The following is a 72,089-nucleotide window of genomic DNA, read 5'->3' on the forward strand; positions in this document are numbered from 1 at the left end:
TAACTTGTAGAAGTATCAGAGTCAGAGGCAGAAGTGTATTTGTTTTTATCAGAGTCTCATTTTACATGTTCAGAGCCATATTTTACTCAGGGCAATTTTTAATGTTCAGATGTTCTAAGATAAAAAGAAATCTATCTTCAGCTAGAGGCTTAGTAAAGATATCTGCCCATTGATGTTCTGTATCAATGAACTTCAAAGTTACTATCCCTTTCTGAACATAGTCTCTGATAAAATGATGTTTTATTTCAATGTGTTTGGCTCTGGAATGTAGAATGGGATTCTTACTTAAACAAATAGCAACAGTATTATCACAAAAGATAGGAATGTTACTCTCAAATATCTGAAGATCTTCTAGCTGATGCTTCATCCAGAGCATCTGAGTTGTGCACAGTGATGCTGAGATGTATTCTGCTTCTGCAGTTGATAGAGCAATAGTTGACTGTCTTTTGCTAGCCCAGGAGATTAGATTGTTTCCCAGAAGCTGGCAATTTCCAGATGTGCTTTTTCGTTCTATTCTATCTCCTGCGTAGTCTGCATCACAGTAACCAGAAAGTCTATACTCTGATGTTTTCTCATACATCAGGCCCAGGTTAGGAGTTCCTTTCAGATACTTTAGAATTCTCTTAACTGCTGTTAAATGAGATTCTCTAGGATCTGATTGGAATCTGGCACAAAGACAGACGCTAAAAAGAATATCAGGACGAGTAGCAGTCAGATAGAGAAGAGAACCTATCATACCTCGATAGAGCTTCTGACAAACCTTGTTGCTTACCTCTTCCTTTTCCAGAATGCAAGTTGGGTGCATAGGAGTTTTTGCAGAGTTGCATTCAGTCATATCAAACTTCTTCAGAACGTCTTTAATGTACTTGCTTTGATGAACGTACGTGACTTCTGGAGTTTGATTAATTTGAATTCCCAGAAAGAACTTTAGTTCTTGCATTAAACTCATTTCAAACTCAGCCTGCATTAACTTAGAAAATTCTTGGCAAACAGAGATATTAGCAGAACCAAAAATAATATCATCAACATAAATCTGGCATATCATGAGATCATTATTAAGGTTTTTACAGAAGAGTGTAGAGTCAACTTTCCCTCTGATAAAATTTTGTTCCAGAAGAAAATTACTTAAGCGTTCATACCAAGCTCTGGGAGCTTGTTTAAGTCCATATAAAGATTTTTTAAGTTTGAAAACATGTTCTGGAAAGTTTGAATTTTCAAAGCCTGGAGGTTGATTGACATACACTTCTTCTGAAATATAACCATTAAGAAATGCACTCTTGACATCCATTTGGTATAATTTGATAGAGTGATTAATAGCAAAAGATACAAGAAGACGAATAGATTCTAACCTCGCGACTGGAGCAAAGGTTTCATTATAATCAATACCTTCTTGTTGACTATAACCTTGAGCTACCAGTCGTGCTTTGTTTCTGACAACTTCTCCTTTCTCGTTCAGCTTGTTTCTGAAAACCCATCTGGTTCCAATGACGTGAGTGCCTCTGGGTTTAGGAACGAGATCCCAGACATCATTCTTGGAGAATTGATCTAATTCTTCTTGCATAGCTGCCACCCAATCGTTATCTTGAAGAGCTTCATCACAAGACGTAGGCTCAATCAGAGACACTAGTCCCAGAGGAATATCTTCAGAAGTTCTGAATGTAGATCTGGTTCTAACAGGTTCATCTTTGTTTCCCAGAATCAAATCTTCAGAAACGTTGATACGACTTTTAACTTTCCTTGGAATTTCTGGAGATTTAATTTCTTCAGAGTCTTGAGTGACAGTTGCTTCTGGAGTTTTATCAGATTCTACCAGAGTGATCTCTAAATCTGCAAACTTTTCAACTAGCTTTGACTTTTCAGGGTCAAGCTTATCATCAAATCTGACATGAATTGATTCTTCCACAATTTTGGTTTCTGTGTTGTATACTCTGTAGCCTTTAGAGCGTTCTGAGTATCCTAACATAATACCTTTCTGTGCTTTGGAATCAAACTTGTTCAGATGTTCTTTAGTGTTTAATATAAAACAAGAGCATCCAAAAGGATGAAAATATGAGATGTTGGGTTTTCTTCCTTTACACAGTTCATATGGAGTCTTTTCCAGAATAGGTCTTATAGAGATTCTATTCTGAATGTAACACGCTGTATTTACAGCTTCTGCCCAAAAGTGCTTTGCTACATTAGTTTCATTGATCATGGTTCTGGCCATCTCTTGGAGTGTCCTATTCTTCCTCTCTACAACTCCATTTTGTTGTGGAGTTCTAGGGCAGGAGAAATCATGGGATATTCCATTAGAATCAAATAATTCTTCAAAATCTTTGTTTTCAAATTCTCCACCATGATCACTTCTGACTCTAACAATTTTAGAGTCAAATTCTTTTTGCACTTTGGAACAGAAACTGGTGAATACAGAGTGAGACTCACTCTTGTGCTTTAGGAATTTTACCCATGTCCAGCGACTGTAATCATCAACAATGACTAATCCATACTTCTTTCCATTAACTGATGCTGTTTTCACAGGACCAAATAAGTCAATGTGAAGAAGTTCCAGAGGCTTAGAGGTAGAAACAACATTTTTCTTTTTAAAAGATGTTTTTGAAAATTTTCCTTTCTGACAAGCTTCACACAGAGCATCTGAAGAAAACTTCAGTTTAGGTAGGCCTCTGACTAACTCAAGTTTAGTTAGCTGAGAAAGTTTCCTCATGCTAATGTGGCCTAAGCGTCTATGCCATACCCATTGCTCTTCATGAACTGACATTAGACATTTAACATTTTGATCTTTTAAGTCAGAAAGATTTATTTTGTAAATGTTGTTTTTCCTCTTGCCTGTGAAAAGGACAGAGCCATCGTTCTGATTAATGGCTTTACATGTTTTTTGATTAAAGATTACATCATAACCGTTATCACTTAATTGACTTATGGATAACAAGTTATGCATTAATCCTTCTACATAAAGAACATCAGATATAGAGGGAAGAGTACCATTACCAATTGTTCCGGAGCCTCTGATCCTTCCTTTCTGATCTCCTCCAAAACCTACGAAACCAGCATCTTTAAGTTCCAGACTTTGGAACATAGACTTTCTTCCCGTCATGTGTCGCGAGCATCCAGAGTCCAGGTACCATGACTGGTGTCTGAACTTTGCTGCATAGGATATCTGCAACATAGATAATCTTATCTTTCGGTACCCAGAATCTCTTGGGTCCTTTTAGATTAGTTTTCCCAGAGTTTCTTATAACTTTGGGTCTTCTAGCATTTTTAAATTTATGTTCTTGTGTGTGTGTGTGTAGTGATATGAAAAAGGAGATTTAATTTGGTCACTGGTAGAAGTTTTATCTTCCTTAGGATCATAACCAATTCCCCTTTTATTATTCTGACTTACTCCATAAATCATGGATGCCATAATACTCCTATCTATCCCATTCTTCAGAAATTCTTGAAAGGCTTCTTCATATTTATAAATAATTTTATTTGAAGTTTGTGGTGCTTGAGATAACGCTTCTTCTAGTTCTGAGCTTTTTGTTTGTGCTTCATCTCTTTCTAACATTAAAGATTTGATTGTATCTTCTTGTGATAGAATTGTTATCTCAAGTTCACTACACTCTTCAAATTTAGCTTTAAGACAGCCTTTAATGTTTTTAAACTTTTGTTTTAATCTCTGATAAGAAGTAAGAGTTTCTGACAAACATGATTCTAAGTCAGATCTAGAAAGTTCAGAAAATACCTCTTCAGATTCTTCGTCTGAGCAGCTTGATGTGGTAGCCATAAGTGCTACGTTGGCCTGTTCATCAGAGTCAGATTCTGATGATCCGGATTCACTGTCATCCCAGGTAGCCATCAGTCCTTTCTTTGTTCTGAAGGTGTTTTTCTTGAAGCTTTCTTTTCTAGGATTGTCTTTCTTCAGCTTGGGGCATTCATTTCTGTAATGACATGTTTCTTTACATTCATAACAGGTAATATCTTTGTTAGCTTTACCTTTTGAAGTTGACTCTGATCGATCCCCTCTGGGTCTTGGTCTTCTGAAGTTGTTGTTCCTCTTTTTCCAGAGTTGCTTGACTCTTCTGGTTAGTAGGGACAACTCTTCTTCATCATCAGAGTCTTCTGGTTCAGAATCGTCAGTATCTTCAGCTTCTGCCTGGAGAGCTTTGGTTCTGTCAGGCTTCCGTCTTTCAGATCTGGACTTTAGAGCTACGGACTTGTTCTTTTTCTGAGGCTCATCCTCCTCTAGTTCAATCTCATGGCTTCTGAGAGAACTAACAAGTTCTTCAAGGCTGATATTGTTCAGATCCTTTGACAGCTTCAGAGCAGTAACCATAGGTCTCCATTTCTTTGGCAGACTTCTGACTATCTTCTTAACATGATCTGCAGTTGTGTATCCTTTGTCTAGCACTTTGAGACCTGCAATAAGAGTTTGGAATCTAGAGAACATAGCCTCTATAGCTTCATCATCTTCCATTTTGAAAGCTTCATATTTCTGGATAAGTGCTAGAGCCTTTGTCTCTTTGACTTGAGAGTTTCCTTCATGAGTCATCCTCAGAGAGTCAAGTATATCTTTGGATGTTTCTCTGTTGGTGATCTTTTCATACTCGTTATAAGATATAGCATTTAGGAGTATGGTTCTGGCCTTGTGATGATTCTTGAAAACACGTTTCTGATCTTCTGACATCTTACTTCTGGGAACTTCAGCTCCATTTAAGACTGGAGGTTTGTATCCATCTGTGACAATGTCCCAGAGGTCAGCATCATAACCCAGAAAGAAACTTTCGATTCTATCTTTCCAGTAATCAAATTTTTCTCCATCAAAAACAGGAGGCTTGGCATTGTAAGAATCTTTTTCATTTGAGTGGGCCATTGTTTTTCTCGTACTGGATCTCTCTACACGGTTAAGTGTTTGATTAGAAAATCAATAACAGAGCCGGAGCTCTGATACCAATTGAAGGTGAGAAAAACAAGAAAGGGGGGGTTTGAATTGTTTTGAAAAATAAGCGCTTTTCTAAAAGAAAATCACACAAGGATTTTATACTGGTTCGCTTATAACACAAAGCTACTCCAGTCCACCCGGCCGAGGTGATTTCGCCTTCAACAAGGACTTAATCCACTAATCTTGAAAGATTACAAACAACGTCTAAGATACAAAATCTCTTAGCCCTCTCAAGTATACAGACTACACAGAGTCACTTGAGGAATTTAACAAACAAAAGATGAAAGGTTTATGTAATCTAGAGTGCTTCTAAGAAAGCAAATATTACAATGTAAAGAACAAAAGTTTTTCACGTAATAAGCAAAAGCTTCGTGAAGAACTTAGAGAGAAGAGTGTTTTTCTTGACTTGGTGTTTCAGTATAATTTTGGCTTGTTGGCTTACTGATTGTTCACTAGTGTGTAACTGAAAGTTGATTTGCAATCCTTTATATAGATCAGTTGAAGTAGTAGTTGAAACTGGTGGATATTGAGATGAAGTTACGCCATCACATAATTAGCTAAAGCAGGATGACTTTTTCTTCTGAAATGACTACTTACCACAAGTAGTATTTTCTTTATTGAGATTGGAGATTAACGTCTCTTTCTCAATTAGGAAATCCATTTGAAAATCTTTACTTGTCTTCAACGTTACTCTTTCATGATTAGCAATTCCATAATCAGAGTATTTGTGTTTCTGGAGAACCTTGGAATCTTGCTTCTGATGTTGATCCAAATAGTTTCTTCAGAGGGCGTTGTTCAGAGTCAGAGGTTCTAGGACTTACTTCTTGTTCAGATGCTTCTGATACTTATTGTTTAGTTCAGAGTTTAGACTTTCTTGAACTTGTTTCTACTTCAGAGCTTCTGATCATTTGATAATATGCTTCTGATCTGGTATTGTATCTGATGATGTCATCAGAGTCCTGCACACTTAGAAACTTTTCGTTAGGGTGCCATTTTTGGTTTCATCCTTTGTTATCATCAAAATCAAGGAATCTGTTGTATCACAATTTTTGTTCTTACAAAAATTTGGCTAGGGAACATGACAATACCATTGTTCCGTACTTGAACCAGAATTGTGTTTGATTGATGATGATGAACTCCAAACACGGTGGTGGTGATATTTGATTTGGTGGCACGATGGTGGACCTGCAAGGTTAGCACATCAACACACAAGTTCGTTATAGAGTCCAAGATGGGTGAAGTGAAATTATGAGATTAGAAAAATGTACCTTAAGTCTTATGCTTGTTTATTATATATGTTGGATAATTTTGGTTGGGCTTTACATGGTTGTGTTAAATGTTTAAATTTTGCTCGTATTGGACCTTTGGCCGACTCAAAACAGTTTTGACCGTGAAATTGCAGATGAACGATGAACCCAACCCATTGAATTATGAACGAGTTGGGTAATAAGTTAGGCTAAACTCGGTCCAACCCAACCCGTATAAACCCCTACCAATTTATAGTGCCATTGTTCCATTATGAAACCATAATGTTTAATAAACGATGAAATAAGATATTGGTACGATATAACATATTTCTAATGCAATGGAGATGAGGATGATCTGTAAGGTTAACACTCCAATGTCTAAGTTAGTGAGAGAATCCAAAATAACGTGAGAGTGATAATATATTTGAATACCTGAAATGACACACTTTTCACTTTATATAGTGACATTAGTTAAAACCATTGGCATGTGATGAAGCGCATTGTGCGAGTAGCCGTCAGATCTGACCAGATATTGATAGACATGTTTGAAGGATAAAATTGTCTATTTTTGAATGAATGAGAAGGGATCCCCAACTCTATGTGTTTTATCACTTGACTGTGCTTTTCAACCTTTTGTTTTGGACCTTACCATAAACAAATAGGGATTTTCTTAATGCACCATATATATTACTAGGGAGACACGTGAAAATATAAATTTGCCTCTAGATTCTAGAGATGCATCTCCGGATGCACCCTAAGTCAATATAAGTCTGACTTAATATGAAAAAATTAAGGAGATGCATTTTTGTAAACATTACAAAGATGCATCTCCGGACGCTACTTATACATAACGGGCCCAAACCCTTCTTCTTCCTCACTTAAAAAAATAAATTTTTCTCTAAAACTCTCTCAAAATTACATTGTCTCCAAACCAATCAAGCAACGTCAAAGCTTCTTCAATCATTATTGGACGACATCAAAGAGCTTATTTAACTACATCAACTTCAAATATTTCTCACTTCTTGTAAGTTTTTTTATTATTGTAAATGTTTTTAAGTTTTTGTATAAATTTGTAGAAATTGATGATTATGTATTGAATTGCATTGGTTATGCATGTTTGATAGTTAATACATTATGAGAAATGTGTTTCATAGTTAAAAGTAACGATCACTGCATTATTTTTTGGGGTTTGGATTCCCAAGAACCAGAGATGCATCTCCGTATTTTATTTGTCTACTTTATTTTTTGTTTTTCTTGCTTGTAGTAATTGTGTGACACTTGTCCGGTTTACTTACAAACATTATGGCTAATAGAGATGATATGATTTCATAACATGCATCTGTCAGGAGGGACAAAAGTTAGGTTCAGAGTCTCATGTTTCCTCTAGCCCGATTGATGCAGAGGCGTCAACCTTTGGGGCTTATACATCTCCATATTCTTCTTCCCGTAAGAGACGGGTGTCACCTAGTGACGCATCACTGCCTACATATTCCCGTAGGCAACATGTTTCACTTATTCAGGCACCCGAAGCGCCAGAGGTACCTGAATCACCAAAGGTACTTGAGACACCAGTGACACATAAGGCACCAGAAGGACCTCAGGATGATGAGGTTATTGAGCCAATGCCACCTCAGACTGATGAGGTTGATAAGCTAGTGTTACCTCATCTATTTGGAGGAGGTATGTTCGAGTTATCACAACTGCCTTTTTACCCATACCATATTGTCAAACATATATGGGACAAAGAGGTAAAATTAGTTGGATTCATTATATTTAAATTACATTTATTATTATATTACAAGTTTCAGACGATGATTTATTTTTCTGCAGGACCGTGATCCGCTAAAATTCATTAACCATGGGCGAAAGATTACTGGCTTGCATTAGCCTAATGATGAGTGGTTTCAGGTTGCTTTGTCCCTATATGGGATGAAGGACTTATGCAAGACCGCTTATGTTGCGGTGAACCACGTGATGCTTAATGCATTTGTGGAGAGATGGCATACTGAGACCTCATCATTTCATTTACTACTTAGTGAGATGTCAATCACTCAGTGATGTGTCGTGTCTACTACATCTTCTGATTAAAGGGAAGCTTTTATAACACATGAGGATTAACAAATACGAGGCACTTGAGTTGATGGTAGACTATTTTTGAGTTGACCTAGAAGCTTCCTTAAGGGAGTTTGAAAAAACTAGAGGGGCTCATGCTAGGTTTGAATTCCTTAAAAAGGTAGATACATATGAGTTGCTTAGAGTAGAGCAGGCTAGAGGTGATGCGAAGTAAGTGGGACAACATCGAACGTATGCTATGAGAGCATGCTTGTTATATTTGATAGGCACTGTCATTTTTGTGGACAAGAGTACCACTTATGTGGGTGTCATCTACCTATGGTACTTCGAGGACTTTGAGCGGATCCATGAGTATAACTAGGGTGCCGCTTGTTTGGTCTACTTGTACTCTAAGTTATCTGAAGGTTGTAGGTGGAAGACGAAGCAGGTAACATGCAACATCAAACTTTTGATGGTAATATTTATTGGTCTTTTATTGTTTGTGTCATTTTTATTACATTTTTGCAACGCCTTTACTAATGATTCGTATGTTCCAACACTTTTCAGGTTTGGATCCTCTAGCACTTTCCACATATCTTCGGTTGGCCATGTGTACCGACCTATATCGAGGATATACTGCATGCTTTTGCATTTGCCCCGCTCAGAGGGAACCAGGCGACATAGTTGTTTCAAGTGTATCTTGACCGCTTGGTACCCGAGGATATGCACTTTAACAACTATGTCGATCATCGTGAGACACGACCATTTGATTACATAATGTCATACTCGGGATGGTTGGCTTGCGGTTCACGTCTGATATTTCCTCATTTCCCTGAGTGCATCATGCGGCAGTCCGGCTACACCCAGATTATTCCTAGACACCCTATTGTCTTTGCTCCTTCCGCTATGACACATAAAGATATGAATGTGATGTTTGATGATTATCTTAGTCATCTGGTACCAGAGGAGGCACAAAGTACCATAGTTGAGAGCAACTGGAGCTATGTAGACGGGTACATCAAGTGGTTCTTCAGGGTGCCACGTCCATATATGGTGCAAGTTGCTCTGGGAGATCCACCAAGGTCAGCTCATTAGAAGATGCTAGAGGATGCACATACTAGGTTAGATAATGCTCATGATGTGTTGCTTATATGTCGTTGTATTATAGAGATTGCGCAGACAGACATTGACATATGTATATTCAATGATGGTTTTGGGGTGAGGGAGGTCCTAGATGCCATTATAACGGAGGCATAAGAGGCATTGATGTATTAGAGACATTGTCGGAGGACGGGATGCAAAGGAGGCCGACGAGCTCTAGTCCGACATGCACAATAGTTGATAATATTTGTAGTTTAGATTTATGTTCAATTGTTTTTTATTTTTACTTGTTTCAACTTCTTTGTATATTTCGACTTTATTTTGTATGTCATGATGAATTATTTTGACTTCAGATTCATATGTTATTTTTTGTATATCGGTTGTACGATTTAATGCTCAACACATAATAGAGGCCTTAACATTTATAAATTGTCATTTTCATATGAGTAACCATAAAACTAACGTGACTTGCACAGTTTTGACTGGTTACGGGCAAAGATGCATCTATGGATCAATAAATGTCTATAATAGACCTTTTAGATGTTGTAAATTCACCAATCTCCCTTTAAGAAATTCACCAAAACCTATGGAGAATTCCGAACCAAATCTTGATGAACAAGAATTAATCTTTATGATTGACTACTCCTTTTGTTATTCACTGTTCACTCAAGTGAATCAACCACACTAGGTTGTAAGATTATATTGATGCACAATTGTTAGTGGAATAAGAAATAAAAAATGAAAATTTGGAAGAAAGAGAAATAAGGTTTTATCAAAATGGGGGAAGAAAAATAAGCATTTATGCAGATTAACTCTCTGCTCTCAAACTGAGATTTTATTCAACTGTGCAACTGTACTTCAGTTGTCTCACAATCAATAAGGATTCCCTATTTATAGATTTTGGGCTTGTTACTCCTCAAGTAAAGCCCAAATACCTAATTATGCTAACATTGTAAAATTGAGCCTAAGTAAAAATCCATGTCGAGGCTAACTCCTCAACACTTTGACAACTAGGTGTTTCGACAACAACATTCTTAGACACCATGGATTATATTTTCAACATTAGAGAGGGATGCATATGGTGTGTTTTGAAATATTTTGGAGATGCATCTCTGGGCGAGTTGTAACAGTTTGACTTAAGACAAGGTAAGGTGCGCCTGGAGATATATCTTCGAAATCTGAGAACATTTTGGTTTTTCCACGTGTTTTTCCATCTTATAAGGTGAGATGAGAAATACAGGTGTACCGATAAATGTTTTTTGGCTTAATGCATCATTTAGTCCCTTAACTTTATAAGAAGTTTCACTTTGGTCCCCTAAGTAAAAAATGTTACATAGTGGTCCATTAACTTCAACTTCGTTAAACTATTTGGTATTTTCCGTTAGTTTCTATTGGAAAAACATTAAAAAATGCCAGGATGGACTATTTACTCTTGACATGGAATTTTAATATTGCTGGAAAAATGCTAAAAAATGTTATGCTGTAAATCTTTGAAGTTAAATAAGAAAGGAATGAAGTTTCAAGGCATGAAGTTGAAATGTTATGACAAACAAAGACATTTCTCAGAATAGGGAAAACTCCATTGAAGACGATAGCACCATCATGTTTCACAGACCAACTCCGTTAAAGACGGTAACAACAATAGTTCCATATATCAATGCCATTGAAGACGATAGTAAAGTTTCTATGATTACAACTAAAGTATGGTTTCTCACCTGTAACCTACTAAAAACATGAACTTTTTTCTTTAGCCATCTTTATTAGTACTACTTATATCTTATGTAGGTTGAATAGGTAATGGAGAAGATGTTTAAGTGGGTTATTCATCATTTTGGTGAGTTTTCTTGGGAGTTTACTAACTTCACAAAGTCAGGGTATCAAGGGTTAAAGACCATTTAGAATGTTGATCCGAATTATTGGAGTTACCTTGAAATTTTAGGCATGTTAAAAGGTTTAAGTTGTCCAACTATAGATAAACTTTGGTATTACAATGAAATGAATGTTTGTGATATTGTGTTGTTGGAGGATGACAATGGAACTAAGAGTATGAAAACAATTGCAGGTATGACTATAGAATGTCATTTATATGTTACTCATCTTGATTCACAACTTGACATTATTGATGAACCAATTCTTTCATTAGGATTAGATGAGGAATTTGTTGTGGGTGTGGGAGCTGAGTTTGGAGCTAATGAAACTGATGTAGGGACCAATGTGGTGCAAGATAACACAAATGTGGGAGTTGAGTTAGGAGTTAATGAAACTGATGTGGTGACCACTATGGTGCAAGATAGTATAAATGTGGGGACCAATATGGATAATGAGGGGACAAACTGTGACATTGAGGAAAATATGGGTGATGAAGGGACAAACTGTGACACTGAGGATAATGTGGGTGATGAAGGGACAAACTGTGACATTGAGGAGAATATGGGTGATGACGGGATAAACTGTGACACTGAGGAACTCAATTGTAACTAGTCAAAAGTTGAGGGAGTTAATGGTAACCAGGCAGAAGTGGAAGGAGATGTAGATGGTAGTGGAGATAATGCTTTGAATGTGAATTTTGAAGACTCGGAAAATGATATGGGAATTGATGGAGAGATAGTAGTTGGTTATGAGGACAAGGCAAATGGCAAGACAAAGAGAAATGCAAAGGGTAAGGCAATAGGTAAGGCAAAGGGTAAGGAAAAGGGCAAAGCAAAAGGCAAGGTAAACATGGAAGGATCAAGTGAAGGGAGTGGTTTACTTGATGCTTCTTAGAGGCAAACTTAAGAGGATTAAGTGACATTGAAGAATATGATAATGATGAACTACCTCATGAGTATGATAGTGATAATGGTGATATTATAAAAGATACCTTTATAACCTTCAAGCTTCCAAAAAAATGGAAGACTACAAATGGGAAACATGGACTTATTTTTCTACAAATGATGACTTTAAGGAGGCTATAAGAACCTATGTTATACATTCATGAAGAAACTTGAAATTTAAGAAAAATGACAAAATGGGGATGTGAGTGAAGTGCAAGTAAGAAAAATGACAAAAGGGGGATGTGAGTGAAGTGCAAGGATGGTTGTCTATGAGAGGCATGCTATGCAAATATAAAAGATTAAGAAACTTGGCAATTGAGGATAATAGTGGACAAAAATACATGTAACATGGATTATAAGATTAGGTTCATAAATTCCAAGTGGCTAGGCAAAAAGATTCAAAGCAATGTTAGAGAGAACCCGAATTTAAAGTTGAGTGATATTATGGAGAAGACGCGTGAAAAGTGGAATGTAGACATCAACAAGACACTTGTATATAGAGCAAAAACACTTGATGTTGACATTGTGGATGGCTCATTTAGGGAGAAATATAGAAGAATCCATGATTATGGCCATGAATTGTTAAGGGCAAACCCAATATCAACTATTAAAATTACAAGTAATCCATTTCAAGGAGAATAGGAAAATAGTGAACACCCCGAGAGGCAAATGAATCCTCACTTCCAAAGGATGTATATATGCCTCAAAGCTTACAATAAAAGTTTTTTCAAATGCATACCTATTATAGGATTTGATGGGTGTTTCTTAAAGGGATACTATGATGGATAAATACTAACTGTCATTGGAAAGGACCCAAATGACCAAATACTTCCAATTACATATGCTGTTATTAAATGTGAAACTAAAGATTCATGGAGATGGTTTTTAGAATTATTGACAACTGATTTAGAGGGAGTCAGATTGTGCAAAACCTATACTTTCATAAGTGGTAAACAAAAGGTTAATTCTAACCTTGAATTTTACTTATTTCACAATTGCTTCACAAATATCACCAAATGTTTTATCACTTTGAAACCTTCTGATTGCAGGGTCCGTTACCAGCTATTGAGGAGTTACTTGGTAATGTTGACAAGATGTTTTGTGTTAGGCATTTATATAGCAACTTTAGGAAGAAGTTCCTTGGCGTAAAACTAAAGGAATTAATGTGGAGGGCTGCAACTGCAAGTCATGTGAATGCTTGAGATAAAATAATGCTTGAAATTAAGGGAGTCAATGAATAGGATTTCAAACATCTCATCAAAATTCCACCAAGACTCATGTGAATATGACTACGAGGTTAGACATATATAACTAAATGGAGAAAATATATTGTCAATCTTTCCAAGAAATAATGCTCATGTAGAATGTGGATGCTGACAAGGCTGCCATGATGTTATGCAATGTCATGCATGAGGGATTAATATTTACAAATTGATGATTTCGTACTTGACTGTTATAAGAAGGAACTATATGAAGCTTGATATTCACCAGTTATTTATCTAGTTAACGGGGAAACTTAGTGGACTAAATTTGACGTTGTTGATCTCCAACAACCACCAAGAAAAATAGGAATATAGAAGTTGGAGAAATGGCTAAGGATGCGACACACTTGAAACCGGCAAACCATGGAATCAAGTGCAATCGTTGCCATAAGGAAGGTCACAACAAGGCCACCTGTAAACTACCACAACCAGAAGCACCTCCAAGTCAGGTATTAGAAGGAACCTCAACTCAGGAACCATAAGCAATAATTTCAAGTCAGCCACCATAACCAACAATTTCAAGTCAGCCACCACAACCAACAATTTCAAGTCAGCCACCACAACCAACGATTTCAAGTCAACCACCAAAATCAATAGTTCAAGTCAACCACCACCCAAAAAGAAAAAAAATACTTCAAAAGGGTGGGAAGCCTGTTTCAAGTCAACCATGATGTTTGTTGTGATGTTTGTTATGCCTTATAATGACTTTTTGTAATGTTATTTTAGTGCCTTGTAATGGTTTATTGGCAATGATTTATAATGCATTTTTGTAATGTTATTTTAGTGCCTTATAATGGTTTATTGACAATGGTTTGTAATGGCTTTTTGTAACGTTATTTTAGTGCCTTATAATAGCTTATTGACAATGATTTGTAATGTCTTTTTTGTAATGTTATTGAATTCTTTATAATGACTTAATGACAATGACTTATAATGTCTTTTTGTATCACTTTTTGGAATATTATAGATACACATTATAATCCCTTTAGCTGCATGTTTCACATGTTATATTTGGTTCCAACTATTATACTAGTTATGTATCAGTGTTAAAACAGAGAATAATGATCAAACGGAACATGTATTAAAACAGACACTAACATTCTTCATTAAATAAACAGAAGATTACATTCATAATGTGAAAACAGAATATTGAATTACCCTAATCCTAATTGAAATACATTTTTACAAACACAAGGTTCAACCTAAGCTCAACATCCCAACCACAATGAATATTTTCGACCATCATTTAGTGTGGACGACCCCATTCTTCAATTTGTTAATTTTCTTCGTTTGTCTTTCAAGCTTCAAATCCCTTTTATAAATAAATTAATCCCCCAACCACTTAAAGAAGTTACAACCCTTGTCCCTGTGATTTATGTAATTTCTACAACCCCACAATTTTCTCCCATAGTTGACACTGTTCACACGATTAATAGTACGAAAAACACTATCATCTTAGCAAAAACACTTAATTTTCTTATTTCTACGAAACACATACCCAAATATACAAAAGCTTGTGATTGAAGCATAACTTGCATTCTTTGACATTGAATCATTGATGAAAGATGAAAGAATACGAAGACACGGTGGAAGATGGAAGAAGAAATAGTGAAAATAAGAGGGAATATCACAAATCCAAATGTATGTATAGTGAAAAAATGAGGAAGATGAATAATGGGAAAACATGAACCCTAAACCGTTTATAACACAACAATTGAGTGTTAACTGTAATGTTCTATACTTGACATTGCCACCTCAATCATACTTAATATTTTTTTTACCCAAACTAATAGAAGATACCAAATAATTTATCGGAAGAGAAGTTAAACTACCATTATATAAGATTTTTTAATTAAGGAACCAAGATAAAACTTCACTTAAAATCAAGGAATCTAATAACTCATTATACATTTTTATTTATTTATAAGATGGATAATTATAAAATGCCAGATAACATTAAACCCACTTATTCACAAAATTTCATTTCTGCCACTATACTGTCTTGCTACAAAACACCCCGACAACTTAAAAAACATCTTCCTGTTCAGCTCCACATTCTTACCACTGAGCGGGAAAAAGCTGATGTGAAGCAGCCATAAAGCAAAAACGCCGCCGTTCTATTTACAGCCTCTAGGGTTTTCTCCTTTGGTTCCGTTTTCGTCCACATCATGGCCAATGTTGTAGATCAAGATCAGCAATGGCTTCTCAGTTGCTTGTCTGCCACTCTCGACCCTAACCAGGAGGTTCGCTCTTTTGCTGAAGCGTCCCTTGATCAAGCCTCTCGCCAATCAGGTTGAATGATCTTCTTCTAAAACCCTAAATATTTGGGAATTTTTCTCCGTGAAACCCTTATTTGGCCACTTCTTTTGTGTTGCTCAATTTACTCTATGTTGAATGGTGGTGGTGGCATTGGGTAGTAGTGTATGTGATAGGAATTGTGATGGATTTTGAAATTAAGTTAGCTATACAAGGTCCATCTGAAGTCAACATGATTTTACTTTTTATTTTCAAGGCAATGTGAATTGCTGCTTTTTTTCTTCTGTTAATGCTTTACATGTTGCTTGAAAAATATAATAATGTTATATTTATCATGTTAAATTTCCCTGAAGGTTTTGGTAGTGCATTATCAAAAGTCCTTGCAAACAAGGAGCTTGCCGTGGGGTTGCGCCAGATATCCTTTTCCTAATGATTATACATTTACGATTTATGATTTTTGATTCTGAGCCCAAATGTTTACTTTGCGACTCATTCTTGGAATGGATGTTCATAACAATCTGTCAATATGTTTGTTTTCTTTGTTGGTGGAATAATGCTAGAGCCCAAATATTTACTTTTGAATCACTTTACCAGGACATTTATACTCTGCCTCTTCCATCCACTGTCTTATCTGTTTTCTACTCATACAATTGAAAGCAGGAAACAATGAAAACAAAATAAAAACCGAAAACTTATTTCAAAACCAAACAAATTCTTATTCTTTTGATAGAAAAGTATAAAGTTCCAAGTTACAACTTAAATGTCTGCCATTAAATTATTAATTTTCCTCCTTCCACGAGCTTATGATCTTGGATAATTTAACCGTCCTCTACTTAGCTGCAGTCCTTCTTAAGCAGTTAGTTAAAAAGCATTGGCAGGAGGGTGAAGACTCATTTGAACCTCCTGTGGTTTCCGATGATGAAAAGGTAAATACGCTTTCATTTCTATTTTGAATATTATTAAATCCTTGATATGTACAATGCATCATTAGAAACTATTATTTGAGCTTGTATTGATTAATTATAAGGAAACTTGAATTTGATAAGGATTTGATTTGGTTTGGATACCTTACCATTGGATGAAATCACATTACATAATTTGCTGAATTTGGACAAAGTAGATTTTCCTTCAGTTTCTGCCAGCATGTCATCAAAGTCATATATTTTTGTTTGTAAAAGAATGTTTCTAGCCTTTGACAATGACAATTAATGTAGTATTTGCAGAAGTTCAACATATTTGTTAAGAGTCCCATATCGGATAATATATGGTCTGAACATGTGTTTATAAGTGGGGACAATCTTCACTCTACCAACCGGTTTTGTAGGGTCGAATTAGGCCCAACCACATTTCTTAACATGATATCTAGAGCCTACCGAGAGACAACCCTTCACCGTGCTTTATCCGGTTGATCCATTGTCTTCCGGTGAGAAATTTGTGGCAAACCGTGCCATAATCCTGGTTTGCCTTCCATACATTGTCGTGACTCATTCCGACATCAGTTTTCAAAATTCTCCAGTCTGCTTCGGTAGCACACATTGGTAACTCATCTGTCTCTCTCAATCATCTTCTCTTGAACCTTGGGTCCTTGATTCTGGTACTTCTAATCATGTTATCGGTAATAAAAATCTTTTCTCTTCCCTCTCTACATTTAGTTTCTTACCTACTATAACTTCTGCCAATGGTTCTCAAACCCAATATGAAGGGATTAGTACTGTTCAAATTCCACCTTCTCTCTCTCTGTTACTTCTGTCCTTAACAATAAAATCCCTCATTCAATCCTTTTTCCCGATCCCGACAATATTTCCACCGGTCCGCTCTCCATAGTGCAAATGTCTCTTAGTCTCTTGTATTTCAAGATGGTATCAGAGCCTTTGGTTTAAAGATCCGGTTGGGCCTATCAACTCTACAAAATCGGTTGGTAGAGTGAAGATTGTCCCCGCTTATAAACACATGTTTAAGCCATATATTATCCGATGTGGGACTTTTAACACACTCTCTCACGCCCAGGACTGGACATCAGGAGCGTGGAAATAAATGGTGGGTGACCCGATAGCGGAAACCTCATTGTAGGTGGCCCACCAGATCTTTAAACCAAAAACTCTGATACCATGCTGAAATACAAGAGACTAAGAGACAATTTTTTTCCACCGGCCCGCTCTCCATAGTGCATCTGTTTCAGATCTTTTTTCACACGGTTTATTCAAATGTCTCTTAGTCTCTTGTATTTCAAAATGGTATCAGAGCCTTTGGTTTAAAGATCCGGCGGGCCACCTACAATGAGGTTTTCGCTATCGGGCCACCCACCATTTATTTCCACGCTTCAGATGTCTAGTCCTGAACGTGAGGGTGTGTGTTAAGAGTCGCACATCGGATAATATATGGTCTGAACATGTGTTTACAAGTGGGGACAATCCTCACTCTATCAATCGGTTTTGTAGGGTTGAGTTAGATCCAACCATATTTCTTAACAATATTGATTGGAGAATACATATTGTATACTTTTTGGACTTTTTAACTTGCCCATGAGATAATGGTTACATTACTGATGAGACTAAATCTTCTCCCTTTGTCAACTTTAATTGTTCTATTGTTTTCTTCTGCTTTTCGAAAAATTGTTTTAGCCTGCTATTGGTTATTTAATAAATGGTATAAAAGCATGTTTCTTGTGCTAACTACTTTGTATTACATTATCAGGATATCATCCGCAGAATGCTTTTATTGGCATTAGATGACCCTCATCGGAAAATTTGCACGGCTATTGGTATGGCTGTGGCGTCCATCGCAATGTATGACTGGCCAGAGATATGGTCAGACTTGTTGCCATTTCTCCTGAATTTGATAAACAATCAAACCAACTTGAATGGAGGTAAACAATTCATTATGAGTTGGTGATTTGTGGGATTTTTATGAGACGTTTAAAACTATGGTTGATTGTGGAAAAACCTTAGGTGAAAGTTGGGCTCCATTAGCTTGTGGAGTTTGTATACTAAGCATTATATGATAGGAGCACTTTTACTTCAATGAGATGAGAAAAAACTGAATATTATTGAATTACCAATTACAGACTACTGTACATCAACTCTAGTAATTGCTATTCTAGAAAAAGGGAAATTGAATTAGCCCTCATAACTGAAACAATATCATAGCAGTTATGTATAGAAGAAGAAAAGTAAATTATGCACTGGATCTTGCAACAACTGTCCACTTGCGAGACCACCACGCTGAGACAGACCTACGATCATCTAGATCAGCATCCCGGTCTGCATCACATAATCCATGAAGAGGCGAGGTTGTCTAGTTTTAGCAGGAGACAGTTGGAGGCCTAGTTGTATGGTTCCTTGCAAGTAATGAAGGATGCGTTTGACTGCATGCCAGTGAGAGTCCAAAGGATGTGCCATAAACTGACATCCTCTATTGACTGAGTAGCTTAAATCTGGGCGAGTAATAGTCGCATATTGTAAGGCCCCCACCACTGATATGAAAAAGGAAGGGTCACTGAAGTGAGGAGAACCAGTCTTGGAAAATTTGGAGCTAGATGACATAGGAGTTGCAATTGGTTTGGCTTCATGCATGGCTGTTTTAAGTAGTAAGTCCCTGATGTATTTTCTTTGGGTGAGAAGAAGAGCACCTGATGGTTGAGATTTAACTTCAATGCCCAAAAAATAATCCAAATCTCCTAGTTCTTTGAGAGAGAAGGAATTGTTGAGTTGCTGAAAAAAAGAGTGCAGAAACTGAGGGCAATTTCCTGTTAAAACCATGTCATCCACGTAGACCAAAAAATAAGCAATAGAACTGAACTGAAAAAGGGAAAGAAAATTCCATTGATTGAATGATTGAACATTCACATTACATTCTGCTATGCAGTAGCATCTATATAGGCACATCTAACCATACCTAACTCTGTTATGGCAGTTATAACAGCTGGCTACAGCTGGCAAGCTTAATTCTAGCACATGTCTAAAAGCTAACTAATGCTATAACCAACTGACTTATCTAACAAATAATGATATATGTGGTTGACATTCTTTACCTTGCAAGTCGGTTTTCTGGGGTTGATTTAGGTCCAACCCAAATTCTAATACAACACTTCTCCTCTTGAATTGGCAAATTGTTTGCTCTATGTTTTTCTTAGCATACTTATGTAACACTTGGATCAATTGCCACAAGTTTCATATTCCACATGATAAACCGTTGCAATAATTAAGTTTGACTTCGATGCTGGTAACTAGTTGAATCATTCACTTTTGTTATCAATTTTATAGTAATATTTTTTATGATCAATAATTGTGCTGTTTTAGCATTGCACTGTCTAGTTGATTTCTATATGGTAAGCCACTTTTTTATTATTTTGTAATAATTTTATTCTAGTGCATGGAGCTATGAAATGCTTGGTTCTTCTCTCTGCCGATTTGGATGATAAAGTGGTCCCAACATTAATACCTGCTTTGTTCCCAAGTTTGCTGACCATTGTATCCTCTCCGCAGGTTATACTTTTGCATATTTTTCTGTTAACCTTCTATCTACCCAGTTTTATGATTCTCACATGCTTTATTTATGTTAGCATAATATTTTGGCTTGGAATGGAGGATTTAAGTTGCTGTTGGGAAGACTAAATGAATGAAAGTGCATATGTCAAGACGAAAAACAATCCCCGACCCTTCCATAGTGATTATGCTGGGATATAGAATAAAGGAAAATTAGAGTTGTTTCGAGTTGTAAAACCACTTAGTTGGTTAGTTTGGAAGTCTTTATATAGCTTTCAATTGGTGGTCTATTTAAAGATTTGCTAACCGGCTGAACAGTCACATAACAAACTGACCAACTGATTAACAGGTTGCCCTTTGTCCTATATCCTAACACGCCCTCTCTTCCCATTGACATCTTTCCCATAGGAGCATATTGAATGGTTTGACAAGTCTTGTTTATAGTAGTAGTCTCCTTTTTGTCTTCCCTCATTTTGCATATCCGTAGAAGCAAAATTTAACAATGTATAGTAATTTAATTTTTTCGATAAATCAATTCTTGATCTATGCGTTATTTTTAGAATAGAAGAACAAGAAAATAAAGGATAAAAGCCAATCTTTTGTTTATATTGTAATTTGTGCCTCTTTTGTCACATGACAATTTTTTCTTTATTTTTTTCTCCATGCAGATATATGATACATACATACGAACCAAGGCCCTTTCAATAGTCTATTCTTGCACATCTATGCTGGGGGCGATGAGTGGTGTTTATAATGTATTTTCTTGCCACTAAGTTACTGTGCACAGTTCTCGTTGATTGTTGGTTTAGTGTATTTTACTTTTTAATAACATAACATGTCATGATGTATTGTTTAGGCAGAAACAGGTTCTCTAGTAGTTCCTTTGCTTAAACCATGGATGGAGCAATTTTCTTCTATTCTGGAAATTCCAGTTCAGTCTGAAAATCCAGATGATTGGAGCATCAGAATGGAGGTTGGTTTGGTTTATTAAAAGTTGATTTCCACATTTTTTTTCCTAGTTTCCTACATTATAACATGTTGCATCTTTCTTCTTTAAGGTTCTGAAGTGTTTGAATCAGTTTATTCAGAATTTCTCAAGTCTAATTAAAAGTGAATTTGAGGGTATGTTTAGTCCCATAGTTTTGTTCCTTAGCCTTTGTCTTTAGTTCTATTTTGTTGTTTGTTTGACAAGGTGCTGTTTGTTGTAGCTGTATTGGGACCGTTGTGGAATACATTTGTCTCCTCTTTGAGAGTTTATGAACTGGCATCTATTGAAGGAACAGAAGATTCATATGAGGGAAGATATGATTCAGATGGCTCAGAAATAAGCCTTGAATCATTTGTTATCCAGGTGACAATATCAGCAGTTTTTGATGTTTATTACTTTCATGGTTTGTGTAATGTAAGTGATATTTATCTATTTGGCATGTTTTCATGTTGGAGCTAACTGACTTATTTTATCTGCAACGGTTGATACTTCAATCAGTAAGGGTTCAAAGGCTTTTTGTTTCCATTTTACTTTATCAAGTTCATGGACTTGTGAGTGGCCTGCCGATTTTAGTGTTTGTCATCAGCTGGTTAATGTACCCGAATATTGTTTGTTATCTTGATCCCTATATGTCAAACCCCTATCCTTATGATTCATAATTTAACTAAGCCTCTATGTTGGATCTATATCTTTTATTAGTGTTTCATAATTGTTTCATCTAAACTTGTATTGATCAGGGATAGTTTTATGCTTACGCGCCCTTGATTTCTTTATATAACTTTGAACTATTTTTAATACAGCTGTTTGAACTTCTGTTGACCATTGTGGGTAATTCAAGATTAGGAAAGGTTTGTTTTAGAACATTCTTGAAGTATTTTCTTTTTTGATAGTTGTGTTCTATTGCACAATTTTTTTTGATATGTGGTTTGTGCTTTTATAGGTGGTTGCAGCTAATGTCAAAGAATTGGTGTACTATACAATTGCTTTTCTTCAAATGACAGAACAGCAGGTAAAACATTTTTAAGTCTTCCTACCCACTTTTCTAACTTTTTACTTGTCATTATTTTGTTCAGCAGTATCCTAATGTATTAATGATGCTGAATATTTAATACGGATCTAATCCAGACACAGGTTCTCTCGTATCATATGCCTTCTTGTTTTCCTCTTTATCTCAACAAAGAATAATCATTACCATTCAACCATCCCTAAACAATATTTCTCATTTCACTCTGCATTATGGATGCTACTTAGCGACTAACTCTCAATAGGCTCTACCACCTCAATTACTTTCTTGGGCCTCATGTTATGTTTGCCTTCCAACCTTGGCCCGTGAGATAGTTGGTTTAACATCTCTCCTCTAGGATCATCTCGCACAATCTGGTTATAAACCAGCTCAATCATATTTTCCCGTGGATTGATGTAAATCATAATATTGTACAACAAAATTTACGGTGATATACAATAATGCGGTTATGATGTTCTACTTGTTTATTTATGTTATGAGTTCCACATTGGATGCGATATGACTTGAAAATGTGTTTATAAGTTGGAGGCATCCCTCACTTTACAAACTTGTTTTGTAGTTCCGTTATGATGTTCTACACTTGTTTATTCCCTGTTATGAAATCCACATTGGATGAGATATGACTTGAAAACGTGTTTATAAGTTGGAGGCATCCCTCGCTTTACAAACTTGTTTTGTAGGGTTGAGTTAAGTTCAATAAGAATTCTAAGATGGTATCAGAGCCTATCATGATCTGGTGAGCCACTTGCAAAAAAATCACTTGTGTCATGCTCTAGATATCAAGGCATGGGCATAAGGGTGTGTGATAAGAGTTCTTTATTGGATATGCCCTGAGAATGTATTTATATAAGTGGAAGACATTGCTCACCTTACAAACTGATTTTGTAGGGTTGAGTTAGGCCCAATCAAAATTCTAAGATTTTATTACATCAAGCACTTTCTATGGCCTTACTATGTGTACCTTGCAACCATTTGGCCTTTCAGACAATTGGTCTACCATCTCTCCCCTAGGATCATCTCTCATTCTGGTTATTAATAGGATCAATCATATTTTCTTGCTGGTTGATGTAAAACATGATTTGGTACAGCGAATATTATGGTGCTATACAGTAGTGCCATTATGATGTTCTACTTGTATCTTTGCTGCAATCGAATCCTTGACTATTTTTATTCTTGATACTTTTAGGTTCATTCGTGGTCTGTGGATGCCAATCAATTCATTGCTGATGAAGAGGATGCCACTTATAGCTGCCGCATCTCGGGTCAGTAATTTTCCTTAACATTTTATTTGTCATTTATATTTGTAAAAGTTATAGTTTATTTCAAATTAGTTGAAAAGTTCCTATGTTTATTGTTCATCATGATTATATTTTGCGTCTGTTGTAAATATGACTTTAATCCGTGTATGTACTACCCTTTCTGACTTTTTTAAAGAATTGCATCAGTCAAGAACATAAGATCACTTATTCATGCCTCCCTTTTCGGTAGAGGCGACAAATGGATGTATTTTGGATTGTATCCTTATGGATAGATAAATTGGAATACATCAATGCATGCAGTATGAATTACAAATATAAATTTCATAAAAAAAATAAATGAAGGAACTCTCTGTCTGGTCTATGGATATCAATTGGAAACATTTTGGTTGGTTCAGTAGCCAAATCTGTTCAAGTTATCCAATTAGTCTTGTGAGTTCTGCAAACTTTGGGTTTTTCCCAATATGTAATCTGTATTTTGCATTTCTTTAATTGGGTGTGTTCGTATGGATTTATGTCTATGTTGTAGAGATATTTAGAGCTTCATCAGAAAATTGCTTCTTGTAGGTGTCCTTTTACTGGAAGAGATAGTTAATTCTTTTGGCGATGAAGGGTTTCTGGCCATCGTAGATGGTGCAAAACAATGGTTCACCGAGTCTCAAGTAAGAAAAGTGGCAGGCAATGCAAGCTGGTGGAGGGTAAATACAGAGTTTCTGTTTTCCTTGGATCTAGAATTTATCTAGTATTTTTGTTCTTTTTCCTTAACTCTGTTAGAAACATTACTGAGGAAGAAACCGACATCCCTTTCCAATTGCCCCAAAGTCTTCACTTAAATTTCGTGATGCCTCGGCTAAGACTGTTAAGCCTCTCTTATCCTTGCTCCTAATAGTTATGGCCTAACTTTCTCTTCTTCCCCTTGTTCTCTATTCTCTTACCCTTAACATTTTAACTCACCCTCTCACTTTTAACCAAAGGGCACCTTATACTTTCCCTTGGTGGTTTGAGATCTTTTTTTTCTGTATATTTCATCCATAGCGTGAAAACATATGTTGCATTAACATATGGTATGCATTCCAATGGTCTCAAAACTTATTTGTAACACGAGAGATTTTTTTATCGTCTGCATCAATCATTTCATGGAACTTAACATTTCTTAGTTCTAAAGTCAGCGCTATACATATTAATTGTGGCAGATAAGAGAAGCTACTCTTTTTGCCTTGTCATCTCTTTCAGAACAGCTGCTTGAGACCCAGGTATGGGATTTCAGTTTTCTTAACTCTCTTGGGCAGATATACTTTTCATCTCCATTTTCAATAACTGGGTTTTATTTTCCACCAAGATATACTTTGATATAATATATTTTATGCCCTTCATATATAGGAATCAGGGTTTAAGACAAGTAACTTGAAGAACATGATTGAGCAGATTGTTGCCGAGGACTTTCAAATAGGTCATATCTCAATTCTTCCCTTAAGCTTCCATTATATATATATATATATATATATATATATATATATATATATATTTATTATATATATATATATATATATATATATATATTTTATTTTTTTTTATTTTTTTTGAAAGTTTTTTTTGTTGTACTTTCCCTCCCTTTTTTGTGACAGATTCTCTTGAATACCCCTTTCTATATGCTCGTGTTTTTACTTCAGTTGCCAAATTCTCCTCTGTGGTAACTGCTTTCTGTCCTGGTTTCTTTTCTTTGATAGTTTCTCCTTCTCTCTCTAACTGTTAACTAAATTTTCAGATAAGCAGTGGAGTATTAGAGCACTCTCTTGATGCAGCATTGAAGGCAATTACAATGAATCTGTAAGCAAACCTGTGCCAATTTGTATTCTTCGTACATCAAGCTTTCTTCTGATTTTTAATTTGACAGGTCTCCACCTGTAAAAGTAGGTGCCTGCAGGGCACTTGCTCAGCTTCTCCCTAAAGCGAAGAAAGAAATTGTTCAACCACAATTACTGGGTTTATTTTCATCGCTTACAGATCTTCTTAATCATGTACTGTACAGTATAAATCCCTTTGTCATATATATATATTTTGCTATTATTGCAAGATGTAGTTACCTTAATATGGTTTGCAGGCATCAGATGAAACCTTGCACATGATACTTGAAACATTGCAAGAAGCAGTAAAGGCAGGTTAGAATGTTTTTCTTATATTTAAATTATTGATATATAGAATATTTCCGGTCCAGTCCTACTTCCACACTTGTTTGTGTTGTGTTTAGCTAGCCATTTGATTGTAATTACCCCCTCATCTATGTTGTAGGCCATGAATCACCTGCATTAGTAGAACGTGTTATATCTCCTGTAATTCTTAATGTATGGGCATCACATGTTTTGGATCCTTTTATCAGTATTGATGCACTTGAAGTTCTTGAGGTAATGGTTTTGATGCTTGTTCTTTTGTTAATATTTATCTTCCGAGTTTCTTGATTTTGTCAACATTTAACAATAGTTATGACTGAGGGTGTAACTCGATATCCTACATACATTGCAATGAATGAGATGGGAATGCATGACATGGAAAAGTAATAGATACACTAGTTGATAACCTATAAGTTAAATATTTATTGAAATCTTATAATTGAGAAACTAATGATTTGAAATGTTGGATAAGTTAGCAGGCAAACCATTTGGTAAACGTAAAAGAGCATAAATGACATGCTTATATAATCTTTTATATATTATTTTTGAAGTAGTTATCACTTTAAATACTTGCATTTTTCTCAAATTACTTATTATATTAAAATCTAGATTTTAAATTATTTATTTAATGTTTTTGATTTTTGAATTTGATGTAACTCATTCTTACAAAATTGACCTATAAAGTGTGGGATGTCTCCCACACATATAAACAATTATTTTCAGCCACATCGCATATAATGTGGGGCCTTCAACGCACTCCGTACATGCCCTTGTTTGGAAATTTGGAGTGTGACCCAAGTGGCTTGATAGTGGGACCTTCAACACACTCCCTTCATGCCCATGTTTGGAAATTTGGAACATGACCTAAGTGGCTTGATAGTGGGTTGTCTAATAAATCTTGAATAGACTCTAATACCATTTTAGAATTTGGGCTTGCCCTGCCTCACAAAACTGACTTGTAAAGTTAAAGATGTTGGAGTGACACATGTTTTCTTAGCTTGACTCCAACCGATTCACAGGTTATATGAGGATAGAAGATCTGTTTAATATTAGGGTGAAGGGTGGACTTGATAAAACTGCACAATTGAGCATCAATTTGTTCCCATTTTGGTTTTTCAGCTTCACTTATCGTCTAGGATATTGTATTGAGATGGTTCTCGTAACGTTGACCAAAAACCCATAATTTGATGTCAGCGGCACGACTATCGTAATTGAAACTATTAGAAAAAATTGGTAAAAGCTGTTATATTTTATTCATCAGTCTTAGCTGGTTTATATAGTGAAGATATAATAATTACAATTTATTTTATCCTTAATTGAGAATAAAGAAAAATAAAGGTAGTATTAAAGACAATAATAAAATCGGAAATAATATATTTTCCAACACCCCCCCTCAAGTTGGTGCATAGATATCTATCATGCCCAACTTGTCTATCAAATACTCAAAAGTAGGCCTTGCCAAGCTTTTGGTCAGGATATCCGCAGTTTGTTGACTTGAAGTCACGAAGGGTAGACATATGATTCCCGCATCTAACTTCTCCTTTATGAAATGTCGATCAATCTCGATATGCTTGGTTCTGTCATGATGAACTGGATTATGAGCTATGCTAATAGCAGCTTTACTGTCAGAGTACAATTTCAATGGAAGCTCAATTTTCATCTTAAGTTCTTCTAGGACTCTAAGGATCCATAATCCTTCACAAATACCTTGAGACATAGCTCTAAACTCGGCCTCTGCACTACTCCTTGCTACAACTCCTTGTAAAAAACTTAGAATTTTGTGATATTGGTAAAGATAAGTTATTTAAAAAACTCATGTCCTCAATTTGAAACGAGTCTTCGTTTATCTCCCCCCCTTGCCAAGCTTTTGGTCAGGATATCCGCAGTTTGTTGACTTGAAGTCACGAAGGGTAGACATATGATTCTCGCATCTAACTTCTCCTTTATGAAATGTCGATCAATCTCGATATGCTTGGTTCTGTCATGTTGAACTGGATTATGAGCTATGCTAATAGCAGCTTTACTGTCAGAGTACAATTTCAATGGAAGCTCAATTTTCATCTTAAGTTCTTCTAGGACTCTAAGGATCCATAATCCTTCACAAATACCTTGAGACATAGCTCTAAACTCGGCCTCTGCACTACTCCTTGCTACAACTCCTTGTTTCTTGCTCCTCCATGTCACAAGATTACCCCAAACATAGGTACAATATCCAGATGTTGATCTTCTATCTGTGACTGAACCTGCCCAATCGGCATCGGTGAAGATAGACACATTTTTTTCACTAGTCTTCTTACAAAATAATCCTTTTCCAGGATTTCCCTTCAAATATCTCAGTATCCTATATACTGCCTCAAGATGTTCCTCGAAAGGAGAATGCATAAACTGACTCACTACACTAACTGAGAAAGCAATATCAGGTCGGGTGTGTGACAAATAAATCAATTTCCCAACCAATCTCTGATATCTCCCAGTATCAACAGAAACATTACCTTCTCCCCAAAGTTTAGCATTAGGATCCATAGGGGTATCTGCAGGACGACATCCACTCATTCCTGTTTCTTTCAACAAGTCTATAATGTATTTCTGCTGTGAAACCACAATACCATTTTTTGATCGAGCAACCTCCATACCTAGAAAATATCTCATGAATCCCAGATCCTTGATTTCAAAGTCTACTGCCAATTTCTCTTTTACTCTTGCCATTTCCACTGTATCGTCTCCAGTAAGGACAATATCATCAACATAAACAATCAGGACAACAACTTTCCCATTGTGGGAGAATTTTGTGAACAAGGTGTGGTCAGCCTGTCCTTGGATGTACCCTTGTTTCTTCATGGACTGAGTGAATTTTTCAAACCAAGCTCTAGGGGACTGCTTTAATCCATACAAAGACTTATTTAGTTTGCACACATTTGATCCAAATTTGTTTTCAAAGCCAGGAGGAATGTCCATATATATTTCTTCTTCTAGATCGCCATTAAGAAAGACATTCTTAACATCTAACTGGTGCAAAGGCCAATCCAGGTTAGCAGCAAGAGACAAAAGAATTCTGACAGTGTTCAATTTTGCAACAGGAGCAAATGTCTCTGAGTAATCTATACCATAGGTCTGAGTAAAGCCTTTAGCCACCAAGCGAGCCTTGTACCTTTCAATTGACCCATCTGAATTATACTTCACAGTAAACACCCATTTGTATCCGACTGTCTTCTTGCCATCTGGTAGTGGCGTAACACTCCAAGTTTTGTTCTTTTCTAGAGCTTTCATCTCCTCAAGTACAGCTTCCCTCCACTTTGGAATTTCTAGAGCAACCTGTACACTTTTTGGAATTTCTACACTAGACAATTTTGAAGTGAAGGCAGACATAGATGAAGACAAATTTGAATATGATATAAAATTGGACATGGGATGTTTAGTGCAAGATCTGACAGGTTTTCTAATGGCAACATGATCATCTATATCAGGATACAAAATACGACTCTCAGAAACAGAGATAGACTTACCTTTTCTTTTGTTAGGAAATTGATCATTCCCCGGTTCAGATTCCTGACAGTGTTGAGATGTGGACTTGTCCTTTCCTTTATGGTGCTTTTTCACAAAAACCTTTCCTTTCCAAGTCCCGTTTCCTAATTCAAATTTGTTTTGTTGAAGTGACTCATTATTTTGTGGCATTTCAATTAGATCATCATTATCATCGTTTTCAGGATTCTCATTATTTTCTACAAGAGAAAATGTAGGCTCGGATTCACAAGGTTCCTTACTCATGACAAGAGTAGGATCAGATAAAGAATCGCGGCCATTTTCTATTGGTGCAGGTGTAAAAAACTTAGAATTTTGTGATATTGGTAAAGATAAGTTATTTAAAAAACTCATGTCCTCAATTTGAAACGAGTCTTCGTTTATCTCCCCCCCTTGAAGATGAGTGTCATCAAAAAAAGGTTTATTTTCAAAGAATGTAACATCCATAGTGACAAACATTTTCTTATTTTTTGGATCAAAACATTTATATCCTTTTTGGGTTGGGGAGTATCCAACAAAGACACATTTTATAGCACGTGGCTCAAGTTTTCCAACATTTTTATGTTCATGAACAAAGGCTGTGCAACCAAAGATTTTTAAAGTCAAATCAGTTAAAACACGAGTATTAGGAAAACATTCTTTGAAGACGTTAATAGGAGTTTGAAAATTGAGAATTTTGGAGGGCATTCTGTTAATTAAATACGCAGCTGTTAAAACAGCTTCGCCCCACAAATAATTTGGTACTTTATTTGAAAAAAGTAGAGCTCTAGCAACCTCTAGTAAATGTCTATTTTTCCTTTCGGCCACTCCATTTTGTTGAGGAGTATTAGGACATGAACTTTGATGAACAATCCCATTTTTTAGAAAAAAATCACCCAGGATAGTGTTAAAATATTCTTTGCCATTATCACTTCTAAAGATTTGGATATTTGTTTGAAATTGGTTCTGCACCATTAAAACAAAATTCTTTACAACTTGACAAACATCCGATTTTCCCTTTAACAAGTACACCCAACATACTCTTGTATGGTCGTCTATAAATGTGATAAACCATTTTTTGAGAGAGAGTCTACTTGTACGGTTAGGGCCCCAAACATCACTGTGTATAATAGAAAAAGACTTTGATGGTTTATAAGGTTGTATTGAAAACTGGGAACGATGATGCTTTGCAAATTCACATGCTTCACATTTAAACGAAGAAAAGTTTTTATTGTGAAATATCTTAGGAAACAAGTGTTTTAAGTAACGAAAACTAGGATGACCTAATCTTAAATGCCATACCATAATGTTGTCATCTTTATTATTCAAAACGGAAAAAGACTCAAAGCAGGAACTTATTGTTTTTGAAGGTAGTTGTGATGCAGATCCAATTTCAAGGTAGTAGAGTCCTCCACTCTCCTTAGCACTGCCAATCATCTTCCCCGAGTTCAAATCCTGAAAGACACAGTGAGATCGGAAAAAATTAGTTTGACAATTTATATCTTGGGCTAGTTTACTCACGGATATTAAATTATAAGATAAACTTGGAACATGAAGGACATTTTTAAGAGTTAACATTTGAGACAACACAACTGACCCTTTACCTGCAATGGCTGAAAAAGAGCCATCTGCAATTTTTATTTTTTGATTACCTGCACATGGACTATATGAAGAGAACAAAGTAGATTCACCTGTCATGTGATCGGAGGTTCCTGAATCTACTATCCAAGTATGACTGGGACTGACACTAAGAAATGCAGAATTACCTTTTGTTGCTATAGAGCAAGAAGGGGTTGGAGACTCAAGGAGTTTGTACAGTCTGTCTAGTAGCTCCGTAGTGAATGGGAACTGAGACGGAAGAGATTGCTGCCCTTGATCAGAATTACTAGCCTGAAATGCACGACCACTTTTCTTCTTCCAGTTAGGAGGTTTGCCTTTGAGCTTCCAACAAGTTTCACGTGTATGCCATTCGCGCTTGCAGTGATCACACCAAGGAACTTTGTCTGACCTTCTTCCCTCGTCAAGGTTCCTAGTAGCCAGAGCTGAGCCTTCAGATTCAGAATTTCGTTGTGTCTTACCCATCATAATTCCTTGTCGTGCCTCTTCCCTTCTTATTTCTGCAAAAATTTCACGAAGAGTTGGCAATGGTACTTTTCCTAAAACTCTACCTCTTACCTCATCAAGGTCTTTATTGAGCCCAGCGAGAAACATGAATACACGATCATTTTCTTGCCTCTTGAGAAACAAAACACTGTCTTCTGTACACCTCCACTTGTCATCATAACAGAGATCTAACTCTTGCCACAGTGTTAACAGTTCATTGTAATAAGCAGTTACACTCCTGTCACCTTGTTTCGCATGCCATAACTTTGATTTTAAACCAAAAATTTGAGAGGAGTTTTGAATATCAGAGTATGTTTCCTTAACAGCTTCCCAAACATCCTTTGCAGAAGGTAAAAACATGTAAGGCTTACCTATTCCAGTTTCCATAGAGCTTACCAGCCACGCAATAATCAAGGAGTTTTCCGACTTCCATTGTTTGTAACGAGGGTCTCCTGTTGCCGATTCAGCTACTGCTCCGGTTAAGAAATCAATTTTTCCTTTGCTATCCAATACCAATCGAACGGTTTGAGCCCATTCATTGTAGTTATTCCCATTCATTTTAGGGATATTGACCTTGAGGGAGGATGAGGAACCCTCTCGATCATTACCGCCTATGTTGGAATAACCGTCACCAAAAACAATGTTGTTCCTGTTTCCATTGTTGCCGTCATTACTGCCACTGTTTATGACCACCGATGGTTCCTCACGTACACCGTTTCCGCGACCACCGCCGTTTCCACGGCTGAAGCCCGAATCAGATTGTTGTTGGTCGTCATTACTGCTATTGTTTATGACCACCGACGGTTCCTCATATACACCGTTTCCGCGGCCACCGCCGTTTCCACGGCCACCGCCGTTTCCACGACCACCGCCTGAATCAGATTGTGGTTGGTCGCCATGGTTGGATCCAGTGTAGGCTTGTGATAGGGGAGGCCACTTGTTGTTGTCATTCGCCATAGGAGGTTAATAGAGTATGTGAATTGGGTCAAAAAATACGTACAGGGAAATTTTATGGTAACCCCTAACCCAACAAAAATAGGTTGAGGAAAACTTTTACGGTAACCCCTAACCCAGTGCTCTTGATACCATATTAGAAAAAATTGGTAAAAGCTGTTATATTTTATTCATCAGCCTTAGCTGGTTTATATAGTGAAGATATATTAATTACAATTTATTTTATCCTTAATTGAGAATAAAGAAAAATAAAGGTAGTATTAAAGACAATAATAAAATCGGAAATAATATATTTTCCAACAGAAACCATTCAATCTCTCTGTAGAGAGGGGAGTGGTGACCGTTGGTGAAAATATTCTTTGAACTCATAAAATCTCACCGGTTTCCGAAAAAATATCTCACCAAATGACAGTGGGTCAATCGGTTAAGCACGATGGAGGGTTGCCTCTCAATAGGCTTTGGACACCATATTGAAATAAGAGATAATGAAAGACATTTGGAGAAACCGTGTGTCTGAATAGCACCAAAGAAATCCTATTATATAGGGAATTACAAAATAAGAGTATTGATTACAAAAGAAATATACTACAGAATATTAAGGAATATGCTACGGAATTTTCTATTCTATTAATACATTTATAAATATCAACAATTGTTATTGCTTTCTAGTTATTTATTTATTTTATTTAACTGAGGTTGGATGATATAAAAAAGAATTTCATGATCCTGTAGTTAAGGTTGATATGTTAAAATAGTTACAAGTTCATTCTTTAACAGAACTTATGAAGAAATGTTATAAGCCGTTAGATAATTTTGGGTACTAAATATCTATACTTTGGTGTAGTTAACGAGGAGAATATGAGAAATGATGATGTGGCTAGTAGTTCACAAGGTGTTCCTAAGATGTGGAGAGTGTATGTTAGGAAAAATAAGAATAGGGCAGGTTAGTGAGAGAGGGGGTTATGGAAAATATTCTGTTAGTGCAGATAATTTATTTCTCTCTAAGGGTGAGCCTAGCTCTCAGGGAATTTGAAGGAACAGTTTCGTTCATTCTGTTTTTCTTTTATCCATCAATACAAATTCTCTATTTGTCTTTTCATTTCATTTGTCTTCTCACCTGGAGTGGAGGCAAGCAATGATTGATGAGATGTGTGCTCTTCAAAGCAGTGGTATTTGGGAGCTGATTCCTCTTCCTCGTAGGTTGTCGCTGGCTTTATACAGTGAAGGTTGGTTCAAATGGTAAGATTGATCGATTCAAAGTTCGCTTGGTAGTCAAGGGATACACTCTGATTTTTGGATTGGATTATAGTGATACTTTCTCGCTTGTGGCCAAGATGACATCGATTCGACTGCTTCTCGCCATTGCAGCCATTCGACATTGGCCTCTTCATCAACTTGACATTAAAAATGCATTTTTACATGGTGATCTTGAAGAGGAAGTATATATGGAGCAACCACCTGAGTTTGTTGCTCAGGGGGAGCTATTGGGTATGGTTTGTAGGTTACACATGTCTCTTTATGGTCTTAAGCAATCTCTGAGAGTTTGGTTTGGCAGATTCAACACTGTAGTACAACAACAATTTGGTATGGTCCGTAGTGAAGCTGACCATTCTGTGTTTTATCGTCACTCAACCCAAGGGTGTATTTATCTTAGTGTGTGTGTAGATGGTATTGTCATAACCAGTAGTGATCGACAGGGAATACTCCTGTTGAAACAATATCTCTCGAATCAATTTCAGACAAAAGACCTTGGTAAACTCCGCTATTTTTTGGGTATTGAGGTAGCTCAATCTAAAGATGGTTTGGTGATTTCTCAACGGAAATATGCTATGAATATTTTGGAAGAAATATGTTTGTTGAATGCTAAACCAGCTGATACTCCTATGGATCCAAGTGTCAAACTCCTACTTAATCAGGAGGAATCTCTACCCGACTCAGGAAGGTATAGGAGATTGAATGGAAAATTGAATTATCTCACAGTCACTCGTCCTAACATTTCTTTTGCAGTTAGTGTGGTAAGTCAGTTCTTAAATTCTCCTTGCTTACACATATGCTGTTGTCCGGATTCTGAGATACATCAAATGTGCTCCAGAAAAAGGCCTCGTGTATGAAGATAAAGGACATAATCATATAGTTGGATACTTCGATGTTGATGGGCAGGGTCACCCATTGATAGACGATCCACCTCTGGATATTGTGTACTTGTTGGAGGAAACCTTATATCCTCGAAAAGCAAGAAATAAAATGTAGTTGCAAGATCAAGCGCTGAGGCAGAGTACAGGGCCATGGCAATGACAACAAGTGAATTTATTTGGTTAAAACAGTTGCTCAAAGAACTTCAAATTGAAGAAGCATGATCAATGACACTTGTTTGTGATAATCAAGTTGCATTGCACATTGCTCAACTCTAGTCTTCCATGAGAGGACCAAACATATTGAGGTAGACTGTAATTTTGTCAGAGAGATTGAATCAGGTGACATCGCCACAAGCTTTGTCAACTCTATGTGTTTACAAAATTCCTGCGAAGTCCCATAACTAATTATATATGTGGCAAGCTTGTTGCATTTGACTTATATGCTCAAACTTGAAGGAGAGTATTGATATTTGTAAATATTTACTTTTAAGAATATTTGTATATAGAATAGTCCCACGTCGACTATATTATGTAATTAACTGAAATCTCTCTCTCTATAATCTAGTCTTCGTAGTGTTTTTCAAAACACATGGTTTATTAAAATGTCTCTTAGTCTATTGATTTCAATAGATCCCATCATCTTGTCACACCAGCTATACAGTATATTACTCCATATGTATTTGGTTCGGAACACTTGGTATCAAGAAGATTGGTTTGTTTTCTGGTGGAGAATGTAATGATTGACATTTTTGTGGTCATTAATACGTACTTGAAACACCAATTCAAACTTAAACCACTCTAGCTGCAACGATGAGCTTTTTCTATGATGTTTGTTTGATCTGAATTTATTACTGATCATGCTTCATATATGGCTAGCTTCTACATTCATAACCATTAACCATTGATTTGGAAGCAATTTTTTCAACTGTTCGAGGTGATTTATTTTGTCTTCTGATGAAATTTATTTTTCAGGCAATCAAAAGCATTCCAGGGTGTATACATCCATTGGTTTCCAGAATTTTACCATATATTGGACCAATTTTAAATAAAGTATGACTATTTAAAGTTACTGAAAATCAGGATTAATTAACAATTTTAAAATATCACCCTTTGTTATTTATGCACTCTTTAAATGTTTTTATAGCCCCAAGAGCAGGCTGATGGTTTGGTAGCTGGTTCACTAGATCTGGTGACAATGTTACTGAAGGCAAGTATACTTGCATGGATTTGTTGTTAATTTTTTATTTGTAAACTTAAACTCATTAATTAACTTTGATGTTTGACCTCTGTACAATGTATTTATCCTACAATTTTCTAATCTCACTATGACATAGCTTTGTACAGAATTCCCCTGGCGATGTAGTGAAAGCAATATATGAGGCCTGTTTTGATGCTGTTATTAGAATTATCCTTCAAAGTGACGAGCATAGTGAAATACAGGTCAGTTTGTTTGATAAAGTATATATGCATATATCTTATTTTATTACCTGATTTGGCAATGACTTCTTATTGCAACACAGAATGAAATATTTGAACTTTTTTTACCTGAGCAGAATGCTACGGAATGTTTATCTGCTTTTATATCTGGGGGAAAACAAGAATTTCTTTTCTGGAGACCTGATTCTGGATCTACTATGAGAAGCTTACTTGATGTAGCTTCAAGGTAGTTGACTGTTATTTCAAATTTTGTAGTAAATTAATTACCAATATCGCTCAAAACATCCTTTCTATACTAGTTTGACATGTTAAGTTCTTCCAGTTCCAGACTGAATTATGTCGCGACTAAAATGTATATATGTATGGCCAATCCATCTAATTATTGTTAGATGAGAGAAAACTGAGAAATTGTTTTTCATTCTTTGTGAACGTGTTACAATTAATTGTTATTATCCAGTCATAACTGAATCTAGGGATTTATAGATTGCCTAATCCTACACCCAAGGTGTCCTATCCTACACTCAGTCATAACTGACTTTAGGTTGATTATGCTGGCGTGGCAAACAGAAAGGGAGGATAGCTACTAGAATCTTATCTCACACAATTATTAATTCAACCATACACAGTAGTTGTTGAAATACTTTTTTATTTATTGAACTTTATGCTATTCGCATTGAGCAATCCTGTTAGATAAGAAAAAGAGAAAACCAGTATGTGAAATGCTTGACTTCTAATACTCACTACCATTTATGTTTATTTTTGAAAAATGATTTTGTTGCCTCGTTCTATACACATGCATCTGTGCATATATCTATCTAACACTTACAACTTATGTTATTACTACCTACTATATGAGTGGAAGATTCAACCATTGATACAAAAAGTGTAAACTGGTTAGTTACACGAGCATAAAAAGATAAAATTAACTGCTAATTATTTAATGTGATGAAAATGGAAGAAGACTTACTTTTCTTCCCCTTTTCTCGCATGTACTCTTAAAGATACAACTTGAATATGTTTATTATTTTGTTCACTTTGTCTGTTTTCTGTTTTGTATATCTGTGCATTTTCTTTATCTGATTTTCATTTGCTGCTTGATTCCTTGTTAATTTGTAACAGACTACTAGACCCAAATTTGGAAAGCTCTGGGTCTCTTTTTGTTGGGAGTTATATTCTTCAACTCATATTGCATTTACCATCACAAATGGCTGTACATATACGTGACCTGGTTGCTGCTCTTGTCAGACGTATGCAATCTGCTCAAATTGCTTCCCTGAGAAGCTCCTTGCTAGTTGTTTTTGCCAGATTGGTAATACTAATATAACAAATTGTTTAGATTGATTTATAATGATTCTCCTGCTAGTTTTATAGGGTAATGGTTAATTGTCCCAAATCTCCATGGTTATTAATTGTCTACAGAAGTGGAAAGCCAGTACCGTACTTCCAGCAATGATCATTTATAAAACTTGTATACTACTAGATAATGCTTCTAGAAATGTTTTTGTAGAACTAAAATGCTAGTTTTCACCTTCCCGTTCTTCCCCATTTTTCTGTTTCTCTTGCACCAATAATTATTATATGTTAGCTAGGAGTTTGTGTTTTGGAGTATACACTTTTTATTTTATTGTTTCCATTCTTTTGAACTAAAATGCTAGTTTTCACCTCTTCTTTTATACGACATTATTTGTTTGGCTAGAAGCCTTCCACTTGTCCTTCGTCCACGTTGATAATTTTTCAAATGTTTGGTTAAATGCAGGTTCACATGAGTGTTCCTAATGTTGGACAATTTATTGATTTGCTAATTTCAGTTCCAGCTGAGGGACATAATAATTCCTTTGCTTATGTGATGTCAGAATGGGCTAAGCAACAAGGTGAGCGTCCTTGCGCTGTGGTGTTTGCTAAGTAACACTCGAAATCAATGCTGGAATTGATACTGACTTGAGAGATCTTAGTCACTTGAGTTAATAATAATCTAGCCATCAGAATTAATAATAAGCTCTATACAAAATTAAGTTCATTGTGTAGTTATTCAATCATGTGATGTCAATTGAGCAATGAGCTCAAAAACCCTTAATCTCTTTTTACTTTTTGATACCTTGTAAATTTTTTTTTACACAAATAACGGTAAAATCTGATCAGATTTGTTTCTGTCTTGTATGATTTTACTGAGAGTTTCTATCCATTAAGTAAAACACATACACACATGAGCATGACAAATAAATCTTCTACACATAATATACAATTGCAGGTGAGATACAGGGGGCCTATCAAATAAAAGTTACTACAAGTGCCCTGGCCTTGTTGCTAAACAGCAGACACAATGAACTGGAAAAAATTCAAGTTCAAGGTCATCTGATTAAGGTAGTACCGTGGTATTATTTATATATCTCTCATTTATTTTTGGTTTTAAGAATGCTTGTTGAGTTTTTCTAACTTATTTGTCATGTGAAGTCTGGCACAGGAATAACCACAAGATCGAAAGCTAAATCAGCTCCAGATCAGTGGGTAATGTTGCCACTTCCTACAAAGGTAATTCATTTTTTCGTAGTAGCAGAAAGACAAACGCCAAATTGTCTGTCTATCTACTTATATATTCATTTAAATTCAAATTTTCTTGTTTTAGTTTCATAATATCTATGTTAGTTGAGTTTATCTAAGGTTCAGTTTCAAAGTTTATGTTGTATGTTTTTTAATTTAAATTTGAAAATGAATAGGGCTGTGAAGGACAAATTTGTACAAAAAGTGGTCTAACAAAAAATGGTATATACTTGTGGAGTTGCCTGTAATTAATTTCAGCTATGCAATTCTTACACTATAACTTACACCTACACCGTACACACTGTTCACAAATACAGTGAACAGTGCAATGAACAGTAAAACAGTACATGAACAGTGCGTGCGCATGAACATTGTTCCTGTGAACAGTGTTCATGTGCAGTGCATGAACAGTGATTTATATATGAAAATAAAGTTGGTTAATGAAATGTAAAAAATTGGTTAATGAAGATATGAAGTTGGTTAATTAACACCCAGATATAAAAATAATTTTAATAGTAAAATATAGTTGGTTAATAAAATGTTAAATATTGGTTAATGAAGTTATAAAGTTGGTTAATCACATAATACTCTTTAATAAAAAAAATAAAAAAAATAAAATTTATATATATTTTTATAAAATAATATTTTATTATTATAATATTTTTTACTGTTCACCGTATTGGTGAACAGTAAAATACGGTGTAGTGTATCATTTAGTGTATGAATAACATTTTTCAATTAATATATACTTGTATTTCTCTGAATATCTTGCAGATTGTGGCTTTACTGGCAGATGCGTTAACTGAAATACAAGAACAAGTTTTGGCTGGCGAAGATGAGGTAGGTTGATGAATATTGATGTGCGCTAAGTATACACTGATTAATGAACTCACTGCATACAAACTGTGTGCTAAGTATACACTGATTAATGAGCTTACTGCATATAAACTGTTCATACAGGATAGTGATTGGGAAGAAGTTCAAACAGATGGCATTGAAAATGATAAAGAATTTCTTCATTCAGTGTCGGCTCTGGGAAAACCGTCATATGAACATCTTGAAGCAATGGCCAAAGTATTTAATGAGGTTTGGTTGATTTACCATTATTGTCACACCATGATCACTTTCTTATGATTCTATCTTGTTTGAGTTTTAAGCTGAATTTTTTTTTCTTGATTTTTACATTTCTGAACCTGCTTCTGAATCACAAGGATCAAGATGATCAATATGAAGATGACCTTTTAAATGTCGCGGATCCTCTTAATCAGGTCTCACATTGGAGTCTGTTTCATTGTTTAATAAGATGCATTAACCTGCATATGCATTAGTTAACAATATTTGTTGCTACTGACAGATAAATCTGGTAAATTACCTTGTGGATTTCTTTGCTAACTTCTCACAGTCTGACAGACAACTCTTAGATCATATTTGCAAGGTTATGAAACATTACTTTTTTATTTTAAGAAGTGCAACTTTTGAAACATACCGATAAATGTTGCTAAACTTGTGCAATATATTGTGTTGTTGCACTGCAGAGCTTGACTCAGCCTCAACAAAATGCAATTCAAATGATACTGCAAAGATGAGAATCAAGTGTCTTCTCAAGGATTCATCGTTACTACCATGAACAGAGAATTCAAAATAGTTGGAAAAGAGTATTTTGCTGTCGTGTAGTCTGAAAGTTATTTTCTTTCTGCTGCTGTGTTCCCCTTCATGAGTTTTTTTATTCATTGTTTTTTCTCCATTTGTTTTGTATGCGACAACTATCAGTTTTGGTTTTATTACTTAGTTTTTCTCATTGACCAGGTTCTTTGTATAACAGTTGTGCCATTTATTAGTGAAAAAGAAATAACATAAGTTTGTAACATACTGATGCATATGAATGTCAACCGTCTTTTGAGTACTCAATGCTAATTTGCATATTGATATATGATAATCTTCAAGTCTGGTTCCTATAGGTTTTAGAATCTTATAGCATACCCCGGTTTCTCATTACTAGGGTTATAATGTGAGCAGTGCATCATGAAAGAACAACCTTTACCAGAGTCAAATTAGTGGGCGAATACAGTCAGTAGTTGCTACCTTAATTTTCTAAATTGATTTAAATTAAAAGTAAAATTGTCGATCTCTTGTCTATAAACATATGCAATTTTATTTATTATGTTTCTAGTAAATTGACATTATTAATTAGACATGAATTTGAAAAGAGTAATGGATGTTTATAGAAATTTATAGATTTTAATTTGAGCAACGATTAAAAGTTCCAAAAGTATATTATACTTAGAAATTGAGGAAAGAGAAGAGTAATGGTGAAATTGAGGAAAGAGAAGAGTAATGGTCGGATAGTTTTTGTTCAGGGTTGATCTTTATATTACAAAACCTATTCATATTTGCATATTTATGTAGGGAATTTCTTAATGCATTCCATAAGTTTTTTAATAATCATGTGAAAATCTAAAAATGCATTCTTTTTTTGGAGATGTATCCCTGGACGCATCCATTACATACTTAACACAAACCATTCTGAGTGATGTCCTATAGATTGTGTTATTTTTTTATTTCGGAGATGCATCTTCTGAACATTTCATGAAATATATTCACAGTTGATTAGTTTAGTAGAAATTTCAAAGATACATAGCATGAAGTTTTGACATGATTTTAAAATATTATGTCACCTTTGTATGTCAGATACTTCTGGAGATGCATCTTCGAAATAAGTTGATACTAGCATCAACTGCATGATCACACAACTATTGTTGTCATTGTTGTATTTCAACTCAAAACCTCATAAAAAAACCCATTCATTCTCAATCCATTGTTTCACTCCGAACCTCCAATCTTTTGGTTCATCACATCAAAGAGAGCAATATAAGATATAAGTTTAGGTAAAGATCTTTTATTTCCCATTGCATTGTTTACATTAATTATGCTTTTTTTTTTTTTTGAAAAAATGAGCTTCATGTTCGAAAATGTATATTTGGAACAAGTATAAACTTTCTCGAAGATGCACTTCTGGAACTAGTATGTGTTCAATTTTCAGTCCTGTTTTCAGTAGTGTTATGTTGTAATTGTTTTCATTAGATATGGTGCACCCCGATGTTTTTCCAAAACAAGTTGTTTCTCCGGATGTCTAAGGTGTTACCGTGAAGGCAGTAGGTGTAAGGAACCAATTTAAGAACGACCAAGAGTTTGAATCTTGTGATCAAATGCTTCAATGGGTTCATATGGAGGCTGCTAAACTTGAATTTGGTGTGGTTATCGGATGGTCCGATAATGGTTCAGATAGAAGATGTGCTTTTAGGGACAACGACATGCGAAAGAAGCGGAACATATTAACTCCTCTCCAGAATTTTAAAAGAGACGACACCAGTTCAAGAAAATGTGAGTGTCCGTTTAAGGTACGTGGTTATATGTAGGCAAATTAAAATTAGAGATTTAATGTGATATGTGGTTTGCATAACCATGATTTGTGTAAAAAGTTAGTCGGTCATCCTAGTATGTGTTGGCTCATGCCGAAAGAGAACGAATCTGTTGCTGACACGACATTGAATCTGGTTCAACCGAAAAATATACTTGTAACATTGAAACGAAAAAGACCCTAAAATATATCAAATGTCAAACAAAAATGTATAATATTCAGTACCTAACTAACAAGACGCTTATGGGGGATAAAATTGAAATGCAACAACTCTTGAAACTGTTGGATTATAACACTTACGTGTCTAGATACCGAGGGTGCGAAGGTGGAGTTACTGTTAGAGATATATTTTGGACTCATCCTGATTATGTAAAGTTGTTAAACACGTTTCATACTGTGCTCATATTTGATTCAACCTACAAGACCAACAAGTATATACTTCCATTATTGGAGATGATTGGTGTTACCTCAACCGATAAGACATATTCTGTTGTGAAATTCTGGTATCAGATATGAGATGTCGAAGGTAATGTCACAACACTAATATCTGAACAACAAGTGAAATATGAATATAATAAAAACCAGGAAACAATTGAAAAATGATACAAGCAATTGTTAACCCAGTTCGGTGCAAACACACCTACGTCTGGGCGCTACCAACCCAGGAAGGAAATCCACTAAACAGAATTAGTTCAAAGACTCTCAGCAAACAATTTCGAGTTACAGTCTTTTCACCTAATCTCTACCCGTGTGATTTCTATCTAAGAACTCTTAGACATGAGACCCTACTCACTCCCCCTCAATCACAACAGTGATACTAGAACAAATACCAAAAAGAAAGAAGACACACTTCAAGGACACACACTTGATCTTGCTTAAAAGCTTCAATCAAGTAAACAAATACACTCGTGCTTCAAAGCTTAGAGTGGACAAATTACAACTCAAAAACTCAGTCCAAATTCACACATCAACAAGATGGATGAATGACTCACAATTCACAAACGCACACAAGACTAAAACCCTAATACTCACTCACTTCACCGTTCGTGTTTTCTATGTCTAAAACAAGGTTTACAGAGTCTTTAAATAGAATCTTTCTAAATGGGCATGGGCAACATGAAACCCTAATTCTATTTATTGCGTATTCCCTAAGAAATAGCAGCGAATCATTCCTTTTCGGGAAACATAATATTCTGCCTTAAAATAGAATTACTCCTTGAATAATGCATGCAATCTACACATAAGCACACAAAGACTTGCATGAAAAGCGCAACAAAATACATAACAGTCAGACTGAATGTTCTGTATGCACATGTCGTAACATCGGGTCTGACATCTTGAATAAATCCTGCATAACCATATCAAACAACCTGCAGAAAGGTAATATCACATGTCAAGAATAGTGTGACATCTTGTGATAACACTAAGTTTTACCAAAATTGATGCCAATTCATAGAACCAACAAACTCCCCCTTTGGCAAATTTAGGCTAAAACAAACAACAGATCACATGTTCACAAGAATTCAACCAGAGCATCAGTTCAGCAACAGAAAAAAACATACACACATCACTAGCAAAAATAACAACTTGTAAACACACAAGCACTTGCACATACAACACTAGCAAGAACTAACTAGCAAACATCAGGACACACAAGTGCTTGTACTCTCCCTCAAACAACTCCCCCTTAAGCCAGTCCACAACAAGCAACAACCACACTGCTTCACATAAACAGAACACAGAGAATTCTCCCTCTGTACCAAACAAATAAACACCAGAATTCTCCCCCTGTATCAGACAAGCAGAGCAACAACAATACTATAGAGCTAAGCTAAGATACTCCGCTACATCTACAGCTACTTCTCCCCCTTTTTAGCCAAAAGAGACCAAAGAGACAAAATAAATGTCTATCTAGTCATTAACAGAAATACCAGAAGTTAAAGAGTTACATCACCAAGTACATACACAGCTGTAAGAATTCTGAGAAACAAAAAAAAAAAAACACAAAGAAATCCACCAAAAAACCAAGAAAACCATCAAAACAAGAGGGACCAAAGCCAAGAGAGCTACTCAGTAGAGCTTGAGTTGCAACCTCTTCAGTAGCACCAGAAGCAAAATTGCCACTCGCATCATCATTGTTAGCAGACCTCTCACTAGAGGTGTGGGCTTCAGCTTCTTCTTCATGGTTGACATTAGCATGTTCAACATTTTCACCCTCAACTTGCTCCAATCTTTCAATCAAGGCTTCCAAAGATTGTTTTCTAGTTGTGGCTACCCTAATCCCTTCACCTAGCTCTTTGCATGTCTCCTTAAGCTCAGCAATTGCTCCAACTTTTGAGACTAGCCTCCTCATGGCAGATGTCATGACAATATCCTCAACATGACTGCCTTCAAAGAGTTTGTAGTGCACAGACAAAAATGGTTTTCTCCTACTAGGTAAATCATTTGAGCACAGAATACCAGGATGTTGATTAAAGATAACTCCACAGATCATAGAGGGAAAAGCAATTGACAGCTTAACTACATTAGTAGTTGCATGCTTGATGATTTGATCAAACATATATCTACCATAGTCAAATTTCACTTTTGTCCCAACAACAAAAATAAACCTCCTAAGAGTATTAGCAATAGTGGAGATATGGTTGGTGGGGACCCAATTAGCAGCTCCTATTTTATGCAGGATAACATACTTGATAGTCAACTTCCCAGCAGGAAGATGCTTTTTAAAAGGCCAAACTTTCACCTGCTTAGCTGTAATCTCCCTACAGACTTGATTGTCTGTAACCTCTAATTCTCCTGCACCCCCATTATTTCTGCCTAGAAAATTATTAATAACAGTAGGAGAGAATGTTATACACTTACCCCTCATATACACCTTGCAGAACTCCTTGTTGTTCTTATCAGAAATATCCTCAGGAATATTAATAATAAATTCCTTGACTAAACCTTCGTAGCATTGAGAGAACCCAGCAACAGTCTTCAAAAGCCCAACAGCTTGTATCAGATCCATGACCTCCTTGACATCAACGACATCTTTCCCCAATTCCCTTTCCACAGCTACCCTTCTCTGAATCACAAATTTCCACTTAGCAGCTCCATCCTCAAGATGGAAGGAGATGTTATCCAAATGAACAACATGTACTTTAACAGGAGACTTCCTAACAGTAGTTTTCTTCGCAGGCGAGATGTCAGGGACATCTTCCTCAACATCCTCTTCAGGCTCAAAATCATCTTTGACCTTCCTCTTATTTATTTCAACCTTGCTCCATGGTTTGGAGGGACCAATGACAACAGTCTTCTTAGCTTCTCTAGCTGACATAAGGTCACCCACAGATTTTCCTTTGTGAGTCTTCATGCGTTTAGCCACACTTGGCTTTATATGATGAATCAAGCTTTCCTCTTGATCATGAGAGCTACCATCCTCTAGATCAATCACAATATTTGCATCATCATGCTTATCAGAGTGGGAAGCATTAGCCGTGTTAGAGGCCACATATTTCCCTTTGTCAGACATGGTTTGCCCTAGAGAGCGCAACCCTTCAGCAGCCAAGGCCTTTTCAGAACAGGAGCAATCATCACCCTTACCACTAGGTTATTCAACCTCAGGAGGGGGATACATTTGAGCAAGGGGAGTAGAAACCCCCTTCACAGAATGGCCTTCATTAAGAATTCTAGTAACTATGTCTCTTATAACACGATCAGTATAGTGTGTTCCTTCCTTATACTTAGTGATAGGAGTTGAACCAGACGGAATACTAGAGGGATTACCTTGATTGGAACATGCAGAAGCGGAGGCATCAATGGAGATGGGTTGGTTCAAATCAATATCCGCAACGGGATTAACAGAGAGAGGAGCAACATCCAAAATCTCATCATCAGGGACATTCATGGGAGGAACACTAAATTTTGGAGTAGACTTAGTATTTTTAGAAGCAGATGTATCTTGATGTTGTGACATTTTGGAGTTTTTCTTGAAAAAGTAAGGTTGCCCTAGCAGAGGTTTTTGGAGAAGGAAAAGGAAGATGGAATAGTTGGAGTAGGTAATGATGTTATAGGGGTAGCGAGTGAGGATGGAATAGATGGTATTTCCAATACAAGGTAATGATTTACCATAATGGGAGCACTTTATCTTAGGAAAATAGACTGTAATTTGAGTACTTTTTCCACTCCATATTAATTGCTACAAATTTTCATAAATGCAAATCCCTAATCTCCCTCTCTGGAATTCAAATTGATTTGCATCCAAGGCCTTTGTAAAAATATCAGCTAACTACATCTCAGTAGCAACATGCTTTAAGGCTACAATCTTATCTTCCACAAGTTCTCTAATAAAATGGTGACGTATATCAATATGTTTGGTCCTGCTGTGTTGAATAGAGTTCTTTGAGATATTTATAGCACTCAGGTTGTCATAGTACAATGTCATGACATCTTATGTGACATTGTATTCAGTCAGCATTTGTTTCATCCACACCAGTTGAGAACAACTACTTCCAACTGCTATATATTCAGCTTCAACAGTAGACAGAGAAACACAATTTTGCTTCTTACTAAACCATGATATTAGATTGTTCCCCAAGAAGAAACACCCTCCTGATGTGCTTTTCCTATCATCAGCACTTTCAGTCCAATCGGCATCACAATAGCCAAACAACACGGAATCAGATCCATGAGTGTATAGCATCCCATTGTCACAAGTCCATTGACATATTTCAGGATCCTTTTCACTTGGTTTATATGGCTCACCTTTGGTTCAACTTGATATCTAGCACATACACCTACAACAAAAGCAATGTCAAGTCTGCTTGCTGTAAGATATAGCAGACCCCCTATCATGCTTCTGTAGAGACTTTGATCCACACTGACACCATTTTCATCTTTAGACAACTTCAGATGAGTAGGAGCAGGTGTCTTCTTGTGTGTTGCATTCTCCATGCCAAACTTCTTAACTATATTCTTGGCATATTTACTTTGAGATAGAAAGATAGAATCTTCCATCTGCTTGACTTGTAGGCCAAGAAAATAAGTTAGTTCTCCAACAAGACTCATCTCAAATTCAGACTGCATTTGTTCAACAAAATGTTGAACCATCTTACTTGACATCCCACCAAACACAATATCATCCACATAGATCCGAGCAATCATGAGCTTTCCTTTTTCATCTTTGACAAATAAAGTCTTATCAATGCCTCCCTTTGTGTATCCATTATCAATGAGAAACACTGTGAGTCTCTCATACCAAGCTCTAGGAGCTTGTTTCAACCTTTAAAGAGCTTTCCTCAACTTATACACATGCTTTGGAAGATTTGGATCTGAGAATCCCTTTGGTTGTTCAACATATACTTCCTCATTCAAGTAGCCATCTTACTTGACATCCCACCAAACACAATATCATCCACATAGATCCGAGCAATCATGAGCTTTCCTTTTTCATCTTTGACAAATAAAGTCTTATCAATGCCTCCCTTTGTGTATCCATTATCAATGAGAAACACTGTGAGTCTCTCATACTAAGCTCTAGGAGCTTGTTTCAACCTTTAAAGAGCTTTCCTCAACTTATACACATGCTTTGGAAGATTTGGATCTGAGAATCCCTTTGGTTGTTCAACATATACTTCCTCATTCAAGTAGCCATTTAAGAAGGCACTTTTCACATCCATTTGGAATAGTTTAAACTTCAGAATACATGCCACTCCTAGCAATAATCTAATGGACTCTAGGCGAGCTACAGGTGCAAATGTTTCATCGAAGTCAACTCCTTCAACTTGAGTGTATCCTTGAGCTACTAACCTTGCTTTATTCCTAGTAACCACACCTTTTTCATCAGATTTATTCTTGTATACCCACTCTGTTCCAATAACATTTATTCCTTCAGGTCTTGGAACCAAATCCCATACTTCATTTCTCTTGAATTGTCCTAACTCTTCCTGCATGGCATTGATCCAGAATTTATCAGTTAAAGCTTCTTTAACATTCTTAGGCTCAATCTTTGACACAAAACAGGCATGTGAGATCACTTCCCTTGATCTAGTGGTGACTCCTTTATTTAGATCTCCTATAATGCGATCTTTAGGATGATCCTTCTGAATTCTGATAGAGAGTCCCTTGTTTACTTGATCAACTTCAGGTTCAGCCTGGGTGGACTCACTCTCACTAATTTTATCAGAAGGTTCAGCTGGGGCATCATTCAGAAATGTTTCAACATCGTTTGTGACATCAGTCTCTTGATCATCAACAACAACATTGATAGATTCCATCATAACTTTAGTTATGGAATTAAAGACTCTAAAGGCTCTGCTGTTTGTTGAGTAGCCCAGAAATATTCCTTCGTCACTGTTGGGGTCCATTTTCCTTCTTTGTTCACGATCAGCCAGGATATAACATTTACTACCAAACACATGGAAGTATTTGACAGTAGGTCTTCTTCCCTTCCAGACTTCATATAAAGTGGTTGAGGTCCCTTTTCTCAAGGTTACTCTGTTGTGAACATAATAAGCAGTGTTTATAGCTTCAGCCTAAAAGTGGTAAGGCAACTTCTTAGCATGAATTATAGCTCTAGCAGATTCTTGGAGAGTTCTATTTTTCCTTTCCACCACACCATTTTGCTGAGGGGTAACGGGAGAAGAGAACTCATGTCCAATCCCTTTAGATGAACAAAAATCAACAAATTTACTGTTTTCAAATTCTTTCCCATGATCACTTCTGATTCTGATAACATGACTCTCTCTTTCTCTTTGAAGTCTTTGGTAAAGGTCTTTGAACACATCAAACACATCAGATTTTTCCCTTATAAAATTCACTAGGGGTGTTCAAAACCAAACCAACCCAATAGAAAACCGCAAACCAAACCAAACCAAACCAAAACCGCAAAAAACCGCATTTGGTTCGGATCCGTTTGGGTCATTCTCTAACAAAACCGCGCGGTTTGGTTTGGTTTGCGGTTTGTATTTTTCAAACCGAACTAAACCAAACCAAACCGCATTATGTTACAACTCAAACTTAAATTATCCCACATCCAATCCAAAACTCAAACTTAGTATGCCTTAACCTTACAATTAAAAATGATTTTCTCTTACTCACACTTAGGATTTCAATTTCAACCTTCTTAAATCTCTCTCAGTAGTATCGCACATTCTTCTCATATTCTTTACCATGTACATTTCGCTTTTTCTACTCTAATATTTCATCTCTTATGTTCTTTCTTTTTTATCTTTTATGTTACTATTTTCTCTTCCAATTACGTTTTTATCGCACATTTCTTCTCAATCCCGCATCTGATATGTTCTTTTTTTCATCTTCTCTAATCTCTCATCTCATATGTTTTTTATGTTTTATTATAATGTCTTTGATATTATTTTATTCTACTATTATATATATATTTTTTATTCCATTTTTGTCTAATCTATATGTTTTTTATTCCATTTTTGTCTAATCTAATTTTGTGTATATTGAATGCAAAGTTTTTGTCTAAATATGATAAGTTTTTATGTTATTTAGTAATGTATGAATGACTAAATACAAAGTTACGTTGTTCTCTATAGGTGTATGGATGACTCAATAAAAATATTGTAAAAAACCGAACCAACCGAACCAATCCAAACCGCATTGGTTTGGTTTGGTTTGGTTTGGTTTTATTTTTAAAAGTCAACCGAACCAAACCGAACCGCATGCTTTTTTCTCTTGCGGTTCGGATGATTTTTATCGTCAAAACCGCCCAAACCGCACCGCGAACACCCCTAAAATTCACCCAGGTATATCTGGAGAAGTCATCCACCACAACATATGCGTACCTTTTTCCACCAAGACTTTCCACCTGCATAGGCCCCATTAGGTCCATGTGGAGAAGTTCTAGCACTTTAGATATGGTGTCATGTTTGATCTTCTGATGTGACATCTTTGTATGCTTTCCAATCTTACATTCACCACATACTCTTCCTTCTTCAATCTTTAATTTTGGGATTCCTCTGACAACTTCAACAGATATGATCCTCTTCATCCCTTTAAGATGCAGATGACCCAGTTTTTGATGCCATAGTTTCACTTCTTCTTCTTTAGCTAGAACATATATTGATGAATAGCTAGTTTCTTGAGGAATCCACATGTAGCAGTTGTCCTTAGATCTGACTCCTCTCATGATCACTTCATTTTTTGCATTAGTAACCAAGCATTCAGTTTTTGTGAAGTTCACATTGAGACCTTGATCACATAGTTGACTGATGCTGATCAGGTTTGCAGTCAATCCTTTAACAAGAAACACATTATCAAGGTTAGGAACTCCAGAGTAGTTTAGCTTTCCAATCCCCTTGATTTCACCCTTTGCTTCATCACCGAAAGTTACATACCTGGTGACATGAGATTGTAGGTTAACCAACAGATTTTTGCTTCCAGTCATGTGTCTGGAGCATCCACTGTCAAAGTACCAATCTTCTTTGGCTGAGACTCTGAAGGAAGTCTGAGCTATCAAGTTAGTAGCACCAACCCTAGGAACCCACTGTTTTCTGTTAGAAGAGATGTGTTGTTTGGGTCTAGGTTGATGAGTAGGACTGGGATAACCATATAACCTAAAGCATAATGGTTTTATGTGACCAAATTTCCCACAGTAATGACATCTCCATCTTTGGTATTTTCCTTTTGAGTGCTTATGTTGTCTTCCCTTGTGATGTTGAGACACCTGATGTGACATCTTTGGTTTGCTATCAGAGGGACTACAATCAGGAGAAGATTCATTGAACCCAAGGCAAGTCATGTCTCCTGCCATCTTTCCATCCTGGAGGATTTTGTCTAAGGTGTCAGATCCACTATTTAGCATTTTGACAGACTTAGTCATCTCATCCAGTTTGGAATTCAGGAACAAGGCTTCAATCTTCAAATTAGAAATGGTTTCTAAGTGTTTTGTCTTCTCAGCCTTTAGTTGGGTTATCAGTTTCTTCTATTTCTCCACTTGTTGACATACTTCTTCACTTTTGAGACACAAATTATTGTAAGGAGTAGCTAATTCATCAAAGGTTAATTCATCATCACTGGAATCTTCATCAGGACCATATCTCCCAGTCAAGGCAATCACAAGATTGGCAGATTCTCCTTCTGTTTTGCTTTCAGAGTCATCATCAGACCAAGTAGCAGCAAGACTCTTCTTTTGTTTCTTGAGATAGGTCCCACATCCAGCTCTAATGTGACCATACCCTTCACATTCATGACACTGAATTCCTTTGCCCTGTTTGGATTTTTCTTCAGATCTTGTTCTTCTTCCAGCATCATTGGACCTACTGATGTCAAATGAGTTGTTCTTCACATTAGACTTTGACTACACATCCATCCTCTTCAGGATTTTGTTGAATTGTCTTCCAAGTAACACTAAGTCATTTGACATACCTTCATCAGTATCCTGACTACTTTCTTCCTTTTTATCTTCAGTGTTGGACACAAAGGCTATGCTTTTGACTTTCTTTTCAGATCCATCACTCATTCCCAACTCGAATGTTTGGAGGGATCCAATTAGATCATCCACTCTTATCTTGCAGATATCTTGAGATTCTTCTATGGCTGTCACTTTAATGGCAAATCTTTTGGGAAGTGACCTGAGAATTTTCCTCAAAAGCTTTTCATCTGACATCTTCTTACCTAGGGCACCTGAGGAATTAGCAATCTCAAGAATATTCATATGGAAATCATTAATACTCTCATCTTCTTTCATCCTCAAATTTTAAAACTTGGTAGTAAGCAGCTGCAATCTAGACATCTTCACTCTAGAGGTACCTTCATGTGTGGTTTTGAGAATATCCCAAGCATCTTTAGCCACCTCACAATTGTTCACCAGTCTGAAGATGTTCTTATCAATCCCATTGAATATAACATTCAATGCTTTAGAGTTTCCAAGAGCTACTTTATCCTCCTCCTTGGTCCATTCTTCCCCAGACTTCTTATCAGTTGTAACTTTTCTATCCTTAGTAATGAAAGGATGTTCCCAGCCTGTTAGAACATCTTTCCAAGTCTTATTGTCTAAAGATTTCAAGAAGGCTACCATTCGAGGTTTCCAGTAATCATAGTTAGATCCATCCAGAATTGGTGGTCTATTTACAGATCCTCCGTCTCTGTCCATAGTACCAGAAAGTAACGTCCCAAGATCTCACCCAGAACCAGAGCAGGATGCCTGCTCTGGTACCAATTGAAATTCTGGTATCAGATATGAGATGTCGAAGGTAATGTCACGACACTAATATCTGAACAACAAGTAAAATATGAACAAAATAAAAACAAGGAAACAATTGAAAAACGACACAAGCAATTATTAACCCAGTTCGCTGCAAACACACCTACGTTTGGGGGCTACCAAGCCAGGAAGGAAATCCACTAAACAAAATTAGTTCAAAGACTCTTAGTGTCGCAACCTGAAAAATACAGTGTGCGAAAAAACAATCGGCGAAAGAAAATGACAGAAGAGTCGCCACCGTGCGTTATTTATCCCAAAGGAGGGAAAGGAAACGCTCGAAGTAAACCTGAAAAGAGGAAAGGAAAAGACAAGGTCTCGCAACCAAATCTTGGGTTCGGGAGTCGGTTATGCGAAGGGAAGGTATTAGCACCCCTATGCATCCGTAGTACTCTACGGGATCCACTTTTGTAGTTCTTGTCTAAAGGGTGTGAGTTTATCTTGTGCTGTTTACTAAAAAAGGGGGTTAAATGAAAATGATTCGCGCGGATGTCGCATCCACTGCATACGTATCTCATCTGAATATGAGAATCAGAGTCTTCGTAGCTCGGCTGACCTATAGGTTAAGGGTAATTGTGCTCGCTAAGACATCGCGTCTTATGCCTACGTATGTCATCTGGAATGAGAATCAGAGCAAGCCGTAGTTCGGCTAACTACGGGGTTAAGGATTATGTTTTGGGGGCGGACGACGTTACTATGCAATCTACCGGATGCTCGACCTTTGGAGACTTACTCACCTGTAGTAGAAGGAGTAAGCGTGTGTTTAGGAGAAGAAAAATCAATGAAGGGTTAGGGTTTGGGATGCTCATGCAAAAAGGCAGTCCTTGACGAAGGAACCGCGCTACCTGCGGGGATACGAACACATACAAAACAAACATGTATAAAGTAAATGTGCCAACAAGACAATAAGAATAAATATCCCAAATGGTATCCCACAAGCAAAGTGGAATATCCAGCGAGCTATCCCTGCAAAAGTCATGTGAGACTTCACAAAAACTCAACAAAAGGGTTAGTGAAACAAGATAAGGATTAGGAAAAAACATGCTATGACAAACGTAAGTCAGATTAGAGCAAAACAATATGGTTTTTCATGGATAACAGTATGGTTTCAGAAACCTCAAACCCTGTGGCATACACTTCGGAAATTAAACGATTAAGCATTCAAGGCATAGGTTTCACCCATTCCTGCATGTGCGAAACCTAACGATATCCACACTTCCAAATTCAAACATAATACATCACACATTTAGAACATTCAAATTGAAGGCGTAAAATAATGGGAATAGGGCAAACCTGATTGGAGAGCTTGATTGAAATTGAGTTGCACCCGTGAGGTTTACAAAACAATCTTTAGGGTTTATGTGAGGCAGAGGTGATTCTGTGCAGTTGAGTTCCCTTCAGGGTTTGGAGGTTGCTCTGAACTCTGTTAGCTCTTCTCTCACTATCTTTTTCCAACAAGGGTAATAGGAATAGAATATCTTTTGTTTAACTGAAACTCTGAATTTATAACCTGATTTTTGTGGACCTGTGGGCTCAAATGAGAGAGGTCCAAGTCCAAGATTTTTTCTTTTATTTATTTATTTATTTATTTATTATTCTTTTTTTTTATATATATTTTTTTATATTTCTTTTTTTCGTTTTCCGTTTTTTTTCGTTCTTTTTTCAAAACACGTGGGCTTCGCCTAGCGAGCATGACAGCTCATGAACAAACCTTTACTCCTTCAAGATTAACGTTTTGACTGACGAACAGACCCATGTTGGAAGTAACTCAAGTCTTTCCATTGTGTTAACTGATCATCTAAATAGAGCCCACAAAGTATCCTGGATGATGTTCAAGCTTCTTGGATCCGATTCCGATTGCCATGATGAAATGCAAATGCTAAATGACCTAAAAATGAATGTATGCATGAGGTGTAAAGCGTATGCCTCCAGTAAAAATGAAGGGTAAATTTTGGGGTATTACAGCTGCCCCTATTCAATCAACTGGAGACCTGGAAAGAAGATAGCAGCGACTTTCGGGCTTTCGAGGTATCAAGGGATTGAATACAATGAAAGCCCGAAAATTTGCACTGAAGTGAAGTGAAGTAACAATGCCTGTCAGAATCGGCAAAGAGGTGGTCTTGAAAGAAGAATCCGTCTGGTACGGTGAGAGTCAATCTGAATACCGAAAAAGAATGTTAACATGGATACCAAAATCAATGGTAACACAAAAATAACCATGGCCTGAATGCCGCTCATCAGTCTGAATACCGAAAAAGACTTCGATCTGAACATCGGGAGATATGAGATTATTAATATCGGTCTGAACACCGAGAGGCTTGCCTGAATGCCACAAGTTGCGTCGACCTGAACGTCGGAAACTTCTTCGATCTGAACATTGGAAAACTGGCCTGAACGCCACAAGTTGCATCGACCTGAACGTCGGAAACTTCTTCGATCTGAACATCGGAAAACTGGCCTGAACGCCACAAGTTGCATCGACCTGAACGTCAGAAACTTCTTTGATCTGAACATTGGAAAACTGGCCTGAACACCACTTCGGTCTGAATACCAGAAACTTCATGCCTGTCAGTATCAGCAGAAATAGGGAACGATAATAAAGGCGGCGCATGGGCCAATGACACTTGCTGGCGATAACAAAGGTAAGTCATGAACAATCTTCAGTCTGGGTACTGGAAACAACTTCTGGCTTATCACTTGGGATACCGAGAATGTTTTATGCTTACATGCGTATGTTTGAATTTTTCAATGGCGTAATGCTCCATGAAAATGAAAATGCTACGCGATTTGGGAGGATGCAATGCAATATGATTCTACATGCAGGGATGCGAAATGCTGGGTAGAATGCCAAGCTGAGGCAAGGGGATCTGTTGGGGAAATGATCACCATCTTCTGGACCTTGGCAAGGCTGCTGGAGATGCCCAACACAAAGAATTCTATGGGGAAATGACCCGCCACACGGTGTTCTAGCAATGACGAAATACCGAGATTCTGACTGGGGAGAGAACGACACTGAAAACCTGCTGTTGGGGAAAGCGATAGTGGTTCTGGCAACCACGATCTGCGAGAGATGACTCAGTAGGGGAAGCAAACACCGATACGGTACCGAGGTTCTGCTTCAAGGAAAGAAACCATGGATCTGGCATTGGGATTATCGATCTGGCCTCGAACTCTGAGGAGAAGCCGCTTCTGCTGGAAAGATACAGTCTGGCACTATCAACTCCGCTGGGGGTATTGTATACGTGCGTTTTCGACGCCATGAGATTTGGTGTAAGAAATGATTTTTTCGACAAATGATGACATGGGTTGAAACGATTTGATTAATAAGTATGGTTCGACACTTCGACAAAATGGAAGTTTCGTCATTTCGACAAAGATGTTTGCACCTAGGAAAAGCACTTTTGACAGATAGGGAGAACATTGCAGTATGTTGATAATTCGACAAAAATCCTGAAGGAAGACGTCAATTCGACTTAAAAGTAAATTTGAATTTAAAAGGTTGTGACGTTTGGCAGAAGACGCGTGGAAGCATCTGGCGAAAGGAGGAGAGCCATGTGTCATAGTTTTAGGATTTAGTCGTTAATAACAGTTATGTTATTTGTGTATATATAGGGTAGTTATTATCTAAAAAAGAGTGTGAAGAATTACTTATACAAAATTCCTGAAAACACTCAAAGTACCCGTGTGAGAGAAAAGAGTCATATTTGGAAAATGTATGTGTAAACAAACACCAATTCCTTCAAAGTTTATTTTATAAAGTTCAAAGTTCTTTACAAATCTCTTTTATGTTTTCCAGTCATTTATCTTTCTGCACTTTATCCTTTTCGACACTTTACATTTCGTCAGTTATTTTCCGCCATTTACTTTATCTTGTTAAATTTACATCCACTTAACATTGTAATCAACATATTTCGACGTAAAACACTTAGAGAACAGAAATGAAAGATATGAAAGTGATTTTAGACATCTTCAAGACCATCTAGATTTTGCACATGTCCTAGGATTTGTGTGGTTGATCCTGCAAGTAACCCAATTCTACAAGTTTTGGTAAACCAGAGGTTGTTCGCCAAAATTCACAGCGAACAAATTGGCACGCCCAGTGGGACTGTGCAAAAAATTTTAGAAAGTTAGATAATCGCTAGTCAAAATCTGTCCTTCATTTGTATGAGACTGAGAAGCGGTAAATTAGCCGTATCCAAAGTAGAAATACCTAAAAGAACAAGAGTAAGGAAAATGGCGAACCAGCCAAATAATCCTAACGAATCCATCCCAGTATCTAACCCTGTCCCTTCGACAGAAGGCAATATAGGATCGGTCCCTGTGTCAGAGGCTGTACCTTCGTCAGCGGGGTCGATACCAGCGGTTTCGATATGACAAAACGCGCCTAGTTCGTCCTTCAGGGCACAACAAATGCCCATTGGGACACCCCCCTGTGCGAAACACTTCTAGGCCTTTTGTAACGAATTTCACCATGCCTCCGCCTGGTAGGGAACAACCCTTCGGAATGCCAACTTCGGTGATGGCAAATTTACATAACTCCCCGTTAATATATTCAGACTCGATGGCCAACGTGTCTTCACCCTTACAAGGGTCAGGATATGGTGGAAACGTGAGTAGACTGAATCAACAACCATTTTACGTGCCGCCGATAACAAATAATTCGGCGCAAGTGATTAGACAGCAGATGGACGAGAGTAATCATGATATGGTCCAAATGTTGACGCAACAAATGGGAGCGGTGTTTAATCCACTGATACAGAACACCACTCAAACAAACCAAGCGTTGGCAGCGCAAATGACGCGCATTGCTGATTTCTTTGGAGTCCCTCAAACTCGACACAGAGAACAAGTGGTTCATAACCCAGCGGTAGCGGTCCAAGAAGAACCTACGATAAACCAGATACCGTTAGACAATCCTCAAACGAACGTCAGAAACCGAGAGGATGCAGTCGAACAGCCTCGTGTCGAAATCCCCATTCCACAAGAGCCTAGAAGGATAGTAATCCAGAGAGGCCAGGACGCAGATGTTGTATTGCAACAACGGATGCGGTATAATAATCCGCCTGTCGAAAATAATTTGGCAGCCATGGTCGAAACGATAATGGCACAAAATGGGATGAACATGGGTTTACAAAGGCCTAGTTACGCATCCCCACTATCAGAATATATTCTGCAAGAAGAATTGCCACCAAGGTGGAAAGTCCCTAAGTTCACAAAGTTCTCAGGGGACACTAGTGAGTCCACTATAGAACATGTGGCACGTTACCTGATCGAGGCAGGGGAAATAGCCCGTAACGAAAATTTGAAAATAAAATATTTCCCTAGTTCCTTAACAAAAAACGCGTTTACTTGGTTTACATCTTTGCCTGCAAACTCAGTATACACGTGGACCCAATTAGAAAGGCTGTTCCATGAACAATTCTACATGGGACAAACAAAAATAAGTCTGAAAGAATTAGCCAGTGTCAAGAGAAAACACTCCGAACCAATAGATGATTATTTAAATAGGTTCAGATTGCTAAAGGCTAGATGTTTCACCCCAGTGCCAGAACATGAGTTGGTCGAAATGGCCGCAGGGGGACTAGACTATTCCATAAGGAAGAAACTAGATACCCAGTATCTGAGGGATATGGCACAATTAGCGGATAGAGTGAGACAGGTCGAAAGGTTAAGGGACGAAAAATTCAGGGCAAATAAGAATAAAAAAGAGAGGGTAGCCTACGTAGGGGTTCGCCAAGATGATGAGTTCGACGAACACGAACCAAGTAGCTTCGACGAACAAGAAATCGACCTAGCAGAACTAAAACAAGGGCCACCTTATTCGTGCAAAGTACTAACTCCGTCGAACGGAAACCCAGTCGAAACCAACGATAAGTTCCCCAAAAGGACTTATACGTTCGACATTACCAAATGTGACGAAATCTTCGATCTGTTGGTTAAAGATGGTCAATTAATAAAACCACCAGGCGCTAAAGAACCGCCTATGGAACAACAGAAAAAGAGAGGTTTTTGTAAATACCATAATTTTCTGGGCCATAAGACGTCTCGTTGTTTCCTTTTCAGGGATCTCGTTCAAAATGCTATCCGGGACGGAAGGCTGAAGTTTGGTGACAAACCAAAACAACAGATGAAGATCGACTCGAATCCTATGCAAGCAGTCGAAGCCCACTACGCTGAACCATCCGTCGTAAACATGGTGGAGGCCGAAGTTGCTCCTGATGGCAATTTGGAAATGGTGGAAGCCCCTGGAAGCTTCGACGCAAATGTCAACATGGTCGAGATTACTGATGATCTCGCAAGCCAGAAAAGAATAGAAACTACTGAAGGTTTCGACAAGAAGGACGGTGACAATGCTGTCGAGAATGTGGAGTTTCGACAAGAGGAGAATTGGGACCGCTTGGGACAGCCAAGTGGGAAATATGATTTTCTTGTGAAGTACAACACGCCGACAAGCTCTCAGATCGACATCAACACAATCCAACCAAGCGGTTGGGGAGATGCCTCTTCAGAAAACAATGAGGAGACAGTCGACGCAATTGAGCATGCCCCTAATACGAAGGGGAGGGTTACTGAAGACCCAGCGATTGAAAACAAGGCTGCTGAAGGCCTTGATTCTAACAAAGCAAAGAAAGGTGATATCGCCAACTGCGTCAACACCATGGGGCCTTTCAGTGAAGAGGTCACAAAAATCAAAGCGGAAGCCGCTAACGGTCCTTCGAAGCCCATGATCAGTGGGATTCTGCGTAGGACAATGGAAGACCCCAGAAGGAATTGGAACAAATGCTGTTGCAAACATGGTCCCAGGACCATATCTTGGTGCTGTTGCCCAGAGAAAGAGTTCGACCAGACACCAAAAGGCGTCGAAGGCGAAGAAGAGAGGCTCATCAGGAAGATGAACGAATTAAGCATCGCCGACGAACAAAATGTTGGGGTAAATATGGTAGAAATATCTCAGAAGGACCAGGTCGAAAAGGGCGAAGAGCGTCGTCAGAAAGAGTACCAAAGGCTGGCGTACCCTAGAGAGGAGGAAAACTTAATGGAATTCATCAAGAGGTGCCAAAGGATGAAAACCGAAGTGATGTTGTGCCCACGCTGCAGCGCAGTCTTCGACAGGAAGGCAGCAACCAACCTGGAAGCGGTGGATAAGACCAAAAGGAAAGAGAATTGTGGAACAGTGAGATATGACCCAAGGAGAAGTGATCACCACCAGTGGAGGCACGGAGAGAGACGCCAGAACACCTATAAACCATCTGACAAAGCGACGGACGACAAATGGGTTCAACCCATTAGGGACGCCCAGGGGCAGAAGAAATGGGGAAAGTTTGAGGTTCAGAGAGGCGCGTCGATGGAGGGCAAGAAGGAAATGGAAAAACACAAGCCAAGACCATACCCGTCAGAGAATTACAAAGGAAAAAATCCCATGTCCAGGTCCCAATGGAGGAGGTTCCAAAGGCAGAAGAGGGCAGAAATAGAGACGGCGAAAAAGAACATGAATGGTCCAAACGAAGCAGAATCTAGCAACAATCGTCAGACAAGGAGCAGGAAAGAGACTCCCCTCCAGATCAATCCTAGCGGAGTTGTCGAATCGGTGGCGTCGAAAGAGAAGATGCAGGAAGATGATGAAGTAACCGACAGTTTTAACTCTGACTCAGAGGCATCCTTCAACGTGATTTGCAACGTGGTCTCTGTTCTCCCTAGAGACTATGATAGAGTCATGGAAATTGAGGATGAAGGAGACGAAATGGAGGAAGAAACAATGGCACACAAGCCCGTCTGCTACTACGTGATGAACAACGGATGCGTCGAAGAGCAGAACGCTTTTTTCGAAAGACCAGACGACTCCATGAAAGCGCATTTGAAACCTCTGTTTATAAAAGGAAAGGTGGAAAATGTCGGCGTGAATAAGATACTGGTGGACGGGGGAGCGGCAGTGAACTTGATGCCCCACTACATGCTGAAGAAGATTGGAAAAGACGATTCGGACGCGAAGCCTCACAACATGGTGCTGTCGAATTACGAAGGGAAGATAGGAACAACTATGGGAGTCATCCAAGTGAACTTAACTGTGGGAACCATAACAAGACCCACAATGTTCATAGTCATCGCTTCGAAAGCCAACTACAACCTGCTGCTTGGTAGGGAATGGATTCACGGCGTAGGAGCTGTACCCTCTTCAATGCACCAGCGGATAGCCATATGGAGGCCAGATGGAATCGTCGAAAACATCGAGGCTGACCAAAGCTACTTCATGACCGAGGTAAACAGTGTCAACAACCAAAGCTTCGACAAAAACCTGGCTCATATACCTCCCTGCAGCCCGGCAGAATTCGACTTGAAGACGACAGACAATGCCTATTGCTCCATGTACCTACATCCAACGCATGGTTTCCAGTGGGATAAAGAAGTGATTGGCGAAACTTACATATGGGGAACCACTCATATAGCGCCGACGGGATGGGGTAGTGAATTTGACGATGACGAGTGAACAATCAGCGATCGAAAAGATTACGGCTTACATAGCCGAAAACAAACTAAAAGAGGCCCTTGAGGCTGAGGTAAAAAATATGGCTGTCGAAGCCAACCAAGAGAACTCCAACAAACAATGTCCCCAAGAAGACGTTGCGGAAGATCATGTCACCAACCAAATGGGCGGATGGCAACACCAAAAGCTTGACGCCATTTACGACGACGAACCTCTGGGGTTCGAAAAAGATCCGGTATCAGCGAACGAGAAGATGGTGGCGCAGGATCCTTTAGAAGAAATAAACTTAGGAATGGGGGCAGAACATAAACCAACGTACATAAGCGCAAAAATGGACCCCCAGTTCAAAGTCGAAATAGTCCAGTTGCTGAAAGAATTCAAAGATTGCTTCGCATGGGATTATGACGAAATGCCTGGTCTTGACAGAAGTCTGGTCGAAATGCAGTTGCCAATAATGGAAGGGAAGAAGCCAGTAAAGCAGACTCCGAGACGCTTCGCACCAGAAATCCTGTCGAAAATAAAAGAAGAGGTCGAAAGACTTCTAAGATGCAAGTTCATCCGCACAACCAGGCGGGTGATTTCTTAGGCTTTGTGGTCCATAAGAAGGGGATCGAAATAAACGAAAATAAAGCCAAGGCCATAATGGAAGCGAAAGCACCATCAACCAAAAAGGGGTTGCAGTCTCTGCTAGGGAAAATCAACTTTCTCAGAAGATTCATCTCCAACCTCAGCGGGAAGACACAAGCTTTCTCTCCTCTACTTCGACTAAAGAAAGAAGACTTCGCATGGGGGCAAGAACAGCAAGCGGCTTTCGACAAAATCAAGGAGTACCTGGCTAATCCCCCAATCCTGATGTCTCCTTGCAGAAAAAGAAATATGAGATTGTACATTTCGGCATCAGACAAAACATTAGGAAGTATGTTGTGTCAAGAAGATGAGAATGGCGTCGAAAGGGCCATTTATTATCTCAGTAGAGTCCTGAACGATGCCGAAACTAGATATAGCATTATAGAAAAGTTATGCCTGTGTGTATATTTCTCTTGTATCAAACTAAAGCATTATATAAAACCTGTCGATGTATATATTTCTTCCCATTTCGACGTAATAAAGTATATGTTATCTAAATCTATTTTACATAGTCGAATTGGAAAGTGGGCTTTAGCTTTAACAGAATACTCCTTGAAATATCTGCCTTTAAAAGCAGTGAAAGGACAAGTGGTCGCTGATTTCATAGCGGACCACTCTATAAACGAAGACGTGGAATACGTCGAACTGGAACCTTGGAAACTGTACTTCGACGGTTCCAGTCATAAAAACGGAACGGGCGTTGGGATGTTGATTATTTCTCCTGAAAAAATTCCAACAAAATTCAAGTACAAAGTTGAAAGTCTGTGTTCAAATAATGAAGCAGAATACGAAGCTTTGATCGCTGGACTTGAAATCTTGTTGAAATTGGGGGCAACGAGAGTCGAAATAATGGGTGATTCCGAACTGGTAATAAAGCAGTTGACGAAAGAGTATAAGTGCGTGAAAGAAAATTTAATCATGTACTTTGTAATAGCCAATAGACTTCTCAAAGCATTCGACAACGTCGTCTTCAGGCACATTCCCAGGTTGAAGAATCAAGAAGCGAATGATCTTGCTCAACTAGCGTCCGGATACAAAGTGTCGAAGGAAAAGTTAGAAGAAGCCATTGAAGTCAGAAGAAGAGTCGTGTCCACCAAGTTGTCCCCATCAGATCTAGAGTCAATAAGATTAGGATACGGTGACGAAGAAAACTTCGAGATATTCAACATAGATGATTCAGGAATAACAGACTGGAGAAAGCCTGTCAAGGATTATCTACAAGACCCAAATCAGAAAGCGGAAAGAAAGGTAAAATACAGAGCTTTGAGTTACGTACTTTTGGGAAATGAATTATTCAAAAAGACTGCAGAAGGAGTTTTGTTGAAATGCCTGAGTGAGGACGAAGCCTACATAGCCTTGTCGAATGTACACAGTGGAGCGTGTGGCGCGCACCAAGCAGGTCACAAAATGAAGTGGCTTTTATTTCGACAAGGAATGTATTGGCCAACAATGCTGAAAGATTGTGTCGAATTCGCGAAAGGTTGTCAGGAATGTCAAGTACATGCAGGCATACCTCATGTCCCTGCAAGTGAGTTGCACTCAATTATAAAACCTTGGCCATTCAGAGGATGGGCGTTGGACTTGATCGGGGAGATTCGACCAGCTTCCTCAAAAGGGCAAAGGTATATTTTGGTTGGGATAGACTATTTCACAAAATGGACCGAAGCCATACCATTGGCGAATGTGGATCAAGAAGCAGTCATAGACTTTATCCAAAAATACATAATCTACAGATTTGGGATACCTGAGACAATAACAACAGATCAAGGATCTGTGTTCACCAGTAAAAACATGCAGAAGTTTGCACAAGAAACAGGTTTTAAGCTCCTTACTTCGACACCTTACTACGCTCAAGCAAATGGGCAAGTTGAAGCAGCCAACAAGGTAGTGATAAACTTGATTAAGAAGCATGTGGGGAAAAAGCCTAGAAATTGGCATAAGACTTTGGATCAAGCCTTGTGGGCTTGTCGAACGTCCCCCAAAGAGGCAACGAATTCGACTCCATTCAAGTTGACTTACGGACACGATGCAGTTTTGCCAGTCGAAATATATCTGCAGTCAGTCAGAGTGCAAAGGCATCATGAAATCCCATCAGATACATATTGGAGTATGATGATGGACGAACTAGTTGATTTAGACGAAGAAAGGCTGCGCGCGCTAGACCTAATAAGAAGACAAAAGGAGAGAGTCGAAAGATTTTACAACAAGAAAGTAAGATTCAAGACCTTCTTAATAGGTGATCTTGTGTGGAAAGTAATCCTTCCTATGGATCGAAAGGATAAATTAATGGGAAAGTGGTCTCCTAAATGGGAGGGACCTTTCCAGGTCTTGAGAACATTTTCAAACGGCGCGTATGAAATAGAAGAAATAGAAAAGGATAAGAGAATCCTAAGAATAAATGGCAAGTATTTGAAAAAATATAAGCCTATATTGCAGGAAGTAAAAGTAGTAACAGAATAAGTGCAAAACATAATTGTGATAAGATGGGCCAAATAAAAATGGCATTCAAAAGTTATTACAAAGAAAGCCTCAAAGGGATGAGAGTTGCTAAATAAATTCGACTAAAAATTAAAATTGGCAAAAGTATCCCTCAAAGTGGCAAACTTCTGCCTCTGGAGTTGGAGTCGATGATCACAAAGACTTTTGTGAGTAGAGAGAGTCTCAATCTCCTGACTAAGTTGATGGGCTTTCTCTGCATGTCGAATACCCACCCTCAATTCTTCGTCAATCTCGCTCTGCTTGGGTTGCTGAATGGATGCCTTACGTTTCTCCTCTTGAGAGATCTTTTCTTGAAGTGCTGCTATCTGTGTTTTCCATTTTTGAATATTGTCATTGCAAGCAGCAACTTCTTCGACATACGTTTCAGAGAGCTTTTGCAATTTTGAAACTTTGTCAGTCGAAGTCGAAACAGCATCCCATTCAGCAGTTTGAGTTTCAGACTTGGAGGAGATTTGATTGGTAAGATCCCTTTGACGATGGAGATCTGCAGTGGCCAAGTCAATGAGAGTCATCAGCTCCATCACAAAACTTCCAATCTCAGCAGAAGCTTCCAGGACATTCACTTGCTTCAGAATTTTCTTAAGACCAATTTGAGCAAGGGAATTCTCTTCCAAGACTTTAAACAAATTGACATCAAGGATTTTTGTCTTGATTTTGGTCAGGAGGTTGCCAAGTGATGGTGCTTCAGAAGTTGCCCCAGAAGTGGTCGAACTACTCTGCGAAGAATCCTGAAAATTAAAACGGGTGCTAAGCATGGCTTTCAGATACTCCAAAGGTCTTTGCACTTTGAGATTTTCAAGCTCCTCGCGAGAAAAACTGGTCGAACCAGTTGATTTGCCACTCCCTTGGGCCCGGTCAGGAGCAGGTGGAGTGTTTCGCGTCGAAGTAGGCTCAACCTCTGTTCGTTTCAACTGGTTGTCCCCATCTCTGGCAGCTCCATCTTCAGGATCATCTTCGACTACAACCTCCATTTCAATATCATCACCCTGAGGTGCAACATGTAATCCTGGATGAGGAGGAGATTCATCTTCAGAAGCTTCACCCACTGTAGTGTCGAATTCTTCTACGGTTTGCATGTCATTGTCACTGGCGGGGATATCTTCCTCTGGCGCTGTTTCCTCCAAAATTTTCTCAGACGTTCCTTCGACAGCCACTTGTTCCTAAAAATAAATTCTAAGATTTAGAAGAAAGGTGTAGGAAAGGTAAACATATGCTGTTGAATTGAAAAATTACCTCAGGAATTTCAGTGTTAAAACCGGATTTCCCACTCCCCGTATCTTTCGACTGAGGCTTGGCAGGAGAAGTACTGGCAGAATCCTTCCTGATTGGGTTGACGACGGACCTTTGGGAAGAAACCTTCGTGAGTTTCTTTTTCTTCTGAGGAGGAGGGACTAACTCTGGAGATTCATCACCAAACTCTTCACTAGGGACTTTATCCTCTTTTCTCTCCTCTTCACTCTTCTTCTTTTGGATTGTTGAGGTTTTTCGACTTACCTAGTCATACAGGCCAAAGCCAGTTAGTTTTGAATAATGGAAGGAAAATAATAAGAAAAAAAGTGTTGTACCTTTGTCGAAGGCTTCTTAGCAGTACTGGGCGACGCTTCGACAGCAGCTTTCTTAGCAGGGATCTTCACGGCTAAGGAAAGAAAGAAAATTCAGAAACAAATATAAGAGATACATGATAAGACAGTTAGAATAACAGAAAGAAAAATCATATTTTTCTGTGAACACCTTCAAGAATGGTATCTTCCACGCGAACGTGTTCTATTCCAATATGAAGGTGTCCTGGATATTCGCCCAGATGATACTTAGTCGGAACCACACGCTCAGCAGGTTTTTGATACTTTTGACGAAGAATTTTCATAAAATCCCCACAAAGGAACCAGTCTGGAAGTGGAAAACCAAACGCCACCCCAAAGTCAGCAGTTGGCAAAGGAGGAAACTTTGGTGGATGACAATTGAAAGCCAGGTCATAGCGCGCCTCTGGTGAAAGATTGGAAGGCAATGACAATTTTTTAAACTTCTCTGTCAATTTACGTTTTAATTCGGCCGCTGCTTCGCATATGGTTCGACTAAGATCATCAGGTCTATACGCAGTTTCAAAATATTTTTGAAATTTCTGTATTTCCTTAATATGTCGTGGAATACCTTTTTTGGTCCGATCCTGCACAAAAGCGAAAGCATTTGTCAAATGTGTAGCAAAAGCAGCTACGTCAAAAAATTTGTTGGAATAATAATCCTTCCACCATTCATCAAACTCAGGAGTGCATAAGAATGATGGTCGAAAAATAACTGGTCGAATGTCGAGAGAAGCATCAGCTAGTTTCTTCGACAGCTCTTTGCCTTCGTCTTCAGTGTGAAGGGAGTTATAAAAGATGATGGACCCCTTTTTGGGGAATATAGGTTGAGGTTTGATTTGGATTAGACCAAATTGTCTAGAAACAAGGTTGGGTTGATAAACTATCAAAGCAATTTGGTTTTTAGTGGTGTTACGATAAGAAAAAAGGAGCCTAGGGGTCAAGAACGATTCCCAAACATTCAGAAATGTGTTTTCGTCCTTTTGCATCTCCAAGGGCAGCTGTTGGGTAAACCACTTAGGTCCGATTTTTCTATCAGCAAAAGGTGCCATGGTCGAAGTAAATTGATGACTTTTAGCAAACATCATAACATAGCTTTTAAAAGCTTGTCGAAGGCTGATTCCTTCATCAGTTGGCGTTAGTAGCACTAATCTTGGCCATTCGACAGTCCTATTGTTTACTTCTTCTTCATCTATTTCTGGTGCTACAGGAAGACTAGCTTCAAAGGTGGCATTGAGCCATAGTTGCAAGAGCCAAAAAGGTCCTGATAAGTTGATTTTCCCTTGGGATTTGGTGTTCTTTAAGAAATGTACGCTCTCGCTCAGAGATTCATAGAGATTCGCCAGAATCATTTCGCTCAAACATAGTTTCGTGCCTGCATGAAGCTGATTGGCTATGGTGATAAATCTCTTGGCAACTTGAAGAGAGCGAGAACAGAACACATATTTGGACAGCCATAGTGTCAAAAAGGCTATATGTTCGACATCTAAAACTTCAGTGGTACTCTTATCATGGTAATAGGACATGAATAAGGAGTAGGGTGCAAGGCTAGTCTCGAAAGCAATGGTATCTTCACTTAAGACAGTAGGGTCGAAATCTATACCATTGGGGTGAAGACCAACAATGGCTGCTGCGTCGAAAAGGGTAGGCGTAACCATCCCACAAGGAAGGTGAAAGGTGTTGTAAGTACTATCCCAAAAGTAGAGAGAAGCCAAAAGCATATTTGGGCAAATATTGGGTCCTACTCTCGACAACTGGATAAGGTCGAAAATGCCTACTTCTTTCCAAAAAGACCCTTTAACTTTTTCGATTTTATCTAACCAAGATACGTAGTCAGAAGGATCTTTCGACCATGGGCAGGTTCTAAATATCCTGGGAAAATTCAAATAGGTTAAGTCCAACTCTCCAATATCCGTCGAACTCGATGAATCTTTTTGTTCTACAACTTTCTCTTTAGGCTGAGGTTTTCTTCCAGCGCCTATGGGTTTTGTGTGAAAGTAAGATGGAAAAAATTCTCTTAAACGCTCTGGTTTAATCTCTGGATTTGGAAGGGGACCTAACATAGCGTGATAATTTCCAGAAATAAGAACAGGGATTAGTACCTGAGATTTATAGATGCAGTCTTTTTCCTTTTCATTTGGAGGTTCCGGAACATACTGTTGATTTCCAATGGTCATTGGCCCTTTTAAATCATGCACAGGAGGAAAAGATGAGTCTTGTTTCTTCTTGGAGTGTTTACTGCTTAAGGGTTTTTGAGGCGCCATTGCTGGAAAAAACTGAAGAAGATTTCTCAGAAAATGTGAAAAGCTTGAGAAATGGGTATGAAAAAAGGAAATCTGAAACGTAAAAAGGTTTAAAGAAAAGGTTTATGGGTATTTATAGGAATAAGATGTTGAAACGTTTTAGATGTAATGGTGTTAGTGGGACACGTGGCCATTTCTGATGGAAATGATAAAGAGGTGGAAGTTGAAAAGAAACCATGATGTGAGGAAATGATGGAAGTAGATTGTGAACGTGGGCTAGACGTGACATTGTGGAGAAAGTGTAATGATGAACCTGCATTGGGAATTGAGATTATCAGACTTGCATTTAATGAAGATTAAATGACATGGCATCAAAACACTGATTGACAACAAATGACTGTTTCTCCAGAACAACGGTCGAAACGTCTTTGCTGGGGGGCAATTTGTATACGTGCGTTTTCGACGCCATGAGATTTGGTGTAAGAAATGATTTTTTCGACAAATGATGACATGGGTTGAAACGATTTGATTAATAAGTATGGTTCGACACTTCGACAAAATGGAAGTTTCGTCATTTCGACAAAGATGTTTGCACCTAGGAAAAGCACTTTTGACAGATAGGGAGAACATTGCAGTATGTTGATAATTCGACAAAAATCCTGAAGGAAGACGTCAATTCGACTTAAAAGTAAATTTGAATTTAAAAGGTTGTGACGTTTGGCAGAAGACGCGTGGAAGCATCTGGTGAAAGGAGGAGAGCCATGTGTCATAGTTTTAGGATTTAGTCGTTAATAACAGTTATGTTATTTGTGTATATATAGGGTAGTTATTATCTAAAAAAGAGTGTGAAGAATTACTTATACAAAATTCCTGAAAACACTCAAAGTACCCGTGTGAGAGAAAAGAGTCATATTTGGAAAATGTATGTGTAAACAAACACCAATTCCTTCCAAGTTTATTTTATAAAGTTCAAAGTTCTTTACAAATCTCTTTTATGTTTTCCAGTCATTTATCTTTCTGCACTTTATCCTTTTCGACACTTTACATTTCGTCAGTTATTTTCCGCCATTTACTTTATCTTGTTAAATTTACATCCACTTAACATTGTAATCAACATATTTCGACGTAAAACACTTAGAGAATAGAAATGAAAGATATGAAAGTGATTTTAGACATCTTCAAGACCATCTAGATTTTGCACATGTCCTAGGATTTGTGTGGTTGATCCTGCAAGTAACCCAATTCTACAAGTTTTGGTAAACCAGAGGTTGTTCGCCAAAATTCACAGCGAACAGGTATATAGTCTGACACTGTCAACTCTACTGGGGAGTGTATAATCTGAAACTACCGCTTGGGGGGAGGTACAGTGGTGAGAACCTGCTGGGGATTGAAGAATCCAACGCTCTGATCAGCTCTGCAGGGATAAGATACCGAATTCGTCTGTTGGCGAAAACACTCACGATCATCTGCAGGGGTTTTTAAGGAAATGCCCCGAGGGTACCTGTTCTGAATAGACGATCCAAAGCACTTAAAATTTACAGCAATTTTAAATGTTTATTAAGCATGTACCTGTAAAGCTCTTATGTGTCATGATGCAATGTTTATCAAAAAATTCGGACGTCATTTTTGCAAACAAAACAGAAAAATGAAAATGAAAACAGAGATATATTGAATAACATGATTTTATTGATTGAACGGCCTCTGAATAAGCATTTACATCAGGAAACAATCCCTGGAAAGAGGTAATCGCACAACAGATAAAAAATAGACATTAATCTTATGGCAATGTGAAATGGATTTCTATTGGGTTCCAATTCTGCTATGACTTGCTCGTCTTCAAGATCCTCCAGATGATCAGCTTTCTGAAAAGAGTGATTGGACTGTTTCCTATCCTTCAAAAGTTTCCAGTCATTGACACGAGATGAGATTCAGAACTACTCAGATCGTAGTCATTCGCTTAATCCCTAACTTTTGTCTGGATCGCCCTTTTCGGGTTTTCAATCCACCGGGATACCCATTTTTGCCTAAGTTGCCTTTTCAGGTTTTCAACTTATCGGATGTACAATCTTTTCACTTTTAATCCCTAATTTTTGCCCGAACCTTTTTCATTTTCTTGGTTCGCCGGGATGCCCATTTTTGCCTGGACTACTCTTTTTATTGTCCAGCGGGTCTATTTCATGCGAAGTATTTTTTAACTGCGTCTGAGTTCACCGGGGAAGTGAAGTTTTCACCATCCATCGTTGCAAGCATTAAGGCCACACCATCAAAAACCTTGGTGACAATATACGGTCCATCATAGTTAGGAGTCCACTTGCCCCTGTGATCTGTCTGAGGAGGAAGGATCCTTTTCAACACCAAATCTCCGACCTGGAAGCATCGAGGATGCATTTTCTGATCAAAGGCTCTCTTCATCCGACTTTGATACAACTGCCCATGACAAATGGCTGCCATTCGCTTCTCTTTGATAAGACTCAACTCATTGAACCTTGTCCGAATCCATTCAGCTTCGTCTAACTTGACATCCAACAGGACTCTTAGAGAAGGAATCTCCACTTCAACAGGTAGGTCTGCTTCTATACCATACACAAGGGAGTAAGGGGTTGCCCCGGTCGATGTACGTACTGAAGTACAGTACCCACGCAAGGCGAAGGGTAGCATCTCATGCCAATCTCTGTACGTAACGACCATCTTTTGCACAATCTTCTTTATGTTCTTATTTTCCGCCTCAACAACACTGTTCATCTTAGGGCGGTAAGGGGAAGAATTGTGATGCTGAATGTTAAAGTTCTGGCACAACTCCTTCATCATTTTGTTGTTGAGATTAGAACCATTATCAGTAATGATTCTTTCGGGAATCCCATAGCGACAAATGATTTCTTTCTTGATGAATCGGGCAACCACATGTCTGGTGACCTTCGCAAATGACGCTTCTTTGACCCACTTGGTGAAATAGTCGATGGCAACAAGGATGAAGCGATGCCCATTGGAAGCGGCCGGCTCAATCTTTCCAATCATATCGATGCCCCACATAGCGAAAGGTCACGGTGAAGACATCACATTCAAAGGATTCGGCGGCACATGCACCTTATCAGCATAAATCTGGCATTTATGGCACTTCCGAGCATATTTGAAACAATCAGATTCCATGGTCATCCAGTAATAACCTGCTCTCAACAATTTCTTAGTCATTGCATGTCCGTCGGCATGAGTATCGAAGGAGCCTTCATGAACTTCCTGCATTAACATGTCTGCTTCGTGTCTATCCACGCATCTAAGCAGAACCATGTCGAAGTTCCTCTTATACATCATATCGTCTTTGTTCAAGAAGAAACTGCCTGCCAATCTTCTCAAAGTCTTTCTATCATTGTTGGATGCCCCTGCAGGGTACTCTTGATTCTTCAGAAAGTACTTGATGTCGTGATACCAGGGCTTGTTATCAACTACCAGTTCAGCAGCAAACACATACGCGGCCCTATCAAGGCGCATCACGTCGATCTTGGGAGCATGGTTCCAACGGATCATCGTGATCATGGAGGATAGAGTAGCAAGGGCATCTGCCATCTGGTTCTCATCACGAGGTATATGGTACAACTTTACTGTTGTGAAGAAAGTCAACAGTCTTCTCGTGTAATCTCTGTAGGGGACCAGATTGGGCTGGAGAGTATTCCAATCACCATTCACTTGATTGATCACCAGAGCTGAATCTCCGAAGATGTCCAGAGTCTTGATTCTCAAATCAATGGCTTGCTCAATACCCAAGATACTGGCTTCATACTCAACTTCATTATTGGTGCACTCAAAAGTCATACGATCGGTGAAAGGCATCCTTTCGGAGTAGTAATGACAGCACCAATTCCACTTCCTCTGGCGTTGACGGCCCCATCAAACATTAAAGTCCACTTTTCGTCTGGATCAGGTCCCTCTTCAACAACTGGATCTTCACAGTCTTTCATCTTGAGGAACATGATGTCTTCATCTGGAAAATCAAACTTCATCGGCTCATAATCTTCAACCGGCTGTTGAGCAAGATAGTCTGACAGAATACTCCCATTGATGGCTTTCTGGGAAGTATACTGGATGGCGTACTCTGTCAGTACCAGTTGCCAACGAGCAACTCTTCTGGTGAGAGCTGGCTTCTCAAATATATACTTGACTAGATCCATTTTGGAGATCAGTAAGGTTGTGTGAGACAACATGTATTGTCTCAATCGCTTAGCAGCCCATGCAAGTGCACAACATGTTTTTTCAAGCATTGAGTATCTCGACTCGCAATCTGTGAATTTCTTACTCAGGTAGTAGATGGCATGCTCTTTCCTACCTGTCTCGTCGTGTTGACCGAGAACACAACCCATGGATTTGTCTAGTACTGTCAAATACATAATCAGCGGTCTCCCTGGGACCGGAGGCACAAGGATAGGAGGATTCTGCAAATACTCTTTTATCTTCTCGAACGCCCTTTGACAATCATCATTCCACCTGATAGCCTGATCTTTCCTCAACAATTTGAATATTGGCTCACACGTGGCTGTTAGGTGAGGGATGAACCTTGCAATGTAGTTCAACCTCCCTAAGAAACCACAGACTTGTTTCTCTGTTCTTGGCTCAGGCATTTCCTGTATCGCTTTCACTTTGGTTGGATCCACCTCAATCCCTTTTCCGCTAACAACAAAACCCAGTAGTTTTCCAGATCTCACCCCAAAAGTACACTTGTTCGGATTAAGCCTCAGCTTGAATTTCCTCAAACGCTCAAATAGTTTCTGCAAATTCACCAAATGTTCTTCTTCTGTCTGATATTTGGCAAT

General features: G+C 37.9%; 2 protein-coding genes across 2 annotated transcripts; one reads left to right on the plus strand and one right to left on the minus strand.

Annotated features, from left to right (window-relative positions):
* Positions 1-15,379: 15,379 nt before the first annotated feature.
* LOC127119137 (uncharacterized) lies at positions 15,380-40,142 on the plus strand. The gene is made up of 33 exons (XM_051049326.1): positions 15,380-15,685; positions 16,003-16,064; positions 16,483-16,575; positions 18,344-18,515; positions 20,018-20,133; positions 20,802-20,888; positions 20,990-21,106; positions 21,192-21,255; positions 21,342-21,484; positions 21,922-21,969; positions 22,062-22,130; positions 23,332-23,407; positions 23,969-24,099; positions 24,595-24,654; positions 24,782-24,851; positions 25,027-25,091; positions 25,167-25,228; positions 25,296-25,419; positions 25,503-25,560; positions 25,691-25,803; positions 35,232-35,309; positions 35,404-35,466; positions 35,604-35,699; positions 35,813-35,922; positions 36,816-37,005; positions 37,453-37,567; positions 37,945-38,057; positions 38,148-38,225; positions 39,009-39,074; positions 39,195-39,320; positions 39,446-39,502; positions 39,589-39,669; positions 39,770-40,142. The coding sequence occupies exons 1-33, from the start codon at positions 15,562-15,564 to the stop codon at positions 39,818-39,820; spliced, it is 3,078 nt and encodes a 1,025-aa protein (XP_050905283.1). The 5' UTR covers positions 15,380-15,561; the 3' UTR covers positions 39,821-40,142.
* Positions 40,143-43,281: 3,139 nt separating this feature from the next.
* Positions 43,282-45,166, minus strand: LOC127122888 (uncharacterized). The gene is made up of 3 exons (XM_051053162.1): positions 43,745-45,166; positions 43,618-43,632; positions 43,282-43,440 (listed from the first exon to the last, which is right to left on the minus strand). Exons 1-3 carry the CDS (start codon positions 45,164-45,166, stop codon positions 43,282-43,284), a joined length of 1,596 nt encoding a protein of 531 aa, XP_050909119.1.
* Positions 45,167-72,089: the final 26,923 nt, after the last annotated feature.

The sequence above is a fragment of the Lathyrus oleraceus genome, chromosome 2, assembly GCF_024323335.1.
Source record: "Lathyrus oleraceus cultivar Zhongwan6 chromosome 2, CAAS_Psat_ZW6_1.0, whole genome shotgun sequence".
Lineage (NCBI taxonomy): Eukaryota > Viridiplantae > Streptophyta > Magnoliopsida > Fabales > Fabaceae > Lathyrus > Lathyrus oleraceus.

Bases quoted from the DNA above. Each gene is read 5' to 3' on its own strand.
- LOC127119137 (XM_051049326.1), top strand. From the start codon at position 15,562: ATGGCCAATGTTGTAGATCAAGATCAGCAATGGCTTCTCAGTTGCTTG. The intron at 16,576-18,343 runs GTAAATACGCTT...TTACATTATCAG, and splicing joins TGGTTTCCGATGATGAAAAG to GATATCATCCGCAGAATGCT. The intron at 25,561-25,690 runs GTTAGAATGTTT...TCTATGTTGTAG, and splicing joins GCAAGAAGCAGTAAAGGCAG to GCCATGAATCACCTGCATTA.
- LOC127122888 (XM_051053162.1), bottom strand. From the start codon at position 45,166: ATGTCTGACAAAGGGAAATATGTGGCCTCTAACACGGCTAATGCTTCC.